Raw genomic sequence first — 72089 nt, 5'->3', positions numbered from 1 at the left:
TCTTTGAGGATGGGATTAAACGCACTGAAGAAGGTAGAGCAGTGAATGCGGAGTGCATGGATTTTAACAAGGTGTTTGATAAGCTTCCCCGTGGTAGTTCCATTCAGAAAGTAAGGAGGCATGGCATACAGGGTGATCTATCTGTCTGGATACAGAATTGGCTAGCCCATAGAAGACAGAGGGTGGTGGTAAATGGGAAGTATTCAGTGTGAAATTAGGTGACCAGTGGTGTTCCGTAGGGATCGGTTCTGGGACCTCTGCTGTTTGTGATTTTGATAAATGACTTGGATGACGAAGTGGAAGGGAAGATTGGTAAGTTTGATGATGTAACACAGTTTGGTGGAATTGTGGATAGCGTGCAGGGCTATTATAGTTTGCAACAGGACATTGACAGGATATAGGACCCAGCTGCTAAGTGGCAGATGGTGTTCAATCTGGAAAGTGGGATACGATTCATTTTGGAAGGTTGAAGTTGAATGCAGAATACAGGTTTAGAGGCAGGATTCTTACATTGTGGAGGAATGGAGGATCATATGGGCCACAACACAGCTCCCACAAAGTTTCTACGAAGGTTTATAAGGTTGTTAAGAAGGTGTTTGATGTGTTCTTTAGCCGAGGGATTAAGTTTAAGAGCTGGAAGGTTATGCTCCAACTCTATGGAGCTCTGATGAGACCACACTAAGAATATTATGATCAGTTCTGGTTGCCTCGTTATAGTAAAGGTGTGGAAGCTTTGATGAGAATGCTGAGGAAATTTATCAACATGCTGCCTGGACTGGAGGAGATGTCTTGCAAAGAAACATTGAGGGAGCAAGGGTGTTTTCCTCATTGTAACGAAGAAGAATGGAACGTGACTTGACAGCGGTATAAAAGATGATGAGAGGCATAGATAGAGCGGACAGCCAGAGACTTTCTCCCAGGGTGGAAATGGCTATCTCGAGGGGGTATGATTTTAAGGTAATTGGAGGAAGGTTTAGGGGAGATGTCAGAGGTAGGTTCTTTACACAGACAATGGTGGGTGTGTGCAATGAACAGCCAATAGTTGTAGTAAAATCAGCTATATTAGGGATATTTAAATGGATAGGCACATGAATGATAGTATAATGAAAGGTATGTAGGTTAGTCTGATCTTAGAGTAGGATAAAAGGTCGGCAGAACGTCAAAGGCCGAAGGGCCTGTACAGTGCTGCACTGTTCTGTGTTTCCAGTTTCACACAGCTTGTGGATTCTCATCAATTGTTGAATGTGTGAGGGAGTGATGTGTGTGGGATCAGGAAGCTTTGGAGAGGTGTAAGGGCAAAGCCTCCAGTTATGGTGAGCATTGTTACAGTCACCTGAAAGCCACTATAATAAGTGTGGTTATTTGGATCAGACAGAATCCGCCAAGTTCAGTTATTAATGTGATTTGTGGATTGCCGTTTGCTGCTGGTTACTTCACATGCATTCTACTGTGTGATCCATGTAGTAATCTCTGACCATTTACAAAGAAGTACAATTTTACTTTGATACTGCAGAATGTGAAGGTGACATGTATTGGATATGGCTTTAGAGGTTTCTTTGTGGGATACAAGGCACTGCAATAGATTGTCAACTTGTTAACGTCTTCACCCATGTCTGGTCCGGGATGCAGATGTATGGAGTCTGGGAGGCAGGTCAGGTTTCATCACCATAGGTAACTTGTATGGTTGATTCTGGCTCTCCATGTCAAAACGTCTGCTCTCCGGGACAGGCTCTGACTGAAGATAAATTTCAAAATCTGGTTGCTGGTCAGCATTAGTATTTAACCTGGACAATATTTGTACCTACACTGAGACCAGTGATAGTCTGTTGGTGGTTTCTCCCCCTGCCCAAGGTGGATTCCAAATTATTTGTTTTGAAGTAATGTTTGACTGACTGCCCTGAACCAGGTTAGAAGCTCTATGCACAGATTCTGGAACAGGCCACTGAGTGTCTCTGTATCACAGGCAGCTGTGAGGTCCAATAACACTGTAAATGATTTCAGATAAATTGGAAGCAATTTTCAGCGTAGCTCATTGCAAGGTGTTGAGTTTACTACCCGAACAATAATCGGATGTTTGTTATATTTCATGAATTGGGCAACAATAAGATGTCAACGATAACCATTTAACTGAATGATAATCTCTTAAATCAATTCTGTTGTTTCGATATTTATGGAACTAAAATGTAAACTCCTGTCAAGATCTTCTAACTCAGAAATAAAGCATGTATATTTTATTTTATCGAAGAAAGAACATAACTCTTGTGGTAATCAGAATTAGATATTCAATGTCAGGATTCAAAGCAATGTTTTTTAGATTAGATTACTTACAGTGTAGAAACAGGCCCTTCGGCCCAACATGTCCACACCGACCCGCCGAAGCGTAACCCACCCAGACCCATTCTCCTACATTTACCCCTTCACCTAACACTACGGGCAATTTAGCATGGCCAATGCACCTGACCTGCACATTTTTGGACTGTGGGAGGAAACCGGAGCACCCGGAGGAAACCCACGCACACACGGGGAGAACGTGCAAACTCCACACAGTCAGTCGCCTGAGGCGGGAATTAAACCCGGATCTCTGGCGCTGTGAGGCAGCAGTGCGAAACACTGTGCCACCGTGCCACCCACTCCAATATTTTTAAGGTGGTTGACTTCTGAGTGATTACATATTCAGAGTGAGCAGAAGATTGAACATACAAATAGAATTAGCGTTCTTATACACACACACACACATATATATATATATATATATATATATATATATATATCAATCAGTTTAATTTCTCACTGAAATGTATGATCTTCAGCTATTTGCCAGCAATTTTAAAATGGCAATAATTCAACATGGACTGTGAATATTAAACTAAATAAATTATTGTTTTATCAAATTTCAGTGAACATTAACTTGAAAACTTCCAATTTTAGAATGAATGATAATTAATATGAAATGTGGAGAGTGAAAAAAAACAACGAACATAATATCATGTCAGTGAAATGTCAGAGATTTCCAACGGGTTTTGTGCCAAAGCAATGATATATTTGCTTTAGTAATTGGAATACAACACGTAAAGTATTCATGTTCTAAGTAATAATGAGACTACATAATGAAGCCGACCTTGCAATAATTGTATTTTAAATGCTTATGCTGCACCAAATAATCAGATATTTGCGAGCATTTATACTGTGAAATAATTGGATACTGACTTTTATTCACAGCTGACACATGATAGAGTAAAAAAAAATTAAAGTACAGGAGGAAGCCATTGGCTATTATGTATGAAACAGCTCCAAACACATCTCCCAAGAACCTCCCATTTTCCAGCCCTCTCTCTGTCGCCCGTTAATTTCATAATTTCCAAATATATATCCAGTCCTCCTTTGAATATTCATTCACAACTTTCCCAGCCAGTCAATTCCAATTCGTAACAATTCTCTAAATAAAGACACTTTTCCTTATTTCACTCCTAGCTCTTTTACTGACAACTTTGAAATTAGAATTCTTTGATGCCATAATGCCAATTAATAGAACATTATTTTTCACTCTGACAGTTTATTCATACTTTTGAGCACCGCAATAAATTCATATCTTTCTCTGTTCTGCTCCAGGAACAACAAGCCTTGCAAGAACTGTATCAAACACTACAACGGAAAAACCAGTAGAAAACTAGTCGCCAGGATATATGAACATCAACTAGCCACAAAATACATGACCCCAACACTAAGTTCTTGCTTACTGATGAGCAAGTACGCCACTTTGACTCGGTCTGCATATCCATTCTAGGACAGGCCAAACAGAGACAAGCACAAGAATTCCTAGAAACATGACATTCCAACCGGAACTCCATCAACAAACACATTAATATTGACTCCATCTACCACCCTCTGAGAAAAAGGGCCGGAAATGACATCATCGACACAGAAAATTACATTACCAACGCAAGGAAACCGAAACACTTCAGTAGAAAGTGGAGATAACACCAGCACTTCACTGGAAGCTCACTTACTGACACAGTCAATGGAACAAACCAGGAACTTCCATTAACTATTGCTTCAGAACATATCAGTCTTCATGGCTGCCACCACATAGAATAATTGAATGAAAATGCGAGCCTGCACCACCAATTGCATATCCAAAGGCTTTTTTTAAAAGTTTGTAAGATTATCTGCTCAATTACCCGCCGAGGGAATGCATTCCAGACACATGTCACCAGGGGCAGAACGGTGGCTCAGTGGTTAGAACTCCTGCCTTAGACCGCGAGGATACAGGATTGATTCCAGTCTCGGGTGACTGCCTGTATGGATTTTGCACTTTCTCTCCGTATCTGCGTGGTTTCCGCTAGTCACTTCGGTTTCCTCCTACAATCCAAAGATGTGCAAGTTAGGTGATTGGCCATGCTTAATTCGCCATTGTGTTCAGGGATGTGTAGGTTAGGCGCATTAGTCAGGGGTAAATATAGGAGGAACGTGTTTGTGTGGGTTATTCTTTGGAGGGTCAGTGTGGATTTGTTGGGCCGAAGAGCCTATTTCCACACTGTGGGAATTGTATATTCCATGTCTGTACCACCCTCTCCGTTCAAGACTGACTCACAAATCCTCTCTCAATCCCCTGCCTTTCACTTTAATTATGTATCCCTTTGTTTTTGACCCTTCGAGTAAGGTAAACAGCTGCCGTCTGTTCATCCTCTCCATCCCCCTTGTGCTTTTGTATACCTGTACCATGTTTCCTCATCAACCTTCCCTGCTGCAATGAAAAAAGGAGCAAATTTAGCCCGCGCACTTCACAGTTTGAGTACACACTTGTCTTGTTAATTCAAATGTGCATTATTTCACATTTATCAGTGTTAAACTTCATCGGCCATTAATCTTAGTATAGACATCATCTGTTACTATCGTCCTTAGGCTAACCATTTCCTCCACCCATGTAAACCACCCATTTACTCTTTGAAACTCCATATCAGGGGAACAAAAACCATGTCAACCGCAATTGATGGAGATACAGAAATACAGAGTAAATGTGCAATCTGAACAAGAATCAAATGCTGGAAAATGAAGTACATCAAAACTTAATTTTCAATGGAACCAGATCCCAATTTTCCTGAACAGTGACGTTTTTCAGGAGAAACTGAGGTCTGCAGATGCTGGAGATCAGAGCTGAAAATGTGTTGCTGGAAAAGCGCAGCAGGTGAGGCAGCATCCAGGGAACAGGAGAATCGACGTTTCGGGCATAAGCCCTTCTTCAGGAAAGACGAAAGTTTGTCCAGCAGGCTAAGATAAAAGGTAGGGCGGAGGGACTTGGGGGAGGGGCGTCGGAAATGCGATAGGTGGAAGGAGGTCAAGGTGAGGGTGATAGGTCAGACTGGGGTGGGGGCGGAGAGGTCAGGAAGAAGATTGCAGGTTAGGAAGGCGGTGCTGCGTTCGATGGATTTGACTGAGACAAGGTGGGGGGAGGGCAAATGAGGAAATTGGTGAAATCCGAGTTCATCCCTTGCGGTTGGATGGTTCCGAGGTGGAAGATGAGGCGCTCTTCCTCCAACCATCGTGTTGTTGTGGTCTGGCGATGGAGGAGTCCAAGGACCTGCATATCCTTGGTGGAGTGGGAGGGGGAGTTGAAGTGTTGAGCCACAGGGTGGTAGGGTTGGTTGGTCCGGGTGTCCCAGAGGTGTTCTCTGAAATGCTCCGCAAGTAGGCGGCCTGTGTCCCCAATATAGAGGAGGCCACATCGGGTGCAGAGGATGCAATAGATGATGTGTGGAGGTGCAGGTGAATCTGTGGCGGATATGGAAGTTTCCTTTGGGTCCTTGGAGGGAGGTGAGGGGGAGGAGTGGGCGCAAGTCTTGCACCTCCTGCGGTTGCAGGGGAAGGTGCCGGGAGTGGAGGTTGGGTTGGTGGGGGGTGTGGATCTGATGAGGGAGTCAGGGAGGGAGTGGTCTTTAAGGAATGCTGATAGGGGAGGGGAGGGAAATATATCCTTGGTGGTGGGGTCCGTTTGGACGTGGCGGAAATGACGGCAGATGATGCACTGTACATGGAGATTGGTGGGGTGGTAGGTGAGGACCAGTGGGGTTCTGTCCTGGTGGCGGTTGGAGGTGCGGGGCTCAAGGGCGGAGGAGCGGGAAGTGGAAAAGATGCGGTGGTGGGCATCGTCGACTACGTCGGGGCGGAAATTGCGGTTCTTGAAGAAGGAGGCCATCTGGGTTGTACGTTTTTGGAACTGGTCCTCCTGGAAGCAGATGCGGCGGAGACGAAGGAATTGGGAGAATGGGATGGCGTTATTACAGGGGGCAGGATGGGAGGAGGTGTAGTCCAGGTAGCTGTGGGAGTCGGTCGGTTTGGAGTAGATGTCCGTGTTGATTCGGTCGCCTGAGATAGAAATAGACAGGTCGAGGAAGGGGAGGGAGGAATCTGAGACTGTCCAGGTGAATTTGAGTTCGGGGTGGAAAGTGTTGGTGAAGTGGATGAACTGTTCAACCACCTCGTGGGAGCACGAGGCGGCGCCGATACAGTCATCGATGTAGCGGAGGAAAAGGTGGGGTGTGGTGCCAGTGTAGTTGCGGAAGATGGACTGTTCCACATATCCTACGAAGAGGCAGGCATAGCTGGGGCCCATGCGCGTGCCCATGGCTTCTCCCTTCGTTTGGAGTAAGTGGGAGGATTGGAAAGAGAAGTTGTTCAGGGTGAGGACCAGTTCAGTCAGTCGAAGGAGGGTGTCCGTGGAAGGGTACTGGTTGGTACGGCGGGAAAGGAAGAAGCGGAGGGCTTTGAGTCCTTCGTGATGGGGGATGGAGGGTGTACAGGGACTGGATATCCATGGTGAAGCTAAGGCGTTGGGGACAGGGGAAGCGAAAATCATGGAGGAGGTGGAGGGCATGGGTGGTGTCCCGAAAAATGATGTTTTTCACCCAACCTCACTTTTGCTCAAGCAAGTTTTTGCCAGTCACTAAAATCATTAGCCATTCTTCCTCCACCTTCCTACTCTTTTTTGCACTCCAACTTCCCTTACACTACCCCTTCTGCTGCGACATACTCTTCCACTGATGATATCTCTTTGCATCTTTCTTCTCCCACTCCCACTGTAAGTTACACCAGTTCTCTAGTTACTCCCACTTCCACTGGCCATTCCTTTCCCTGTTTGATTTCCAACTGGGGTGATGAGAACTGCTGGCTTCTGTGCTGCTATTGGTCATCAGTGAATGATGACATTGAGATGACCAATGTCCAATTGGAACAGACAATAGTGTGTGTGCGTGTGTGTGTGTCACTGTCCAATGCACCGTGAACAGGGTGGTTTTGTTCCCCATAGAGAGTGGAAATTTTTTTCTGTCTCTGTGTCACAACGCTTAATCAAACAGCCTCACCACAAATAGGACAAACTTCTCCTCAGAATCAGACGTCCATGCATCCGTTTTTCCTTAAACGTTGTGAGGACAGTGCCCACATTGTTCAAATAAGCCATGTTCTATCATTTTGCTCTTTACCATTTTAACTGATTTTCCAATGTCATTAGAGGTGAGATCAGAGTAACTTCCCTTGCATCAAAGTAATATTTGACTCATATAGCATCACTAACCGTCAGCAAACTGTGGTTAACGGGAATCAGAGGAAATTCTGTGCTGGTAATTTCCTCAATGAACAATGACACCTTCCCTAGAGCTATTGTGAATGACAATTAAACTCTGCCTTTGCTAGTGCCTTCCAAAATCATGCATGGATTTGTCTTATTAATAACATCATCTATTTTCACAGTTTGGTCTAACGTCTCAGAAAAGTAAGACCTTGCTGGTTGGGTATCACCCCAATGAAATCAGAACATTAAAATAAGATAACGATTCCGATTATTTTCAATCAGATTACTTTCTGAGGACTGGTCGTGCGATGTCAGTGCCACTGAGATCAACATTTTCTCTGCCAAATAGCATCTCATCACATTGGCTCAAGGCTGCACCATTCCACAATTCTACTTCATTCTCCACCTCATTCGCCATGCTCGCCAGATATACGAGGCCCACAAGATGTAATAACTTAGAGATACCTATGAGCCTCTGGAACCTGCCACCCCACCCATGCCCTGCGCTCTGAGTCCATCCCCTCCCCAAAGCCCACCTCCTGACGTGTATTCACCATCCCTCCTCACCTTCCACGCTCTAATGCTGAATTTTCTGTACTCAGCAAAGATCTCGGCTTTATCCCTCTGTGCCCCCACTTTAATGAATTTCAGGAACGACATAATGTTGAACTTCTCTTCCACCATCTTCTCCTCAGTGTCCATTTCTTTGGGCAAGAGTCCATTCCCCATCCCACAGAATCTTCGCCCAGCTCCAACACTCTCCCTCCACCTGGACCCATTCCTCTGGCGTTTACTTTGACTCAATCTGTTCTTTGAGAACTTTCAATGAGACACTGGTTGTTTTAATTTCTCTGCATCCCCGTCACCCCAGACTGTATGCTGTATGCTTCGATCCAACCCAGACTGTGTTATTCAGCCTTTGCCGATAAGAGTGGTGCTGCTGTAGTCTGGTGGACTCACCTCTCCATTTCAGAGGCTGAGTGCCAGCTCTCAGATACCTCCACATATCACTACTGTCCCATAACCCTGCCATGGCACATCAGGCCATTCTATTAACTAAATCTGACAACATTTCATCAGGAGATTCCCACCCACTCGCCACCACATAACAGTCCCAAAGCTGATGGCCCTCTGACAGCAGAGCTCACTTTTTTTCTCCTCCTGAAAACCCACAAACAGAACTACCCATGCAGACCCATTGCTTCAGGCTGCTCCTGCCATACAGAGGGGTGCATGGATGCACACGTGGGCCCAAGTTATAACTGTTCCTTCATGGGGTACGTTTACCATTCCTTGTTCCAGTTCTATTCCAGCCCCCATCCACAACTGTTTATCTGATGCATAGATGATATCATAGTTGCTCCTCCTCTCTCTTGTCCAGAATTGGAAAAGTTCATCGTTTCCAATTTGCACTCCTCCCTCATTTTCACCTGGTCTATCTCTGACTCCTCCCTTTCTTTCCTCGACATCTCTGCTTTTATTTCTGGGGATAGACGGGTCACTGATATCCACTATTAAACCACCGACTCCCACAGCTACCTGGAGTATGCACCCACACACCCTGTTTCCTGCAAAGACTCCATTCCATTCCTCCAGTTCCACCCTCTCAACCGCATTGCTTCTGATGATGTCAACTTCAAAAATGTTTCCTCTAAAATGTCCACCTTCTTCCTCAACCGAGCATTCCTAAGCACTTTTGTCGACAGGGCTCTCAACCAGTTCTGACCCACCTCCTGCACTTCTACCCTCACCCTCCCTCCTCCCTACTGCAACAGCGTTAGAGTTCTCCATGTCGTTACCTACCATCCCAATAGCATTCACATGCAGAAGATCATCAGTCTGCATTCCCCCACCTCCAGCGAGATGCCACCACCAGACACATATTTGCCTCCTCTCCCTTTTACCGAGTTTCTGAAGTGACCATTTCCTCCAGGACAGCCTGATCCGCTTGTAATTCACTGCCCACATCTCCCTTCACCATCTCCCCCACCCCCCACCATGGGTCCACTACACTTTCTTCTGCTGGAGGTGTTACACTTTCCCATTTATCTCGTCTCTTCTCACTATCCAAGGGCCAAACATACCTCCGAGGTGAAGCAGCATCCTATCACAATTTCCCACAATCCGGTCTAATACATTCGCTGCACACATTGTGGTCTGCTCTACATTGGGGAAACTAAAGGTAGACTGGGTGAACACTTCACAGTATATCCAAACTGTACCTATGCAAAAGACTCCGATTTTCCAGTTGCCTGCCAGTTTAATACCCCATCCTGTTCCCTGGCCATTATCCCTGTGGCAGGCTTGCTGCAGTGTTCCAGGACATTTCAACGCAAACTGGAAGAACAACACCTCATTTTCCGCGGGCGGACCCTGTAGCTCTTCAGGCTCAAAAAAATATTCAATAAATTTAGGGACTGAACTCCTCAATGACCCCTACTTATACCACCAGGCCTAGTACTCACTTAGCATTACATTACTCACCCCCTATTGTTTGCTACTAACAGTCTCCATTAACAGCTATTCAACCTCTTCTGTATATAAATCAACACTTTCAGGGCTACCATCCGTTCTGAGGAAGAGCCGCTGAACTAGAAACTTTAATTCTGATTTCTCTGCACAGAGGCAGTTAGACTCAAAACGTCAGCTCTTTTCTATCCTTACAGATGCTGCCAGACCTGCTGAGATTTTCCAGCACTTTCTCTTTTGGTTACAAATTACTCGAGATTCAACTGAGATAGCAGCTTTGCTTATATCGTTCAGATCAGTCAATTTGTCACAGTACAGAACGAAAAAAATCGATAGAGGGAAACTCAGCAGGACTGGCACCCTATGAGTAGAAATACACAGAATTAACATAAGATTCCAATATGACTTTTTCAGAACAGTGTCGCATCATATTGATATGTTAACTCTGTTTCTCATCTGTTGCGCTTCTCCATCATTTTTATTTGTGTTTCATGCTTCCGTATCACGATATTTCATGTTGCTTGACAGGGTTACATGCTGAATTTGGTTATATATGGACAATGTAATCCTTTCCTGTTCCTATTATAGTTGGTGTGTCTGTGACATCTGTTTTACGGCCGAAATCTGTTTCTTCTTTAAGATTCAAAGGAAAAAAGAATATTTATCTGAATAACCTGTAAATCTCAGGAATTCCACTTTGTTTGAAAAGCCATTTCAGGGGCAGCTGAAATTTCATGAGATAACAGGAATAAATTATTGATGGTGGAGCACTCTGTGACCTTCATTGAACTAGCTTGTCTACCTCCTTTCCAAAGGCTTTGATTACATATCACAGAATTATTTACAGCAAAAGTGTGGGAAACTCTGCCCATTTTCTCTTCCAGCTTGGAACGACTATACCTCTACTTTAGTCTGCTGTACTGTCCCATAGCCCTCCACATTTTGTGATGAGTGTATGCTTTTAATTTTAAGTATCCTGCCAGATATGAACAATATGATCGAACTAAAAAAAAACAGAACTTAGAGGGCAAGCACAGCAAGTATGGCAGTGTCTGTGACGAGAAATCAAAGTTAATGTTCTGGTCCAGTGATCCTACTCAATCTGTATTCCCATTGATTGAATGGTGTGTATATAAAATATACTTCACTTTATCACATTTAAAAGTATCCTGTTTAGTTCACATTGTCATTCAGCATTGCATCTCCCAAATATTGGCTGTTTCCTTGTTGTGCATTAGATTTAATTCTTTCGGTCAGAAAGAATGATGATGACTGGGGAATATCATTGTACTCCCCATGCAGTCTCCACAGCCACTGTCCCCATTCTGACCTATCCCCCAGCCAATGTCATGTTCATTCGAACCTGACTCATTGATTCATAAGTCTTCATGAATAAGTTCATTGTAATTATCACTCTTGGTTTTGGACTGAGGCCAAAATGCGTAAAAATATACAGTTTGACAGCAAATAAAACTGCATTTAGAAGTTTGTCAATTTGTATAAATAAGTTAGTGAAGCATATTCCCTATGGAAGTTCCAAAGTCGCCTTATTGCAGCAGTGAGAGGAACATTCAGTGAAGTCCACACATGCTGTCCATGTTCAGGGCAAATGTGCCCAGTGACAGTGTGTTGGCTGGCGTTTGTTCCCGTAGAGGAGAGAACAGCACAGTAACAACATCCTGATTGTGTTTCTTTTGTGGGGGTGGAGGAATTTGGAGCGAGATGGTTACAGCATAGTAAACGGACAACAGAGCAGGATCATCTAGCCTACGAAAAGGTAAAATCCATCACTCTCCCTCACAACTGCCTTCACTAGAGCAATTGGTGATGGGAGATTTGACCAATAGCCAGCAATGCCAACATGTAGTCCAGTCCTGTTATATTGTGAACTGAATGTGCTTGATTGAAAGCTGGGACTGGTTGCTCAGTGACTATGATTAATGTCAGTCTCCATGCAATGTAATTGTGTCACTGGAGGGTTTCCCTCTCCTATTGTTGAAAGGCTTCATTCAGTGCGCTATCACAGCGTCGGAGCAGGTGCATCAATTTCAACAGTAACAGAGATCAATAGCTGCGTAGACAGAGAGAGGACAGATCTGAATCTGAGAATAGCGGACTGGAACATTACAACAATGGAGAGGAGGGTTTTTTTTAATCTTTTCAAGATTTCCCCCTGCTGGGAATTTCTACCATATTGGCAGCGCTGGTGATTATTCTGGGCGGGGTGGAGGGTGTGCTACTAACCTATTCTCGCTATTGTTGGTGTTCTCTACCTCTGTCCATTCATTAATCCCGCAAACAAGTTTGAACTTCGTTGCAATTTCTGTTATCGTTATTTGTCAGAGAAAGAAACTATTGTCTTCAGTTTCAATAGTAGACTCCATTCAATATCCATGAATGGCAGACCACTCTCTCACAAATATCTGAGAACAAAACTGTGCACAACCTCGAGATCTCTTTTTGCCCTGAACTGATTTATGTTTTCTGTTCTCTCTGTCACAAAACCTGTTCACTACCAGCTCCTAATATCCCCAATTTTCATCTCTGCGTCAGTGCTGTTGCTGAACAATTCATTGCCTACACGTTGGTAAAATGCAGACTTAATGTTTCAAGCTCTCATCTGACTACTTTTCCGATTGCAAATATTTCAAACATAAAAATGTTCTTGTCTCGGACGTTACTTCATGATTAGGACAATATATGAATATAGGAATGTGGCTGGATGTAATTCAGAAGCAAACCTTATTAAACGAAAAATATTGTTTCAAGTAATTTGTTTCAATTCCACCACAGCTGATGACAGAACTTCAATAAAACTGATAAGAATTGGAATAAAAGTGAATTTCTCAAAGAGAACCATAAATGCAACCTTTTGTCTGAAATCCTTCCTGTTTCAGTGATCACCTTTGGTAAAGAAATCTAATGTTATTACCTGGTCTGGGTTAAGTGAGACTTCACATCCATGGCAATGGGGTTTACTTTATATTGGCATGTGGAATGGCCTCAGAGTCAGGGCAATTAGTGATGGTCACCAAATGCTGCCCTTGGCAGAGATGCCAACGTCCACGAAATAACAAAATTGAAGGTGAAATCAAATAAAGGAAGATACTTAAAATCTGAAAGTATACAAGGCAATGCAAAGAAACGAACAGAAAGTGCTGGGGAACTTTTCTGAACTGAAAGCAGCTGGAAAAGATTGTGATTAATACCGTTGACAGGGAAGTTTGCTTTGAAGAGAAGGAGGAATCAATAGAGAAAGAGGGATATAGAAGAAAAAGAGGAAACAAAGAGAATGATTATTAGCTGGGCTGGAAATAAAATGTGAGATTCACCTTATTTATTTTTCGCCATTCCCATCTTCCTGAATATCATGCCAATGTACATACAGGTATTCCCCACCTTTCGCCACTTCCCTTCCCGAATGACCAACATTAGGGCCGTGTTTCGCTAACCAAAAGAAATCCGAAGAGGATTTTCACTTTTACGAAGAAAGGCGAAGCTTTTCCCATATACATTAGTGCTACTGCACTTTACACCATATCAGCTAGCGGACGGTTTCTTTCAGATAGCGAGGGAAACCTGTGTTTGTCTAAGATCATGTTTTAAGCGATTTGATTCCCCCTGTCAGTATTCCCTGCCTGTGGTCATCTTCTTACATTTGTTAACGGGATATGGGTATCTCTGACTGGGCCAGCATTAGTTCACTTTCACAGTTGCCTTTGAGAAGACCTTGAGCCAATGAAGTGCACATGATTGATCTGATTTGATTTGATTTATTTTAGTCAAATGTACAATGGAATGGTTTGTTTTGCGAGTAGTGCAGGCACATGATAGTAAACAAAAACAGAGATCGTGGGGTACTTACACAGAGTGAGGCATACATGGTTACAGATTCACAAGAGGTGAGCAAAGCAAAATCGACATTAGCAAGATTAATATTATTTGAAAAGTTAGAGATGTCAATTCGTCAGTCTAATTATAGGAGGGAAGGAAGTGTTCCTGAGCATGCTGGTCCATGTTTTCAATCCTCTGTGTCTCCTCACTGTTGGAAGAGGTTGTAGGAGATCATTACTAGTTTCGGAGAGATCTTTGATGTTGCCAGCCTTTCTGCGACAATGACAAGTATAAATGACGGAAGGTGGTCTTCCGTGATGGGCTGGGCTGTGCACACAACCGTCTGTAGTTTCTTATGGTCCTGGGCAGAGCAGTTACCATGTCAGACCATTATGCACGTGACTAGAATGTTTTCAGTTGCCAGTGTATGGAACACTGGGAGATGGGTTGTTCTAAAATACTAAGATGTAACAATTGACTGTTAAATGGATACCCATGTTCTGGGTGTTGTTTTGACAACAATTGAAATTTATCCATTAATTTTAAATAATGTCCTCGATATCAAAAAACCAGTTGAGTTAATTGCATTGCCAGCATCGAACCAATGAGCTTCCAGCGAATAGAGAAACCATCACCATCACAACGAGGGAGAAAGAGACAGAAACAAAGGGAAGGAGAGAGAGACCACAGTGAGGGGAACAGATGGACAGTCAGTCAACGAGAGAACGGAAACAAAACAAGGAAACAAACCGTCACATGGAGAGGGAGCAGGGAAGATAATAAGTTCAGGGAAAGAAACAGAAGACAGGGAAAAGGAAACCTGAGGGAAACAGACAGGGAGAGAGACACAGTGAGAGACAAAGGACATGGGGAGCTGTGGATGGGGTCACAGAGAGCTGGGGGTGGGGTGGGGTTGGGAGAAGCTGGGAGTGAGGACCGGAGAGAGCGAGGAGTGAGCACTTGAGGGCGCTGGGGGTGGTGGTGAGGTGGGGATTTATTTTGACCTGTGCCAAGATGTCCATGCAGATCATAGTAAACAAGGATGTACAGAACGATGGCTGTAAAACATGTCTGAGAGGCAACTAAGTTACAGTGCACAGAGCATGCGCTAGGTGAGCTCAACACGAACAAGATCAGCATTATCTGAGATTAGAGAGTCCATTCATCAGTTTAATAACAGCCAGGAAGAAGCCGTTACTGAACCAGATGATCTGTGTTTTCAAGCTTCTGTATCTTATAGCCTGATGGAAGAGGGTGTGGGAGATCTTTACAGGCATGTGATGTGTCTTTGGTAATGTTGGAACTAAGAAAATTCCAGTACAACAGGCTATTCGTCGGTCAAATCCTGCGCTTATCCAGATCCTCTATCTAAATCAGTCGCCTACTTTCTAAGGGTCTGTATCCCTTTGCTCCCTGCCCATTCATGTATCTTTCTGGAAACATCTTTAATGGAGCACCACTGGTCACAGTTCTCCATTTTCAGAGACTGCCTTCCTCTACTACGCTCTGTCCCCTGTTGCCCAGCCAGTTCTTTATCCATGTAGCGAGCACACCCTGGACACCATGTGACTTCACTTTCTCCATAACCCGACCATGGAAAAAACTTACCAAACGCCTTCCTGAAGTCCATGTAAACGACATCTACAGTCCCTCCCTCATCAATCAACTTTGTCACTTCCTCAAAGAATTCTATTAAGTTGGTAAGACATGACCTTCCCTGCACATAACCATTTTGTGTATCACTGATAAGACCATTTTCATCCAAACGAGAAAAGACCCGATCTCTCAGTATCTTCTCTAGCAGCTTCCCTACCCCTGATGACAGGCTCACTGGTCTATAATTAACTGGATTATTTATGCTACCCTTCTTAAACAACAACTTTCCAGTCCTCCGAGACTTCAGTTGTGTTCAAGAATGCTACAAAGATATCTATTAATGCGCCAGCTATTTCCTGTCTCCCTTCCCTCAGTAATCTGCGATAGCAGTGGAGCTTCTCGTCAAAAGGAAGAAGGTAGCTTACATAAGGTGGAGGAAGCTAGGGTCAAGCTCAGTTCTAAAGGATTACAGGCAGGCGAGGAAGGAGCTCAAAAGTGGTCTGAGGAGAGCCAGGAGGGGGCACGAGAAAGGCTAGGCAGAATGGATTAGGGAGAACACAAAGGCATTTTACACTTACGTGAGGAATAAGAGAATGGTCAAAGAAAGAGTAGCGCCGATCAGGGATAGCATAGGGCATTCTGTGTGGAGTCTGAGGTGGTGGGGGGGGGGGGAGGGGGGGCGGAGCCCTAAATGTGTCTTTTGCTTCTGACTTTACGAAAGAAACGAACTTTGTAGTGAATGAAACCTTTGAAGAGCATGTGTGCATGCTGAAATGGATAGAGGTAGAAGACGCTGATGTGCTGAAAATTTTGTCAAATATTAAGATTGAAAAGTGGCCAGGCCGGGACCAGATTTATCCTTGGCTGCTTTGGGAAACGAGAAATGCAATTGCTTCGCCACTTCTGAAGATATTTGCATCCTCACTCTCTACCGGAGTCGTACCTGAGGACTGGAGGGAGGCAAATGTAATTCCTCTCTTCAAGAAAGGAAATAGGGAAATCCCCGGCAATTACAGATCAGTAAGTCTCACGTCTGTCGTCTGCAAGGTGTTAGAAAGGATTCTGAGGGATAGGATTTATGGCCATCTGGAAGAGCATGGCTTGATTAAATGCAGTCAACACGGCTTTGTGAGGGGCAGGTCATGCTTCACAAAACTTATCGAGTTCTTTGAGGATGTGGCTAGAAAAGTTGATGACGGTCGAGCTGTGGATGTGGTGAATATGGACTTCAGCAATTAATTTGTAAAGGTTCCCCATGGTAGGCTCATTCAGAAGGTCAGGAGGAATGGGATTCAGGGGAACATACCTGTCTGGATACAGAATTAGCTAGCCAACAGAAGACAGCGAGTGCTAGTAGAAGGAAAATATTCTGCCTGGAAGTCAGTGGTGATTGGTGTTCCACAAGGCGTTCTCCTTGGGCCTCTACTGTTTGTATTTTTTATTAATGACTTGGATGAGTGGATTGAAGGATGGATCAGCAAGTTTGCAGATGACACAAAGGTTGGAGGTGTCATTGACAGCATAGATGGCTGTTCTAGGCTGCAGCGGGACATTGACAGGATGCAGAGATGGGCTGGGAGGTGACAGATGGAGTTCAACTTGGATAAATGCGAGGTGATGCATTTTGGAAGGTCGAATTTGAAAACTGAGTACAGGATTAAAGAAAGGATTCTTGGCAGTGTGTAGGAACAGAGGGATCTTGGGGTGCAGGTACATAGATCGCTTTTCATGGCCACCGAAGTGGACAGGGTGGTTTAGGAAGCGTATGGTGTTTTGGCTTTCATTAACAGGGGGATTGAGTTTAAGAGTCCTGAGATCTTGTTGCAGCTCTATAAAACTTTGGTTCGACCGCACTTGGAATACTGCATCCAGTTCTGGTTGCCCTATTATAAGAAAGATGTTGGTGCTTTGGAGAGGGTTCAGAGGAGGTTTACCAGGATGCTGCCTGGACTGGAGGGCTTAACTTATGAAGAGAAAATTGACTGAGCTTGGACTTTTTTCTTTGGAGAAAAGGAGGAGGAGATGGGACCTGACAGATTATACAAGATAATGAGAGGCATAGATAGAGTCGATAGCCAGAGATTATTTTCCAGGGCAGAGATGGCTAACACGAGGGGTCATCGTTTTAAGCTGGTAGGAGGAAGTTATAGAGGGGATGTCAGAGGCGGGTTCTTTACACAGAGAGTTGTGAGAGCATGGAATGCGTTGCCAGCAGCAGTTGTGGAAGCAAGGTCATTGGGGGCATTTAAGAGATTGCTGGACATGCATATGGTTAAAGAAATTTGAGGCTCCATACATGAGGATCAATGGTCAGCACAACATCGTGGGCTGAAGGGCCTGTTCTGTGCTGTACTGTTCTATGTTCTATGTTCTTTGTTCTAGATGTTGGCAGCCTTTCTGTGGCAATGAGCCATGTAAATAGAGTCAATGGTTAGGAGATTGGCTGTGCACCCAACCTTCTGTTATTTCTTGTGGGCCTGGGCAGACCGTTGCTGTATGAAGCTGTGATGCACCCATATAGTATGCTCTCAATGGTGTATCTGTCGAAGTAGTACATGCTGAATTTCCTGAGCGTCCTGAGGAAGAAGAGGCGTTGTTCACCCTTGTTGACTGTCACACCTGTGCAAGAAGACCAAGGAAGGTTGTCAGTTATCGTCACTCTGAGGGAGTTGATGCTCTGCACTTCCTCAACCATTGATGTAGATGACGGTGTGTTCCTCTCCTTTCTTTCTGAAGTCAATGATCAATTCTTAACGATTGCCGAATTTGAGAGAGAGGTTATTATCATTACACCATGCCACTAAACCCTCGATCTCCTTTCTGTATTCTGACTCATCGTTGTTTGATATCCCTTCTGATTTGGTGATTTTATCAGCGAACTTATAGCTGGCTTTGTTTGGAATTTGATAATACAGCCGCGTGTGTACAGGGCGTAAAATAGGGGGTGAAGACAGAGATATGGGAGTAGAGCGAGTATGATATGGGGCTGAGGACACAACCTTGGGAGTAGAGGGAGCAGGTTATGGGGATGTGGACACAGCCATGGGAGTGCAGGGAGTACAGTAGGGGGCTGAGGACACAACCATGGAAGTACAGGGAGTACAGTAGGAGGCTGAGTGCACAGCCGTGAGTGTACAGGGAGTACAGTAGGGGGCTGAGGGCACAGTCATGTGTGTACAAGAAGTACAGTAGGGGGCTGAGGGAACAGCTGTGGGTGCATGGGGAGTACAATAGGGGGCTGAGAACAAAGCCTCCAGGAGTTCTAGTGTTGAGTTTTATTGTGGAGAAGTGGGTTGGGATTTCGGCTTCAGGAGGAAGAAGTTGAAATTGTTTTTAAATACTTCTGCCAGTTGGTCCTCACTGCATCTGAGTGCTCAGCCAGGAACACTCTGCAGGTCTGTTCACTTTCCTTGATTTGAACTGCAGGAAGACTGATCATGTCTGCAGTGGTGACAGCGGTCACAGGTACATCCGAGGCTGTCAGGGAAGTTTTCACGCTAGCAGTCACACAGTCATTCATCATAGACATTCCTTCCCCCAGCTCTCTCCATCATCATCAACACACAGTGACATTGGTTGTTATGAGCAACACACAGTTAGTGTTGAGACAGAGTGACATCATTAGATTGGGATTGTGCACCATCAAGTCCTTTGTCACCATAACGGGGTAAATTCACAACAAAACGGGGGCAGGGTGATCACCTACTGGGTGTCAGTGGTGCAGGGAGTGAAGATTTTAAAGGTATAATTCCATTCAAGCCACTGCTTTAACCTGAATGGAGTCAACGACCTTGAGTGCTGCGTCTTTTCAATGGTGCACAAACCTTGGGGAGTCAGGAAATGCCATTTTCATGAACCACCTGAACAAAGGACCTGAGGGCAGTTTTGCTAAGTTTGGAGATGATACAGTGATGGTTGGATGGGCCGGCGAAATTCATGAAGTGGGGAGGCTGCATTAAAGCTTGAACAGTTTAGGGCTGTCGGCAAATACGTGGCTGATGGAACACAATATGGGATCGTGTGAGATTATGCACTTTAATTGGCGGAATAGAGGCAGACACTATGTCTAATAGGATCCATTGAATCTGAAGCACAAAAGGATTTTGAAGCACTCGTCCTCTCTTATGGTTAATGTACAGGTTCCGTTGACAGTTAGGAAAGCAAATGCAGTGTTAGCATTCATTTCAAGGGATTTAGAATACAAGAGAGGAGACATACTGCTGAGAATGTAATGGGCTATATTCAGATGGCATTTGGAATATTGGGAGTTGTTTTGGGCACTATCTCTGGGGAAAGATCAGGTGGTATTGGAGGTGATCCATCCTGGGGATGGTGAGTTGTCATATGCACGGCCGTGTGGGTACTCGATGGAATTTAGAAGAATGGCAGGTGAGGTATCCGATAGAAACTGATTGATCACTGCAAATATTGATACAGTCAGTGCGTATAAGATAGTTCCACTAGTCATACAGACAATGACAAAACGGCAGTTTCAGAGTGAAGGAATGGGCTGAATGTCCTAAACCTATTACTATATCCCATGCTCTTTAGGTGGTAGGGTCTATTATTCAGTGCAGAATTGTAAGTCTCTGACCTGCTTTTGTAACCCTTGTATTTGCATATTGATTTTACTTCACGTTCTGTTCAATGGTAACCCCTGTGATATGGATGGTGGGAGGATTCAGTGTCAGCCAGTAGTCCATTAAACGTTGAATATACACAGCGATCTGTGAGACTCATCTGGTGGGAGTACATTGTCTCTCCGATGATTGTCATATTCAGTCTGGTATTTTCAAGGGATCAATCCTGTTAGGCCAGTGTTGTTGAATTAAACAAAACAGATGCAATTTATCACAGCACACAGCAACAATAAGTCATCGAACACTGAACACCCTTCTAATAACAGAAACGTCTACAATGTTCTATATAAGAAACACTGCTCTCCTGTTCTTGTTCAAATCAGATAACCTGTCCCATCGAGAAGCTCAACTTGGAACTATTGTTTAAAAATCTTTTTTGGATGCAGGCATTGCTGGATGGGCCCACCATTTCTTGCCCGTCCCTCGTTGCCCCCTTGAGAAAGTGGTACTGAGCTGCCTTCTTGAACCGCTGCAGTCCACCTGCTGTGTGTTGACCCGCAATGCTTTTGAGGAGGGAATTCCAGGGGAGTTTTTTCCCAGCAACAGTGAAGGAACGGCGATATATTTCCACATCAGGATGTTGACTGGTTTGGAAGGGAATTTGTAAGTGGTGGGTATTCCCATAAGTCTGCAGCCCTTATCATTCTAGACGTAAGTATTCGTGGGATTGGAAAGTGCTGTCTGAGGATCTTTGGGGAATTTCTGCAGTGTGTCCAGTAGATAGTACACAATTCCACGACTGAGAGACGGTGGTGGAAGGAGTGAATGCTTGTGGATGTGATGCCAATCAAATGGACTGTTTTGTCCAGGATGGTGTCAAACGTCTTGGTGTTGTTGGGGCGGCGCTCATTCTGGCAAGTGGGAGAATTCCATCTCATTCCTGACTTGTGCCTTGTAGATGATCAACAGGCTTTGGTAAGTCAGGAGGTGAGTTACTCGCACAGTATTCCTAGCCTCTGATCTGCTCTTATATTTATGTGGTGAGTCTAGTTGAGTTTCTGGTCAATGATAACCCCCAAGATATTGATAGTGAGCAATTTAGTGATGATAATGCTGCTGAATACCAAGTTGTTATATTGTTTCTTATTGGTGATGTTCATTGTCTGGCAACTGTGTGGTGTCAATGTTACTTGCCACTTATCAGCCCAAGCCTGGTGAGGGTCCGGATCTTGTTGCATTTGGGCATGGACTACTTCCATATCTGAGCATTTGCGAATGGTGCTGAACATTGTGCAGTCATTGTCAAATATCCCCACGTCCGACTTATGATGGAGGGAAGGTCATTGATGAAGCAGCTGGAGATGCTTGGATCTAGGCTTTATCTGAAGAGTCACTGAAGATGTTACCTAGTATGGTGATGAAACGTCTGCTAATGAAACTTCCAGCTCAGCGATCAAAACTACATACACATTATCCTGATGGACTACAGCAGAAATGTTCTGGAGCAGAGATGACTGACCGCCCACAACAATGACCATCTTCCTACCTGTCAGGTATGACACCAATAATGGAGTATTTGCCCCCAATGCCCTTTTTGCTCGGGTTTCATGATGCCACATTTGAAAGGATGTAGCATGATGTCAAGGGCTGGAATTCAGCTTCTTTTTCTCTGTTTGAACCAAGGCTGTAATGAGATGGATAGATATGGACAGACAGAAGTAAGAAATTTTATTTAGAAATTCCTCTGGACTGCAAACCCTTTGCCTGGGTGTCATACACTGTGAGCAGTGTGCTGATACTGGCTGTCATCCCAGATCACTTATTCCCAATAATGTCACAGAGCTAGGTTACTGACAGCTGACAAAATCCATTCGGCCAATAGATTAGTACCATAGAGAAGGTGGATTTTTAAAAAATGGACTATGCCAAGAACAGCAGGAAATGATAACAACCCCCACTGTGTGAGAGACTGGTCCAGAGAACCTCAGTCAGGTGAATCGCTGACTGTCGTGGAAATTATTCTGACTGGACTCAGATGTGAGCAAGAGCAAAGGAAAAGCTTTATTTTTAACCACTGCAGGGAGCCAATACACTTGGCAAACACACCTTGTGTAAGGGCCCTGAACATTATTAACGTATTCCTTTTATGCTCTTCTTATCACACGCTCAAGGATAAGGGCTGGGAAACATTCAAGTTCTTATTTTCTCACTCCCTTGCCGTGGACATAACTGTCTTTATGTTTTCCTTTGCTTTTCTGCTGAATTAGCCTGCTCGCCAGGCCAGGTTGAATGTATACAAAGTTCAGCAAAGTCAAGCTGTCTCTTCGACTGCAGAATTCAGCAAAGTGTTTGCAACGTTCAGAAAAGTTTTAGAATTAGCATCGCATTCTCTTTCAGGTTTCACAGAAAATGTTAAGTTTGTTTCTTTTCTATTACACTGACAGAAGGGAAATCAGGATCTCAGCTGTGGATCAAATAATGATTGATAAATATCACACACCACTTCCATAGTTTTGTAATCCACATTTCAATTTATATAGCTCAATATCAGGAGTGCATTTTAACCACCGTATCTTTTTGTAGTGTGCATATTTCCGCCTGTACAGAAAATCACTTTTCCCTGTAGTTTGTATTGCATAAATGCATTTTATTATTATTGTCTCTGCTGATTCCTCTTTGTAGATGTACCCTTGAATCTGTTGTTTATATGAGTTATAAAGAGTAACATTCCAATGCTAGTGATTGGGGAACATCACTGTCCCTCCGCCCAGACTGAACAGTCATGTCCCCGAATCCTCGCCATCTTCTCTCTTTTCCCCAATGTCATAATCGCAATGTAATTGAAGTCCAGTATATGATACTTTATCACAGTTCCTTAGCATCGATAAAATCAACAACATGATCCACACCTGCCCTCTCTTATTCTGGAATAACAATCTGAATTATGTTTGTCACGTACAATTCCCCGTTAACATAACCATGTCGTTTGTTTGTTATAAAACCACATTGTCTCAGGCACATTTTGCCATCAGATTATGGATGAAAGATGTTCTCTCAATGTTTTACTGATGTTGCAATGACTGATCTGTAGTTACAGGATTTGTTTCCCCATGTCTGAGCAGAGAAACATGTTTATGGTCTGTTAAACCTCTGGCATTATTTCCATATCCAAGGCAGACTGAATGGTTACACACAATCAATCTTCCATCTTCAATATTCCTTCCTTCAGTCGCATTCACATATCACACCCAGAAAGCATGAATGTTCAAAGTCATTTTGAATTTTAATGAAATAGTATTGAATTGAAAGGGATTAACTGAGCTGTTTATTCAGCGATTGTGATTATGTCAGTCTACATGGATCCTATGCATCCCTAGAGAGGTTCTCTCTTCTATGAATAAGGGAATGCTTTCAGTGTTTTATCCCATCGTATGATCAGGAGCATCACCCACACCAGTAACAGGGATCCGCGGCTTCAGAGAAAGGGTGAGAAGAGATCAGAAACAGATAGCAGTAGACTGGAATATTCCAACAATGGACAGCAGCTTATCCGATGGTCTTTACTGGCTTGCCCAGCCTTGGATATCATTAGTATCGCGGATTGAAGATGTACTGATGGTTATTCAAGCTGGTTACTATCCTATCCTTGCTATAGTTGGTACTCCTGGTAAGTCACTGGAGCTGTCTAGTGAAATGGTCTGAACTGAATTGATGCTCATTATATGTAAACTTTGGAAAGGTTCAAGTCAACATTTTCATTTTCAATCAAAGATTCCATTCCTTAGAAATTATAACGAGCAGATTACTCAACACAAGTTGCTCACCAATATGCGAGGATGAAACAGATTGTTCTCAACCTCCTTGATTCATTTTCTCCTGCCCAGTTTACGTCTCCATATCTTTCCCTCTCACCAATCCTTTCCAGTACCACCATCGTGACATCCAGTGTCCTCTTCAGCCTCATGCAATTCCTGAACAAACCTTCGTTTGTGCCTTTGTTAATTCCGGATACAGCTGTTTCACGTCCCTTCAACCACGTGTCCATTGCAAAACAATTACACTTGAGGTGTTTAATTTGTTCTCTGCACAGAATCTGAAAGATGGGATGACAGTGCATGGTGGTCACATCATTAGTTCATAATCTAGAGACACAGAATTATAACCTGTTGTTATTGGCTTACCTCATTAGAGAAAGCAGTTGGTCATCCTTCCCTGGTCAGGTTTCTGTGTGACTGCAAACCCACAGCACTGTATTTTACTCTTTTCTGTCCTGTGGAACAGCTGAACCAGCCACTCAATTCAATGTCGGCATCAGATGTTGGCCTGATCAGGTCTGCACAGATCCCGCAAGAGCAGATCAAAAGGGAAGATATCTCCCTTCCTCTGCCTGTATCCCATATTCCAGCAGTTCATTTCCATTCAGGTAGGTGGCCATTCACTGTTTTAGATGTATTCTTTGTGATTGTGTCTCTCCCCAAGAGTGATGTCCATCTGAATAGGCACCTCCGGTGCTTGTTTTATTGATGCAGACCTTCATATGTAAGGATGTTTTAAATTCCAAATCAGTGACACTGCATCGTAAATGAATGATTTCCTATTTCACACAAAAGGAACAGAGCCAGCTAAGTGAGGGAAATGAATTATTGAGATCAAACCTGAGTGTAGTTAAGGCAGTATTTGGGGCATTGTGGACAGATTTTCTCTCCTTTATAAGAAGTGATCTCCTTACCACAGAAAGTGTGAAAAGGAGTTCCACCAGATTAATCTCTGGGATAATGGCACCATGAGGAGTGAGTGAAGGTTGATCTGTAGCGCTGTGAGAGAATTCGAGGTGATTGCATTGAACAATGGGGGGATGGGCAATCACTCATTATATTCTAAACAGACTATGAGAAGGTGATAGATTCCATGACTGTTGTTTCACTCAGGATCATAATTCTGGATAGTTTAAGTGCCTCTGAGGACGTTACGCCCTCCCACCCCAACTCCCACTCCCCACGGTAATTGACAGAGAAGGAAAGGTCCAGGTTTTGAATAAACTCTCCCCATATTAAATCAGTGCAATTGGTGTGTGATCCTGCACTGAATGTCATATTATCCACCACCCTGACAGCAGCCACAATACCTTTATTCTAAAACAGTTATCTATTCCCTCCAGCTTCTGACCTTCATGAAGAATATGAATCCATCTTCTCGGAGATGCAAGCTGCCTCATTCAGTTTTAAACCATCAGGCGATAAGACATAGGAGCAGAAAGTAGGCCATTTAGCCCATTGAGTCTGCACCACCATTCAATCATCGCTGATAGGTTTCTCAATCCCATTCTCAAACCTTCTTCTTGTAACCCTTGATCCCCTGGATAATCAAAATCTTATCTATCTCCGTCCCAAATATACTCAATGACCTGGCCCCCACAGCCTTCTGTGGCAACAAATTTCAAAGATTCGCCATTCTCTGGTTAAAGATATTTCTCCTTATCACTTTTCTAAAGGGTATTCCCTTTCATCTAAGGCTGTGCCCTCGGCTTCTAGTCCAATGGATCATCTTACCAACATCCACTCTGTCCAGGTCATTCAGTATTCTGCATGCTTCCGTTACAATCCCTCTCATCCTTCTAAACTTTATCGTGTATAGACACAGGGTACTCAAACAAGCCTCATACGATAAGCTTTTTATTACTAGGACCAGACCCAGCATCCTTAAACATGCCTCATACAATAAGCTTTTCATTCCTGCGACCATTCTCGTGAAGATCTTATGAACATACACCAGGGCCAGTACATCCTTCCTGAGATATGGGGCTCAAAATCATGCACAATACTCCAAATGTGGTCTATTCAGAGCCGTATACAACCTGTTTTATATTCAATTCCTCTCGTAATAAATACCATCAATAATAAATGCAATTGCACTCCTAACTACTGCCTCAACCTGCAAGCTTACCTTGAGAGAACCCTGCACTAGAACTCCCAAGTCTCTTTGCACTTCAGATTTCTGAATTTTCTCCCCATTTAAAAAATAGACCATGCCTCTATTATTCGTGCCAAAGTGCATGACCTCACACTTTGCCACGTTGGAATGCATCTGCCGATCTCTTAACCTGTCGAACTCCTTCTTCAGCCTCTCCGCCTCCTCAATATGACCTGTCCTTTCACCTATCTTTGTATCGTCTGCAAACTTAGCCAGAGTGCCGTTAATTCCCAAATCTAGATTGTTAACGTTACAATTAAAAAATATGATTCCAAATCTAAGCCTTATGGAACACCACATATCACCGGCTGCCTTCCTGATAAGGACCATTTCATCCCCACTCTCTGCTTTCTGCCAGACAGCCAAGCTTCTAACAATGCCACTACTTTGCCTCGTACACCATGGACCCTTATTGTACTCAGTCATCTCTTGTGTGAAACTTTGTTCAAGACCTTCTTGAAGACAAGGTGGATAACTGTGCTTGATCGAGCCTGCTCATTTCGTCTTCAAAGGATTCCAACAGATTTATCAAGCATAACCTTCCCTTGATGAACCGTAGTGACTTTGCCCTATTTTACCAAACACTTCCAAGTATTCAGAAATCTCATCCTTCACAATGGATTCCAGGATCTTACTCACGACCAAGGTTAAGCTATTCATTGTGGATTTTTTGTCTTTTTCCTTACTCCCTTGTTAAAGAGGGAAGTCACGTTAGTGGGTTTCCAGTGTTCTGAGATTGTTCCTTACTGTAGTGATTCCTGAAAGATCACCACGATCGCCTCCCTTCTCTCTTCAGCTATCTCCCTTATAACACTAGGATGTAGTCCACCTGGTCAAGATTATTAAACCACCTTCAATTCTTTTCTAGCATGTTCTCCATTGCGGTGGTCATCATACTCAGCTCTGGCCTCTCAATCGCTTGAATGTTTAATGTATTACTCGTGTCTTCCATCGTTAAGGCTGATGCGAAGTAATTCTTCAGTTCCTTGGCCATTTTCTCGTTCCCCACTACTATCGCTGCAGTATCATTTCCAGCAGTCCAATGTTCACTTTTGCCGTTCATTTGTACTTTATTTATCGACAGAAACTGTTACAGTCTTCCTTTATATTACCCCAGACTTAATTATCTCCCTCCTTATTTTATTTTGTTTGCGCTCTGTTTATCTTTGTAAGCTTCCCAATCCTCAGGTTTCCCATTGCATTTTGCCACGTTATATCCTTTCTCTTATGCTTTTATGCTATACCTGACTCCCCTCGTCAGCTATGATTGTCTGATCATCCCTGTACCATGCCTCGTTTTCTTCAGGATAAATCTCTGCTGTATCCTGAATTACTCCAAAAATCTCCTGCCATTGCTATTGCACTATCTTTCCTGCTGGGCCCGTCTCACAGTCAGTCCTACCCAGCTCCTCCCTCATGTCCCTGTAATTGCCTTTATTCAGCTGTAATACCGTTACTACTGATTCTACCTTCTCCACCTGAAATTGCAGAGTAAGTTCAATCATATTATGATCACTGCCTGCTAAGAATTCCTTCATCTTAAGCTCCCTCATCTAGTTCGCCTGTACAAGCTGCTCCAAAAAGCCATCTCATAGACATTCCACAAATTCCTTTCCGAGCGAACCACTACCAACCTGAATTCCCAGTCCACCTGCATAATGAAATCCCACATGATTATGTAACTTTGACTTTCCTACAGATCTTTCCAGCTTCTGGTGTATCTTGCACCCTAGCTCTCTGTACATAACTCCAACTGCATTCTTTCACCTTTTTGATTCCGAGATTCTACCGACACAGATTCTACAAGCTCTGACCTTACTTCATTTCTTATTATTGATTATTGATTCAATTCCATTCTTAATAATGAAACAACTCTATCTCTGCCCACCTTCCTATCTTTTCGACAGGATGAATATCCTTGAATATTCAGCTCCTAATCCTGATCCTCTTGCAATGATATCTCTGTAATGCCCATGTCGTACCTACCAATTTGTGAATGAGTCACAAGCGTATTTACCTTATTCCTTATGCTGCAAGCATTTCGAGATGATAGTTTAGTCCTGTATTACCCGTCGCACTTTTCACTGTCATTTGTTTGTTTAGCCGTTGGTACCTACATGGACCCTGACCACTGCATCATTTCCCGCCCAACCCAAGTTCTTTGGCAGCCCAAATGATATATCCCAAACACAAGCACCAGGTAGGCAACACATCATTCAGGACTCTCAATCCCAGTCACAGAGGACAGTAGCTATGTCTCTAACTGCGATTATCCATCATTGGGCGGCACGGTGACACAGCACTGCTGCTTCAAAGTGCTAGGGACTCGGGTTCAATTCCAATCTCTGGACCCTGTCTATGTGGATTTTATAAATTCTTCCCGTGTCTGCATTGGGAACATTAACTATTTCGTCTCTCCCCCAGTATGTCTCTGTGTTTGTTTCGGATTTCTACCATCTACAGTATTTTTGCTTTGGTTCGACCGAGAAATCTAGCAAACGTGACAGATGTTTGAAAAAGCAGCCTTGCATCGCGGGTTCCCTGGTTGTTTAGGAATCTTGCCCGGCCCTTTCCGTGTGTGCAGTGTCCCTGAATACCCATTCTATCCCTTTCAGTCCCTCAGTCCATCGTCACTGCATGCAGCCTTTTCTTGTGCCACCCCTGGGACTCCCCACACCCCATTGCCTGGCACTGGACACTCCCTTCGCAGGATTGTGCACAAAACGACACTGGGAACTTTCTGACCCACTGGGGATGCTGGGTAAAGATCCTGCCATTGAAAGGAACAGAATAACTAAAGTTCAATTGAATAGCAAAGCAGAGTAAACAAGCTGCATGACATCCATCTGCTCTGACATTTTCTAGTTTTCTGTTTATCCTCGTCCATCTGCAAATATATAGTTCAGATGTATACCTTGGTAAAAACAATGACTGCAGACGCTGGAAACTAGATTCTGGATTAGTGGTGCTGGAAGAGTACATCAGTTCAGTGGTGCTCTTCCAGCACCACTAATCCATATGTATACCTTGTCAAACAGGCCGGGATAGATATCAGATCCTCTGGGCATTGGACTGATTCAGTGGACTCCACTTTCCAGAGGTCACACTTAAGTTTTTATTATCAAGTCTCTCCACTTTAAGAAAAGGCCTTGCTGGAGTTGTGTTGAAAGGATATTTGAATTTTGGAGACACTAGAATATGTCACGTGTGAGTGAGGTTAGGAATAGGAAGGTATCACAGTTAAATACATGACCAGACAGCTGGCAGGGGAGGCAGCACTTTTGATATGTGGATCATTGGGTTTCCCGAGTCGGTAGGACCTAAACAAGAAGGACAGGATAGACCTGAACTGGAAGCAATCTCCGATATGTCGAGAGGGGTATAGCAGGAAAGACAGTGGAACAGCAATGGCAGGTGATTCCAAGATTAATTCAGCAGACACTGCAGAGATTCATGCTGAGGAATAGAGGCATGGTACAGGGAGGATAAGGCAATCAGGGCTGACGAGGGAAGTCAGGGATTGCATGCAAGCAAAAGAGCAAGCATATAATGTGGTGAAGGGCAATGGGAAACTAGAGAACTGGAAAACTTATAAAGATCAACAGAGGGCAAAAACATAAGCAGCGAGAAGATTAAAAATAGGTGGAGGCGAACCAGCAATATAAAGGAGACTGTAAGAGGTTCTTTAGATATATAAAGTGCAAAAGAGAGGTAAAAGTAATATTGGGCACTAGAAAATGATGCTGGAGACCGTAGTGGGGAACAAAGAAATGAATTAAGAACTTTGCATCAGTCTTCATGGTGGAAGACATGAATAATTTCACAAATGTTGAAGAGAGTGAGAGGGCAGAGTTGAGTATGGTGGCCATCATCAAGAAGAACATGTTAGAAAACTGAATGGCCTGAATGTGGATAAATCACCTGGACCAGATGGACTACACCCCAACCTTGTAAGGGAGATAGCTGAAGAGGTAGTGCAAGTATAAGTAATAATCTTTCAGGAATGACTAACATCAGGAAAGGGGCAAGAGGCTGGAAATTGCTAACGTCACACCCCGTTGAATAAGGGAGTTAAACAGAAAATGGAAAATTACAGACTAATTAGCCTTACCTTAGTTGTGGGTAACAACCTGGAATCCGTCGTGAAGGATGTGATTTCTGAATACTTGGAGGTCTTTGGAAAAATAGAATAGAGTCAACATGGTTTCATCAAAAGAGTCAGGCCTGACTAACCTGTTAGAATTCATTGAGGGAGTAACAAGCAGATTAGACCAAGAAGAACAATAGATGCTATCCGCTTGCTCTTCAAGAATCCTTTGACAAGGTGCCACACAGGAGGCTATTGAGAAAGATAAGGGCCCATGGTGTTAAAGGCAAGCTGCGAGCATGGATAGTAACATGGCAGTCTGACAGAAAGCAGAGAGTTGGGAGAAAAGAGTCTTTCTCAGGATGGCAGCCTGAGAAGTGGTGTTCCACAAGACTCAATGTTGGGGCCACAACTTTTCCCTTTATGCATTAATGATTTACATGAAGGAACTGAGGGGATTCTGGCAAGTTTTCAAACAGCACAAAGATAGATAGAGGGACAGGTAGCATTGAAGAGGTGGTTCGGCTGCAGGAGGGTGCTCTCGCGCATCTCCTCAACTTCCCGCACCTCCGCCCTTGATCTCCACCTTTCCAACTACAACAAGGAGAGAAGCCCTCTGGTGCTCGCCTTCTATTCCACCGACCACAGGATACAACGTATCATCCTCCGCCATTTCCGCCACCAACAGTCAGACCCCACCACCAGAGGTATAATTCCCTCCCCACCCATATCAGCAGAGAGCATTCCCTTCACAACTCCCTCGTGAGGTTCCGCCTCCCAAACCCCACCCCGCCACCTTCCACTCCTGACACCTTCTTTCCCACCTACAAGAGGTATGAAACCTATGTCAACACTCCCTACTCACGTCCCCAAGGCCCCAAAGTTTCCTTCCACATCAGGCAAAGAACATCTTGTGCATCCAAACACCACATCTACTCTGGATCAGTGGTGCTGGAAGAACACAGCAATTCAGGCAGCATCCAACGAGCAGCGAAATCGACGTTTCGGGCAAAAGCCCTTCATCAGATGAACGGCTTTTGCCCGAAACGTCGATTTCGCTGCTCGTTGGATGCTGCCTGAATTGCTGTGCTCTTCCAGCACCACCGTTCCAGAATCTGGTTTCCAGCAGCTGCAGTTATTGTTTTTACCACATCTACTCTGTCCATTGCACCGGGTCTCCTCTCCATTGGGGAGACAGGACATCAACTTGCAGAACAGTTCAGGTAACACACTCGGACACACACACCCAAATTCCCTATCCTTGAATACTTCAACTCTCCGTCCCACTACAACAAGAACATTCAAGTTTTTGGCCTCCTCCATGTCCAATTTCTAGCCAGCAGTCATCTGGAGAAAGAACGCATCACCTTCCACCGAGGGACCCTCCAACCACACGGTATTAAAGGCAATTTCGCCAATTTCCTTATCTCCCCTCCCACCACCTTATCCCAGATCTAGCCCTCTAGTTCAGTACAGCCCTCTTGAACTGTCCAACCTGTCCATCTTCCTTCCCATGTATCCACTCCAACTTCCACTCTGACCTTTCGCTATCATCACTCACCTTCATCCAACTATCGCTGTCCAAGCTAGCTTCCTCCCAGCCCCAGCCGCTCCCATTTATCTCTCAGCCCCATTCGCGCCAAAACTCCTCGTTCCTGATGAAGACTTTATGCCTGAAACATCGAATCTCCGGCTGGTCGGATGCCGCCTGACAGTCTGTGCTTTTCTGGCATCACACTTTTTGACTCTGATCTCCAGCATCTGCTGTCTTCACTTTCTCCTACTGAAGGATTTGTACAGGTTAGGGGAGTGAGCAAAGATATGGCAGATGGAGTATAACGTGGGCAAGTGTGACATCATGCACTTTGCCTGGAAGAATACAGGCATGGACTGTTTTCTAAATAGCGAGCAGGTTCAGAAGTCAAAAGTGCAAAAAGCCGAGGGAGTTCCAATCCAGGAGTCTCGAAAGGTAATCTTGCAGGTTGTCAGTAGTTAGGAAGGCAAATACAATGATGGCATTTATTTCAAGAGGGCTTGAATATAAAAGCAGGGATGTACTTCTGAGGCTGTATAAGACTTTGGTCAGGCCACATTTGGATTATTATGCACAGTTGTGGGTCCCATATCTCAGGAAGGATGTACTGGCCATGGAGCATTTTCCAAGGAGCTTCATGAGAATGGTCCCAGGAATGAAAAGCCTAACATATGAAGATCATCTGAGGGCTCTGGATCTATAGATGATAGAGTTCACAAGATGTTAGGAGGTCTACTCGAAACTTACAGGATACTGAATGGCCTGGACAGAGTGGATTTTGGGAAGGTATTACCAATGGTAGGAGACACTAGGACCCGAGGGGACAGAGTAAAGAGAAGACCTTTCCGAACAGAGATACGGACGAACCTCTTCAGGCATGGAGTGGTGAATCTATGGAATTCACCGCCACAGAAGGCTGTCGAGTCCAGGTTATTGAGCATATTTAAGAGTGAGACAGTTAGGTTCTTGATTGTAAAGGGGATCAAGGGTTACAGGTAGAAAGCGGGAGAATGCGGTTGAGGAGCTTAACAGCCATCATTGAATGGCGGAGCAGGCTCAATGGGTCGAATAGCCAAATTTCTGCTCCAATATCTTCTGGTTGTATGGTTAATATTGGCTCTCCTCATTCCTCATTGGAGTTGTTTCCCGGAATTTGGTCTTCATATGATTTATGAAGAATAAAATTCCAATATTGCTGATTGGGAAATATCATATTCCCTCCCTCCAGTCTCAGCAGCCATGTCCCAATATCATAATCACACTGCAAATGAAATCCAGTGAAATTTACTTCATCATAGTTGATTGACATCGATCACATGAACAGCATGACCCTCACCTGCCCTCTCTGATCCTCGAATAACCATCTGAATTGTGTATCACATCATATTCTCTGTTAACATATCCATGCCATTTGTCTGTTATCACTCATGTTGTTGTATGCACATTTTCCTGTGAGATTATGGACTAGAAAAGTTCTCTCCATATTTTACTGACATTATAATCACTGATCAGTAGTTACAGACTGTATGTTTCGATTTATAAACGGAGAAACTTTTTAAAGTTCTGACAATGCTTTGACATTACTCGCATATCTTAGGCAGATTGAATGATTACATACAATCAATCTACCATCTCAAATATTTCTTCCCTCTGTTCACCCCGCCCCTACACATATCCCATGCCAAATGTGTAGCTTTAGACATTTTTCTGAATTTTAATAAAATCAATATTGAATTCAAAGGGGTTAACTGAAGCTATATGTTCAGTGACTGTGATTAATGTGAATCTCCGTGGATCCTAATTATCACAATGGAGAGTTTTCATTGTTGAAAGATAAATGGGCTCTGTTCAATGTGCTATCCCATAGTATGAGTAGGAGCATCACTGACAGCACTAACAGGGATCAGCAGCTCGAAAGAGAGAGAGACGGGGAGGAGAGCTCAGAATCTGAGAAAAGTAGACTGGAATGTTCCAACAATGGACAGGAGCTTATCCTCGGGTCTTTACTGGCTTTCTCGGCCTTGGATATCATTAGCACCACGGATGCAGGATATCCTTTGGATTATTCAAGGTGGTTACTATCCCATCCTCGCTATAGTTGGTATTCCTGGTAAAGTCATTATATTTTATAGGAGAAAGTGAGGACTGCAGATGCTGGAGATCAGAGCTGAAAAATGTGCTGCTGGAAAAGCGCAGCAGGTCAGGCAGCATCCAAGGAGCTGGAGAATCGACCTTTCGGGCATAAGTTCCTGAAGAAGGGCTTATGCCTGAAAATTCGAATCTCTTGCTCCTTGGATGCTGCATGACCTGCTGTGCTTTTGCAGCAACACATTTTTCAGCTTTCAAGTCATTATATTTGTCTACTATACCGGGTTGACCTGAATTTCTACTCATTATATATAATTTTGGAAAGTGCAAGCCAATGCCTTCAGTTCCAAACAATAATTCATTTCCTTATATATTATAACTATCATACTACTATTTATAAATTACTGACTTATATGCGAGAAGAAACCAGACTGTTCCCAAACTCCATAATCCATTTTGTCCTTCACAGATTTACATCTCCATGTCCTCCCCACTCACCAATCCTGTCCAATACCACCATCATGTATCCCAGTCTCGTCCTCAGTCTCAGTGCAACTTCTGAATAAACCATTTGTGCCTTTGTTCAATCCGAATGCAATAGTTTCACGTTCCTTCTAACCACATGTCCGTCACTAAATAATTGCTCTTAAGTATGTTTAACTTGTTAACTGCACGTACGGGAAGACAGTTTATGGTGGTCAAGCGATTGACTGATAATCCAGAGCCACAGAATAATGGTCTGTTGATATCTCATGAAGGAAATTGAAAATTGGCTAACATTATCATTTGTTATAAAAAAACAATCTGCTTGCCTCAAGACCTTTAAGGGAGTCAATGTGTCATGCTTCCTTCGTCAGGTTTCAATGTGACTTCTGTGATGAGCACATGGGTGTACTGTCCCATTGAGAGAATTAAAAGCCATCAATAACTATATGACAGCACCAAGTGTTCTGAAAAATGGATATAATGTAACATTTGTTCGAACAACCCGATTAGCTCATTGTCTTGAAACAAAAACAAATTCAGTAAAACAGTTTAAATTATACCCCAAAATACCCACCTCCAACCAAGTATGAATTTATTATATTGACAATCTTAAAAGCCAATGATACAATCCCCAATAGTTTGGCGGTACAAGACCGTGGAAAATTCAACAGTTGAGAGGAGAACTGCCAAGCTACCAGCATGCAAAGACTGCCTGAAAAATAGCTCTCCTTTGGTGCCTTTATTGATTAGTAACTGGTGAAGCAGAGTCCCCAAGAAGAAAAGAAGACAGGAATATGGAGAAGAACCGAAAGCTTCCTGATTTTGAGATAAGAAGTTTTGTTTTGTAAATCTTAATTAGGAGTCTTATCGGACCAGTCTTGTGGAGGGGGAAGGTAAACGACAGGTTAGAGGAAAAAGTTGTAAATAGTCATTCGTTTATTATTCTCTGTTATACTTTAAGAAATAAAGTTGTTAATTTTTACTTTAAATAGATTTGGACTCAAGAATCATGACAGATTACTGCATGGGATAAATCTTTTCTCTGTTGCTGGTTTTAATTAAGCAGGAAGATTTATCCTGTGTTGTAACACTACAAAACCCACAGCTATGCGATTTACTCTTTACGGTACTGTGGAACAGCTGAACCAGCCACTCAGTTCAAGATCTGCATAACATGCTGTCCTGACCAGGGCTGCATACATCCTGTAAGAGAAGAACAGAAGTAAAGATAGCTCCCTTTCTCTACCTGTTTTCTGTATTGCTACATCTTATTTCCTTTCAGGTACGTGATCATCCCCTATTTTAAGTCTATTCAATCTCATTGAAATTCTCCCCGAGAGCGATGCACAGCTCCATAGACACCTTTGGTGCTGGCTTTATTGATGCCGACGTACAGATGTAAGGCACTTATAAATTCCATGTCAGTCGTAGTGCATGGAGAAGGAATGGCTTTTTGTAGCACAGGAAATAAATGACAATGTCTAAGTGAGAGAAAAGGTGCTTTGTGATCATCCAGGAGAGTGCTGTTGAGGCAGTATTTGGGGTACTGTGGATAGACTTTCTCTCAAATTTCACCAGACTAATCCCTGGGATGACGGCACCATGAGCAGTAAGTGAAGCTCAGTGAGAGAATAAGAGGTGATTGCATTGAACCTTAAGAGGGGTGGACAATCACTCATGATGTTCTAAACAGACACTGATACGGTGATAAGTTCCATGGCTTTTTTTCACTAAGATTACATGATTCTCGATAGTTTAAGAGCCTCTGAGAACTTTCCACCTAACCACACCCACTCCCTATTTCAACTGAGAAAGAGAGGAGAAAGAGAGGAGAGAGAGAGAGAGGGGGGGGGGGGGGAGAGAGAGGGGGGGGGGAGAGAGGGGGGTTCAGGCTTTTGAATAAACTCTCCCAACATAATTACAGTTCAATTGCTGCGTGATCCTGCAATGAACGTCATGTTATCCATAATACCGTCATTATAAAAGTGTTAATTCTTTCCAACTGCGTGGAGAGAAATAAGTCTTTTTACGCTGCAGGAAAGAAACGGAGATGTCTCAGAGGAAAAAGAGTTATTTTGATCATTGCTGAGAGTGTTGTTGAGGCAGCATTTGGGATGTTGTGGACAGACTTTCTCTCCTTTATAAGGAATGATCGCCTTGCCACAGAGAGATTCCATGGGGTTTCACCAGACTAATCCCTGGGATGGTGGTGCTATGAGGAGAGAATGATGATTAATGATGAAAATGAGAGGTGATTGCATTGAACCTTGGGGGAAGGGACAGTCACTCACGATGTTCTAAATAGACACTGATACAGGGAAAAATTCCATGGCTTCTTTTTTACTCGGGTTACATGACTGTCAATAGTTTAAGAGCATCTGAGAATATTCCCCTCACTCCGCATCCAATCCCCATTTCGCGTGAGAGAGACAGCGGACCAGTCTTTGAATAAACCCTCCCCACATTAATATAGTACATTCGGTGTGTGCTCCTACACTGAAAGTCTCGTTATCCACAATCCCTACAGCAGCCACAATACGTTCATGCTAAAACAGTTAACTTTTCCCACCAGATTCTGACCCCCATGGATAAAATGGATGTGTCTTCTCGGAGATGGAAGTTGTCTCCTTGAGACTTGGCACAAATCATTTGGCTTCCCATCTCACTGCCAGCAAACCTTGTTAAAGTAGAACACTTTCTACCAACAATGGAACCATGATTAACATCATGGTCTCCTCTATCAGTGCTGTCCCTGTTTCATTAGTTTGTCGTGTTGGAATATCAATGGCCCCCTCTTGTTCCTGTATAACTGTCTCGTGGGGATGGATAGCCTCCTCCTGGTCTCATGGAACAGGTTTAAGGGTCTGATTGGGCTCTGCCTGTTCCTGTTTAACAGCTCGATGCACTGAACAGACCACTCTTCTTCCTGTGTAACAGGCAGGAATATTGAATGTGCTGTCACTTTTCCTGTTCCTGAATGCTAGCTCATACCCGTGTGCAACCATCCTGAAATGCTGAATGAGCTCCTCTTTTCACTGCGGAAATGGGCAGTGTCTGGCCGTGCTGTTACATAAATGTTACCGACACTTTAACAGCACAAACCGGAATGATGTCCGTGTCTTGCTGCACATGGACACAGAATGGTTCAGAAGCTGATGGGGGACAAAATGTTCTGAACATTGTGTGATATTCAGTCATCATACCAACTTCCGATCTTATGATGGGGAAAGACATTGATGGAGCAACTGAAGATGTTTGTGCTGAGGAGGTTAACGTGAGGATCTCCTGCAGAGATGTCCCGGGCCTGAGAGGATTGTTGGCGACTGACCCCAAACCTTATTGTGTTCTGAAAGACCCCGTCCAGTGGGAAAGTTGCACCTGATTCCCATTCAGCTCAAATACATACGTGGTCCCAATGCCATTCTCGGTCAAATGCTGCATTGGTATCATAGCCATCCATTCTTTCCTGAGACCCTGTGTTCGTCTCTTGTTCATATCAAGAGGTGACAATGTATGTGTAGGGAGTGTTTTCCTCTCACAGAAGGTAATCACTGTTAGAAATTATCTGGGCAAGAGAGCGAGAGGAGCTAAATTACTGAAAGCATTTATGGAGGAGTTAGATGGATTTTTGACCTGTCAGAGAGCTAAGGGGTGAAGAATTGGGCATTAAAGAGGAGTTAATGTCAACAGTAGATCAGCCATAATGGTATACAATGGCTTGATCATCCGAATTACCTGATCCTGTTCCTTTTTTCCTCATATTCAGTAATTGCAAAGTTAATGTCTGTAATTTTCCTGAACGTTCTTTTATTGAACTTTGCAATCAGAGAGATTAAAGTATTTTGTGAGTCATCTCTGGTTGAGGTATGGGGACGGTATTCACAGTGAATCTGGGTCTATAATTTGACCAACAAATGAATCACAAGTTGCAGAGAGGAAACACTCTGTAAAGAGACCAGAGGCGTCTTTTGAACCAAATAACATTTTCCAACCTACACCAAACCATGTGTGACAGTCTTGAGGGACTGAATGAGATCCTATGTTACTGTTGACCAGGTATCTGGGACAAGTGGCCTCCATCTGCTCCTAGAAGGGGCTGTGAGGGGTTGAATAGAACATAGCAACATAGGGCTGAGCAGCAGGAGTGGGCCATTAGATACTTTATCACCGCTCCATGTGCTTTTGGTCTCAGCAGCGCGTTTCTGTCTGTATGCCATTTTACTGCATACCAAAAACAACTTTGCATAAATGCAAACACCCAGAAACCACAATCCTCTGGGGAAGGGAATTTCCACTTGAACAGCCCTTTGAGAATTTCTCATTTGTGTTCCAACAAATATTGGAGGGTCACTATGTCCTTTTCCAGTCCAACTCCTCCACTGGTTACACCAATCTTAAATGCAACCAGTTTAGCGATGTAGCCAATGATATAGATCTCAGAGTAGGTCATTTTCGAGAAAAATGTGAGACACAGAAAGTTGAACTCATAACAAATGGTAAAATGACAGAGTGCCCCAAATGTTATTCTGCCTTTGAAGTTACTCTGCTCACACAAGCTACTGCTAGTGGGATTTCTTTCTGGAACAGTTGGATTTGGCTCATTTCCCTTCGTTTCAGGCAGTGGAGAGATTCCAATGATCCTCACCAGGAATCCTTCACAAGTGGTAAAGATAACTCAGGGATTTTCTGGTCTCACACTTTGCTATCGGGCGGAACAAAGTAAGAGAGAGGGATCAATCGACTGTTGCTTCTCAGGCAGGGAACATTTTTCTCCCTTTCTGTGTTGGAACAAACAATTATGTCAACTGAACACCAAACTGGACCATATGCGATCTCCTGGAACATTCTCTGGAAAACCTGATTATGGATTTTATGCAGGTGCGTTATTGCTCTTGTTGTACACAATTCCTTCCAATCCCAAAAATGTCCCCACTTTATAATTTGATGACATGCTTATATGTGTCTGTGTAATTTGTAAATATTGGTAGGTGTCTTCAAAGTATGTGTGATAATATCAATGTATCTTTTCCTTAAAATTTATTGTCTAGCTATAGTCTCCCTGACAGGAGATAATATGCATCCAGCTGATACACTTTTCAGAAAGTCATGGATGGTTCAATACTTTTTCGCAGCTAAGATCAAAACTGATAATCCCCCACAACAAAAGACCTGCATTCCAGGAATGAGTAAAGGGAAACCTCTTTGAAAATCTTCGAAAAGAATTATATCTTTTTATTTTAGTTTAGGGGATCAAACCTGCATACAGTGTATTAAGTGTGGTCTCAGAAATGCCCTGTACAGATGCAGTAAAACATTCCTGCAATTAAACCTGATGCTTTTTTTTTGCCAAAAACAGCATTATTCCACTTACCTTCCAAATCAATTGCTACATCTGACTTCATATGATTCATGTCGCAAGAAAATGGAAACCTCCTGTATCACAGAGTTCTACAATCTCTCTCCATTGTAATTTCTTACCACTGTTTCATCTTTCATGCCAAAATAAATAACTTACCTTATGATATTTCTGCTGAAGGTTTGCTCACTAACCTTCCCTGCCTGCATCACGTTGCAGACTCACTACCTCCATTTGACAACACATTGAATGGCCATCTTGGTGTACGAGCTAATTGAGCTCCAAGCTATTCCCTCCCCTTCCTCCCGATCTTTGATAAAGATTATTGATCATTGATGACCCCACAGTGATCTCTGAGGGACTCCATCAGTTACAGCTTTGCAGCCTGAAAATAAATATTTGTCTCTATTCTCTATTCCCTGTTGGCGACAGCTTGCCTGTTCCTGTGTAGCGGCTCAGGTGGGTTGAAAGGCCTCCTCGTAGACTGCGTAGTGTACTGAACGAGCTGAATTACTTCATTCTATATTCCTGTATAATTCCTTAGAGGGGCAGAATTATCTCCTCCTGTCTCATGTAACGATCCTGTCTGACTTAATGGAATAGTACCTGACTCTGTAACAGCCTCGAGGGGTGGATTGAGGGAACAACACGTGGGATAGGAGCAGATGTTGCCCATCCGGCTGCACCATTCAGAATGCTCATGGCTGATCCGAGTGTGCCTGACCATCCATTTCCTGTCTGTTCCCAATAAACACTGACCCTTCTGTCCAGGAAAAATCTCACACTGGACTATCTTCTATAACCAAGTCTTCACTGCTCCCTGAGGATGAGGACACCACAGGTAGCACAAGACTAAAGTCAAAGGGATGTCGTTATTTCATTGTGGGACAATTGTTAATTTAAAGCTGTGTTAACTGAACATCAAATCCCCACCTCTTTTCAGATATAAGGACAGAATAATTAGGAATAAAGATAAACCATTCCGGACTCCAAATCTATCCCACATTCCCACTGACCCTTTCCAATCAAATATGTATCAAAACCAGTCTCTGCTGCTGTCTCAGGAAGAGAATGCCTGATAGCATAACACCCCAGGAGTTTTAAGGAAATGAGCTGATTGAGGCATTTCAGCCTATCGAGTCTGAAATTCCGTTCAATAATTTCTTATTAGTACCTCGATCTCATTCTTCTGCCTTCTCCCTGGAATCCTCGATCCCCTTACAAATCAAAAGCATATCGATTTGTGTCTTAATGACACTATTGTCTGTGCCTCTGTGTGTCTGTATGTAAGTGTTTGTGCGTGTATCTGTGTGTGCCTGTGTTTTTGTATGTCTGTATCTGTGTGTGTGTGTGTGTGTGTGTGCGCCTGCATGTGTGTGTGTCTGTGTGCTTGTTATCTGTGATGTTTCCGTGTCTACATCTGTCTGTCTGTGTTTCAGCCTGTGTTGCTGTCTGTATTTATGTCTATTTGTATGTGACTGCATATGTCTCTGTGTGTTTATACGTGTGTTTATGCCTATCTTCTTGTAAGTATTGTGTGTGTTCGTCTGTGTACTTCTGTGTCTGCGTCTCTGTGCAGTGAGGAATCTGTGGGGTTTTTTTTTAAGTTAAAGGACTGTTGACTGTTGTGGGAACTGCCAGTGGGTTTAAACTGAGAATTGTCTTTCACTGAACATTGCTCCTTAACTGGTCAGTAGGACGTGGATGTTTCAGGTTCTCCACACGAGGCGTCCTTGTCCTCTCCAGCTTTTTAAGAGTCCTCCCCACATGGCGGGGTGAGGGGAGTGAGGGAACGGATATCGGGCACTCCACTAGCCGGCTTGGACCTTTCTATCCTATTCCAGGCAGTTTCTCCTTGAATGGGAGAAAGGGATGGAGGGAGAGTGTGAATGGGTGACGCTGCTGTTTGTGCTGGTGTAGGTGGGGAAAATTGTGAGGTGTCTGGAATGAGTCAGTCGACAGTTTTGAATCCATATAGTATTATTAGTTGCTGAATTTAATAGTGAGAGTGGTACTGCCTGAACCTTAATGGAGACAGAGCGTGAACCTTGTTCGGAGTTGCTGCTATAACAGATATACAGTGAGTGTGAGGGAGCAGAGAGTATATGGTAACTCTTATCCTAACAGAGCGAGAGGATATTGTTGCTTGTCCAGTATTGTGGGACATTTCTTCAGATCATCTCAGCGTCGAGGTGAGCCTCCCTGAATGTCTTGTCCAGGTCTATCACTAATAACGACACAGACCTGTCCCTCAGCTTCCACAGAATCAGTTTAGGTAGAGCTTACAGATAGTAAGGAGAAGCAAAGATTGTTGTGTTATATATTGAAACCAAAACGGTAGCTGAAAATCGGAGCATCATATGCTCTGGAAATTAGATAGGCAAGTATTGTGGATACCGTAGTCTTATTGAATGGTTAAAAGCGTTAACTAAGTGACTGCTGAAGCTGTGAAAAATAAGTTCCGTAAGTGTATATGAGGTGGGTTGAAGAGTATGTTGTGAAGGAAACTAGAGAGCAGGTTATTTCGGATTTGATGTTGTGTGGTCAGAAGGACGAATTATTAACCTTGGGTCTGAAGCAGTTTTAAGGAATAATGGCAGTTATAAGGTGCAGTTTACAAGGTGTCTGCATACAATTTAGAATGCTTGAATTTTCCAGTCAAACATCATGGAAGACTGGAGGCTAGAGTGTCAAGATATCTTCAGTAAATTGGGAAAGTACAATATAACATTCAGTGGGAGACAAGCAATGGTTGTTAGAGTCATAGAGGCAGACAGCACGGAGACAGGCCATTTAGCCCAAACTGGTCCATTGCAACCAAGCTCCCCATCCACGCTAAACACATTTCCCTGCAATTGTCCCGTTTCCTTCTAATCCTTTACTATCCATGTATTTGTTCAAATGCCTTTTAAATATTGTTAATGTATCCGCCTCAACCACTTCTCATTCCATATGCGCAACAGCCCTTGTGTTAAAAAGCTGTTCCTCAAGTTCCCTTTAATTTTGTCCCCTCTGGCCTTAAACTGATGCCCTCCAATCTGTGATTGCCCAACCCTGGGGAAAAAAGACTGGGTGCATTCATTCTATCCATGCCTGTCATGATCTTATAAACTTCAATATGATCTTCCCTCAACCTCATGCACACAAAAGTAAAAAATCCTAGCTTGCCCAACCCCTTTCTGTAACTCAGACCATTGAGACCTTGGCAATATCCTTGTAAATGTTTTCTGCACTCTTTCCAGTTTAATAACATCCTTCCTATTAGCAAAGTGAACAAAACTGAACATAACGCTACCAATATGGCCTCACCAGCATCCTGTATAACTGCAGCATAACTCTCTAATTTCGATACTTAGTGATATAAACCGATAAGGCCAGTGTGCCAAAAGCTTTCTTCACTGTCTACATCTGAACCAACTTTCAGAGAATCATGCATCTGAATTCCAAGGTCCCTCTGTTCCACGACACTCCTTAGGACTCAACCATTCACCATGAAACTCTAAACTTGATTTGACTTTATAAAAGCAAGAACTTACACTGATCAATATTAAAATCAATTTGCAATTTCTCAGCAAATCATGCTTGTACATTCTCATGTAAATCATAGATATATGTAATATGTAGTGGTAATAGCATCGACCCCTGAGGCATTCCACTATTCACAGGCCTCCAGTCTGACCAGCATGTTTCCAGTATTAATCTCTCCTTCCTACCATCAAGGCAATTTTGTACCGAATTTGCCAGCTCCCCCTCAATTCCATGCGATCTAACCTCCCAGAGCAACGTACCATGTGAAGACTTATTGAAGGCCGAACTGGAATTAAAACAGACTACGTATACCACCCGGACCTCCTCAAAGTTGCTGGTCACTCCAACAAAATTGTGAGTCATGATCTCCCTTGCACAAACTCCCGTGCTGAAGTTGATGAAGGGCTTTTGCCCGAAACATCGATTTTCCTGCTCCTCGGATGCTGCCTGACCTGCTCTGCTTTTCCAGCACCATTCTAATCTTACTCCGAACCACACCCTGTCTTTCCAAATGCATGTATATCCAATCTCTCCAAATCTTCTAAAGTAACCTACCCACTAGATTTTAGGATTACTGGTCTTTAGTTCCCAGGTTTATCTTTGTAGCATTTCTTGAATACGGACTCAGCATTTGCTATGCTCCAGTCGTCCACGACGGCACTCAATGGCCAGCGATGACAGAAAAGAGCCAATTAGTGCTCCCGCAATTTTTTCTCTATCCTATCCTCCTGCTGTGTTCCTGAATATAACTGGTCTTGACCAGGAGTTTTTAGAAATACTGCAAAGTCTGAAACATACATCTATTTATTTCAGGTACAAACACCATAGAGTGAGAAAGTGACTCAGTGATGGTTAACATAACAAATTAGAAAATATGTTCATCGTAGGAAGTGACTTTAGAAGAATTCCAGTTTTTGTGAAAACCTGAGAATTCTCAGAAATTAACGATCCAGGAAAGGAAAGCCATGAAACTGATAAGGAAATCAAAAAGCGAATATGCATGCTAACAAACAGGAATACAAAGACTGCATCAATCTGCATCTATATTTCAAAGGAATCAAAATAAAAGCAAGGTCAAATGTGGAAATTTATAATCGGGAGAGGAGAGATCATTGTGGATAACAGGGAAATGGCCAAGAAAATAACCAGTTATATTGCATCTGTCTTCATGGACGAAGATCCAGAAACTCACCCAGTAATACCAAGTGATCATATCGGACTCATGGAGCTAAAGACATAAAGTCAATTCGTATCAGTAACAAGGTAGTACTTGTACATGGAGCTGGATTAAGCATTGCTAAGACTGATGAAACAGATGTACTTCATATCAAAATGTCAGAAATAAACCACCAATAGTAGTATTAATTGCACTGTCGATGACTGTGTTTTATTTTCCTGTACATTCTGCAGAGACCTGAAACTATGGTGGATAAACTATAGGTGAAGGGAAGGGATCCAAACAGCTACAAAGGGAAAAAGACGTAGTGTGGAGAACTGCAGACCAGTTAATTTGACATTTGTAGGGAAACTGTTGGAATCTATTACACAGGATGACCTTTTTACTATTTAGAAATTAACAGCAAGAATGGAGAGAATCAGCATGCATTTCTGAACGAAACATCATACTTGAATAACTTTGGAATTATTTGAAGTTGTTTCTTACAGCATAGATAATGGGGAAACAGTAGAAGTGGCATATATTGGATTTTCGGAAGGGTTTCTTTAAGATCTCAGTGAGTTCGTAAATGCAATGCATGTGAAGGGTATTTGGAGGAATATATGCAAGTGGAAAGTTAAAGTTTAGTTCGCCTCCATTAAAGGGAGTCAGTACATTGATATAAAGACATTTTGAAGCAGTTTCACAGCGGGTTGGTGGGACTGTAGCTGGAGTATTGTGTACAGTTTTGGTGACCGAATCTCAGAAAGAATATACTGACCTGAGAGGAAGTGCAATGGACATTCTCCAGATTAATCCCTCAGATGGCGAGATTGCCTGATGAGGAAACTCGGCCTGGTGTTCTCTCGGGTTTCAAAGAATGAGAGATGGGTCACAGTGAAATTTAGAAAATTCACAAAACATCTGACAAGTTGGAAATTAACAGAACGCTTCCCTTACTGTCTGTTCCACAGTCAAGGCAAATAATGGCAGGATCTGGGACAAGCCAGTTAAGGCTACAATAAGGAGGGAATTCATCACTTGGAGGGGACTGACTAATACAGGGTCATGGAAACCTACTGGCAGGCAAGGTTAGTGAGAATCTCCAGATATTCTCCAAGTGTGTCCAGCGGAACAGAATAACCAGGTAACAGGTAGGACTCATTAGTGACATGCCAACTTTAGTCGTAGGAGACAGAGGGTGGTGGTGGAAGGCTGTTTGTGCGATTGGAGTCCAATGTCCAATGATGTATCACGGGGATCAGTGCTGTGTCTCTTAATATTTGGGATTCTGAAGTGTTGGTGTTGGACTGGGGTGGATAAAGCTAAAAATTGCATAACACCAGGTTATAGTCCAAAAGGTTCATTTGGTGGCACCAGCTTTCGAAGCGCTTAATCAAAGCGGATAACCACCTGATGAAGAAGCAGCGCTTCTAAAGCCCGTGCCTCTGAATAAACCTGTTGGACTATAAGCTGATATTTTCTGATTTTCAACCTTATCATAAAGGATGCAGCTGTGAATATGGACAAGGGTTGGGGATGTTATAAGTAAGTTTGTGATTAATACAAAGATTGGCCGAGTAGATGACAGTGAGGAGGAAGGTTTTATGTGACAGGAAGATACAGATGGAATGGTCAGATGGTCACATCAATGGCAGATGCAATGTAACCCTGATAAATATGAGGTCATGCACTTTGGAAGAAGGAACCAGGCAGGGGAGGACACAATGAATGGCAGCACACTAGGAAGCTCAGAGGGTGCTTCTCCACACATCCCTGAATGTGGCTGGACAGGGTAACACACAATTTGAGAAAGCCTACGGGAGCGTAAACATAGCCTTCACACATCGAAGCATAGATTATAAGAGCTGTGCAGAACTTTCATTAGCCAATATGGAATACTGTGTGTAATTCTGGGAGCTACATTAAAGGAAGGATGTGATTGTACTGGAGGGGGTACAGAGGAGATGTTCCCTGGGATGTTGCCTGGGATGGAGCATATCAGCTATGGAGAGAGCCTGGATAAGCTCAGGTTGTTTACTTTGGAGCAGAGAAGGCTAAGGAGGACGGGAATCAGGAGGATAAGATTACGAGGGATATGGACGGGGTGGATAGACAGCAGCTAGTTCTTTTAATCAAAGTGACACACTTTTAAAGTGAAGGGTTTGAGGCTTAGTGAGGACTTGAGGACTGTTTTTCAACCAAAGTGTGTTGGGGTCTGGAATGCACTTCGTGAGAGGGGAATTGTCTTGGTAACCTCAAAACCATTAGAAAATACATGGTTGAGCACTTGGAATGCCATAAGATTCACAGCAACGGGTTTTGTGTTGCAAAGTGGGGCAAATGTAGACCGTGCTGTATTTCCTATAGTACATGTCTGTGCTTCTGTGATTGTATGGCTGTGGGAGGTCAATCATTCAGTAGCTTAAGATAGGAATTGATGGGTTTCTGAAGAATATCTTATCACAGTGTATATGACTGAACTTGTAATATCTTCTGAAAATACGTTAACGGCAAAATTAAGAGAAAAAGGTGCAGCTTTCTTACAGTCTGATACCAGATAATTGAGGACATGGAAGTAGCAGATCAATGGAGCAAATACTTCGGTTATGCCTTCACAGAAGAAGAAAAAATAAAATAAAATTTCCTCGCAATACTGGGGAACTTTAGTCTGGTGAGAAAAAGGGAATAGAATGAAATTAGTAACTAAAACGTTTTAGAAAAATATATAGGACTGAAATTAATGGGCGTAGACAAAGTCAACAGAGGTTTATGAAATAGGAACCATGTTTGAGAAAATGGCTTTTAGCAAAATTATGGAGAAGGTATCAACGCAATACGATTGGATTTTCAGAAAGATTTTTGATAAAGCCCGAAGCCTATTGTGCATATTCAAATCCAATGGGACTGGGGCTAATATATGGTCATGGTTTTAGAATGGGAGAGCTGGCAGGAAACAGTGAGTATGAACAAAACCATGTTTTTTTTTTAATGGAAGGCTTGGAGAATATAACAAGGGTCGGGTTTTGGGATCCAGTTAATCCCAATACACATCATATCTTTGGTTGAGGAGCTCAATTGCAATATTCCCAAGACTGCTGACAGCAGTCAGCTTGTGAGTGGATGAGGAGGATGTAAAAAAGGCTGCAGGTTGATTGTGACAAGTGGAGTGACTGGGCAAATACCTGGCAGATGGAGAGCAATGGCAGAGATGAGAGGTCGTGAACATTGATGCGATCAATTGAATGGCAGCCTATCATTTGAATAGGGATTAGTTGAAAAATGTCGATACATAAATGAACTTAAGCTGCATTTTTGTTTATTTCTGCACAGCCTTCCGAATCCATGTAGGGCAGTGACTTCTGAACACGGAAGTCAACACTGGGAATGGCGTTGGCACGCTGTATACAGTGTACATAGACCCAGCACGTGCGGGGCTCTAGCATTGAAAAGAATCTGGATCTTCCTGTACACCAGTCACTGAAAGCAATATTGCAGGAGCAGAAAGCAGGTAGGCAGATAAATGGCTTATTCACCTTCATTTCAGAGGGATTTAGAATACAGGAGTAAGGGTCACTTACTGCAACTGTACAGGGCCTTGGTGGGACCCCATCTCGAACATTGTGTAGTATTGTGTGTAGTTTTGGTGTCCTTACCTAATAAAGGGCAAACCTGACATTGAAGGAGTGCAGTGAAGGATGACCAGACTGATCTCTGGGATGACAATTAGTTGTAGGAGCAGAGTTTGGGGTGATTGGGCCTGTATTCCATGGGCTTTAGGAAAATGAGTGGAGATCTCAGTGAGATATATAAAACTCTGACAGGGTGTGACAGATTGGAAGCAGGGATGATAGTTCACTTTATAGAAAATGGTTCACGAATCGCATTGCAGTCAAATCATACTTAATAAAAAAGCATTATCAGAGAACTTCCTATATATTGATGGACCGAAGGCACTGTAGTTCATAATGTTTAAACATATTTTCATACATATAAACATATGCGTGGGGAAAACTGCATTGAGGAGATAACGAGGTTGATGCCGGGTGATCTGTCAGGTTTTACCCTTTAAGACCTCAGAGTAGTTTGATATAATTGAGTGTCTCACCTGGCCGATTCAGAGACCATGTCTGTGCATCTGGAGCCAGACAAAGAAAGCACGGGAGATTCACTTCCTGAAAGTATATTGGTGATCGATGTTTACAATCAACATTGGACACAAGATCACTGTTACTGACACCAGATTTTAGGTATCGATATTTTATTAATTATTTTTAACTTCCACCAGCTGCCAGAGCATTGGCCTGGTCTGGATTCATAATCCAATGATGTGTTCACTACAGCATTATCTCCACATGAGGACCTATCGGAAATCACACTGACCTGATTATTTCGGTGCTACTTGACAGCTCTATCAAAAAGTATTCCCACCAATTTGACTGTCGTGATGGGGCTGAGGGTGTGGTAATTGGTCAGATTGTAATTATTCTCCTATTCAGGGACTGGACATAGTTGAATAATTTTCCACATTGCCAGGGAGATGTCAGAATTGGAGCTGGAATGAAACAGCTTCCCCAGGGACACGGCTTGTTGTGCAGCACAAGTCTTCAGTCCTATTGCAGGAATGGGGTCAGGGCCCATTGCCTTTGTTATATCTTCAGGTGTTTCTTCATGCCCGTACAGCAAATCGAATTGCTTGAACACTGGCATCTGCGATTCTGTGGGAATCATGATGAGTGTGAGGTGGATCATCCATTCAACCCGTCTGGCTGAGGATAGTGCAGACACCACATCCCTGGCTTTTTTCCACTGACGTACAGAGCTGTTCCGATATTTAGGATGAAGATATTTGTGGAGTCCTCTCCTCCAGTAAATTGTTTAATAGTCCGTCGACATTTATGTTTGGATTTGTCAGTACAGACAGACCTTAGATCAGATCTGTTAGTCTTGGGATCATTTCCCCTCTCCATCAGACATTAGTTCTGCTGGTCGGAATTTAACCAGTCGAGTGTGGTAGCTTTAATGGGTTGTCAACAGGTTTAGGTCCACGTGACTTTGACCCTGGCATGTTCAGCCACACTCATCACTGAACCATGAATCGGCTTGATGGTAATGGTAGACTGATGTATTATCGTCGGAAAAGTGTTACACATTGTCGTTGAATACAGTTCTGCTTCTGCTGTTGCTGCAGCATCAAATGATAACCCAGTTTGAGTTGCAATATCTACAATTCAATTCTACTGACTGTCCCCCAGTTCACACCGAAACCCATTCACCCATCAGCCCTGTATTCTCTAACTAACCTGGTTTCTGATGCGGTAACACTTGCATTTTCATATTCTCATTCTGCTGAGGGCCTCTCCCTGGTGCCACGCATCTAATTTGTTACTTTAACTCAATCCATTTAAAGTAATGATCAAAATCGTTTCTCGTCCACAATGTCAACTTCTGTTGTATGAAGTGAATGTGTTTCCCTTCGTTTTTCTCCCTGACCATGATTAAGAGCTCTGTAGTGTCAGTGATGCCAGTCTTATGCAGTTTCAGAGTCAAGAAACTTGTCCATCATGCATTATTGTTCAGGCCCCAGTGTACGGCACTCCATGTTGGACAGGATGTTTGAGCATCTTTGACATACTTCTTTGGAAATTGTCCAAAAACAGAAATTGCTGAAGAAATTGCAGCATCTTCTGGAATGAATGCAGTGCTTATCTTTCAGGTACAGTGACCCTTGAGAAGGCCCCCAGTTTATCAAGCATTTTTAGTATTTTTATTACCAGTATCCATAGTTATTTGTTTTGCGAAACTTTGTTCCGTGCCTATTCATTTCAGGAGAAACTCAGCAGGTCTATCAGCAGCTGCAGAGACAGAGAAACAGCGTTCGCATTTCAAGCCCAGTGTGACATTTCTTCAGAACTGAAAAGGATTGGAACCTTGGCTTTTCAATAGCTTGCTAGAGATGGGGGATGGGTGACAGGGGAAAGAGGGAGTGCAAAGATAAACCAGCTTTTAGCAGTGAATGAGAAGATGATATAAAATGGCTTTAAATTAAGGTGTGAATGGGGAAAGGGGTTCTCTCTGTTAAGTACAAGATAAAGAAGACACAATCACACAAGGTCATAGGGAGACCAGGAGGGAGAATGTTGACTATGTGGCATTATAAAGATCTGGCCATAAATATGTTTTCACTGTCGAGATCATCACCCCCTTTAGACAAAGGATACCAGGTGCTTGACTTCTTATTGGCACTAGGAAGCGTTTCTTGCTGCCTTAGCATAGTAATAGGGAGAAATACCAAATCACAGTATGAGGTTTGGCCTGAGTATTGTTTACCTGTCATGTTGACTATAGTTTCAAATTTGCAGTATTTATCTTTAAATGCTTGTTCTTGAAGTTAGTATTGGATGGAGTGTAGAAGGTTGAGAGATGACTTTATAGAAGTTTCTAAATCAGGAGAGGTATGGATAGGGTGAAAGCCAAGGTATTTTCCACAGGATGGGGAAGTTCAACCGTAGAAGACATAGGTTTAAGGTGAAAGAGGGAAAATTTACAAGGGACGCAGGGGCAGTGTTTTTACACAAAGGGTGGTGTGGGTATGGAATGAGCTGCCAGAGGAAGAGTGGTAGATGCATGTACAGCTAAAACATTTCAAACACATTTGGACAAACATATGGATGGGAAACATTTAGAGGCATATGGGCCAAATGAAAGCAGATGGGACGAGCTTAATTTGGAAAACTTGGCTCACGTGGACATTTAGAAAACCTTCACGCAGGTTCAGAGTGGTTTTGTGAAAGGGAAGTTGTATTTTGCCTGTAAAATCATGCAAAGTATTTCTGGAGATGCCTGAGGATGTAACAAGCGGACTTGATAAAGGGGATCTGTTAAACACCATGCTTTCCAGAGTTTTACCACAGGATATTACAAAATAAAAGTTCTTACACAAGACAGAATCTCCTAGGATGATGGAGAATGTATTAACATGGGATGATGATTGCTTAACATATAGAAATCGGAGAGTCAGGGTTAATGGATCTTCATGATAAAGATATATCTGCTGGAGGACCGCAGCTGTCAGTCCGATGGCATCAGTTATTTACACTCTATACTGATAGTCTGAAGGAGCTAGCTGAGTATACATCCGAGTTTGAGGATGACACTGAGAATCAAAAGGCAGGCGGTTATTTAATGCAGAGGACTTCCAGAAAAAGAACAGTACAAAGGGATTGGAGTGTTCCTTTATATGAAACATAAATTCAGCATGGTGATGCAGCAAGTAACTAGGTTGGTTCATTAGCCGGCTTCCAGGGATGAAAGGGTTGTGCAATTGAGAATCTGTAAAATGGAGAGGCGATTATTCATTGGGGTTTAAATGAATGAGGAGTGATACTGCTGAAAAATACAAGACACAGAAGGGACTTGAGAAGGTAGATGTTGAGAAGTTGTTACCATTCCTGAGTGGAGTCTCGAACTCGATGACATAGATACCGAATATGGAACATCGATTTCTATCTGAGATGCAAAGTGATGTCTTCTCTCAGAAGGTAGCGAATGTCTGGAATTCCCTAACCCAGAGAAGTGTGGAGGAATACAAGGAGTTGGCAAGAAAGTGGAGTTAGACCTGGAGTAGATCAGCCATGTTCGTTATTGATGACAGGGCAATCTTGAGGGGCCGAATAGCCTACACTTGTTCCTATTTATTAATTTCACATGTTATGCTTTTGCAAAGTAACTTGTTATTTTCCCGGAAGTTGTGTTGTGTAACGCTACATTCGGGTGAGCAGAGGATTTGTTTGAGTTAACGCTGGGTGGGGTATGGGGGCTGTATTGACAGCAAATCTGGGTCTGTAACATGACCCACATCTGGAGCAGACGTTGCGGAGATGGGAAGCCTGGAAACAGAGATTGGGCGTCAGTATCACTTCCTGACCCAGCCTGGATTTTCCAAGTACAAGTCCAAACCTGCACCGAACCATCGGAGTGGCCTTGGTCAGCCCCCGTGTAGCAGGTCCGAAGGGCTGATTGGAACATCAGAACATAGGGCTGAGGGACACGAGTGGGCCATTCGGCCCTTTGTCACTACTGAACCAGTAAATAAAGTCGTGGTTCATCTCATTGTGGTCCCAGCTGCACTTTTCTCTCCAAGCACCATTATCCCTGATTTACCGGTCTATGGAAAATCAGACGAAGCTAGCCTCCTTATAATATAAAGATTCAGCCATCCCAAACTTCTGGGAAAGAGAATTCCCACTTGAATGAATTCCCACTTTGTGATTTTTTCTCACTCCAGTTGTGACTGAGGATGAAGGGTGTCACTCTTTCCTTTTCTAGTCCCACTCTTCCACTGCTCACAACAAATTTTAAATGTAATCAGGTTGGTGATATGGCTGATGATAAAGGTCTCAGACTGGTTAGGTTCAGTGATAAGAACAAGTCAGACAGATTTCTTTAGTCAGCCACAAGTTACTAACAGAAATAACGGAGGTGTATGGTGGATCTGTGGGTCGCACTGCTTCCTCACATCACCAAGTAGCTGGGTTCAATTCCAACCTCTGGCGACCCTCTATGTAGAGTTTGAATATTGTCCCCGTTTCACTGGGTTTCCTCTCAGTGCTCCAGTTTCCTACCACAGTCCAAAGATGTGCAGTTCAAAGTGAATTGCCGTAGTACCTCGGGATGCGTAGGTTAGATGGGTTAGTTATGGGAAATGTAGAGTTACATAGAAAAGGTTGGGGGCACGTCCGAGTGGGATGCTGTTTGGTGGATCAGTGCGGGCTTCATGGACGGAATGCCCTGCCTCCACACTGTAGAGGTTCTATGACAATGACAATAAATTTGGACTGTACAAACACCCAGTGGTTACATACTTAATCCACATTTATCAAGGTCTTGTATGTTTCATTCTCATTCCAAGAGTAGGCTGTTAAAACATTCATAATATAAGCCCTTCACCCCAGGAATACGTGAAATGAAATATCTCTGAACTGCTTCCAATGTAATTCTATCTTTTCTCACATAAGGAGACACAAAAACTAATCTCACACTCAGATCATAATGTTTATAATTGTATTCTCCAAGTGCTGTGAGTCTTTGGAACACTCCTCCCCACAGACCATTGGAGGCAGAAATATTGAATATTTTTGAGTCACAGATGGAAGGTTCATAAATAACAACAGAGTCAAGGATTATCGAGGAATGGGCGGCAATGTGCAGTGTGGGGGGAAATGTAGATAGTGGTATCAAATAACACGGCTTCACAAATTAATGCAAACTTAAATGATAATATCGATAATATGTTAAGGGGGAATACAAGATGACGGCGATCCAGAAGGTCTTCTTTGCTGGGCTCTGCATCAACACACGGGCAAAGTGGTTCTCTAACCCACTCCATCCCAGCCATTTATGTAAAATTCAACACTAAAAAGGGATAGAATCTTTACTAATCCCGCTTTGTCAAGTGGAAATGACAAAACATAGGAAAGGATCAAGTAAGTCCCAACACACGGTGCACCCGTCAGAAGCATCGAGCCTGCCTGAGGCTGTAGCTGCAACCCACTCTGCTCGTTCCATGGACCCAGTTCCTCACCAGGCCTTGGTCACTGATTTCACCAAATTATGTGAAATGATTGAATCCATGATTGAAGAAGGGTTCAGCTGTGGTTCGGGCCGCTCTCGGCCGTGCTCCAAATACATGAGCAGCAACTTGACAGCCTTGGAAACAGAACAGACGATGCCAAGCGTCGAACTGCAGCGACAGAGACCGTGATCGATTCCTCTCAGGAGAGGATCCTCACCATTGAAAACCAGGTCCATACCTTAACTGAACAAGATGACGACCTCGAGAACAGGGGTAAGATGAAGAATATTCACATTGTCGGTTTGCTGGAGCAGACAGAGGGTGGTCAGCCAGCGAGTTTTTTCAAGAACTGGCTGCAGCGATTTCTTCAATTCAAAACTGAGGAGGGACGGGTGAAGAGTGAAAACGTTCATCGGATTAAGGCGCGGAAGTGAGACTCAGACCAACGCCTTCATCCCATCCTTGTTCGGTTACATAGTTATGGGGACAAACAAAGACTAATGGAATCTTCCAGAACCCAGGGGAAAGATCCGATTGGTTTAATTCACGAGGGCTCCAGTATTATGTTCTTTCAGAACTTGTCAACGGCGGTGATTCAGAAAAGAAAATCTCTTGATGATTTCAAGAGAAGAGTAAGGGAACTCTGGATTGAGTATTCCTTACGGTACTCAGCGATGCTCCATATTGCTTTCAAGGGATCCACGAACTCGACTGACTCTCCAGAGAAAGCGAAAACTTTGTGGACATTTTAAAGTAAACTGGATATTTAGATAATCCTGTTTCCCTCTTAAAGAAATTTTGTTGGATTTTTTCTGCTATTAACCAGTGTTAAATTATAGCCGGGAATGGGTAGAGTCCTCATTTTTAACTTCTTCATTAGTATTACTATTCTTTTTTTTCTTTCTTTGCTTGTGTCTGGGGTGCAGCTCAAGCTGGAGGGAGTTACAAAGGTAGTTGTGATTACTAAGTGCCGACAGAAGGGCAGTTCAAGCCCGATTTTTGTTATTAATTGCCCTGGAATCCATATTGGTAGCGGGCAGAAGATAAAGTTTTGAGATATGTAAGCATCCCCAGTGGGCAGTGGGGGGTAAATTCCCCAATCGAGTGTCATTGGCATTTTGGATTTTATTTCGTTTTTTGGATTTTTATGTGTTTAGCTTTGGAAAGTTTTGAGAGCTTGTTGGTTGTAGTGGTTTTAGTTTGTACAATTTTTAGGCCAATGAGTCTTTTCTTTATTAATGATCAGCGATGTGTTATTCGATGTGAAACTCTAGAGTTGAAATGCTGCTACAGTGTGTTCTGGATAATGATGTGCTGAAATGTTGTACCTGGAGCATTTAGGGGTTCCATCTGCCAGTCAAGAGGAAAAATGTACTTTCTAGTCTTAAAACAGAGAGGTTGGATCTTGTCCTATTGCAGGAGATGCACCTTGATGACAAGGAACATTTGACGTTACAGCAGAGTGGGTTTGATCGGGTTTATTTCTCATCTTTTAATACTAGGAGTAGGGGAGAAGCCATACGAATGAAGAAGAATCTTCCATTTAAATTACTAGATTGTATTAGACACTCACGGAAGGATCATCATTCCCAAAGTCTTGAACTATGGGAAATAATACAGTATTTTGAATGTTTATTGCCCCCTGGCGCACCGTCTTAAAATCCTGGAAGATGCATTTTCCAAAGTAAGTTATCTTTCATCATGGCACGTTATTGTAGAAGGAGTTCTCGACTGTCTTATGGTCCCACGGTGGACAGAATGTCCGAAGGTCCCGCAATACCCTCGTTATAATGTAAGCAATTAATGGGTTAGAGCTGGTGGATACCTGGAGGCAGATCTACCTCACAGGTAGGGATGTTATTTTCTCCTTTAACCCGCACAAATGCCACACGAGGGTTGATCTCTTCCCCATCCCTGCAACAATCTTAGACACAGTGGCATCCTGCACAATTGGGAATATTACCCCAATATATCTGCCCCAGAATTAAGATAGAAGTCACATAAGATTATGTTGTATGCAGATGAGGGTCTTATGTTCTTGTCAAATCCCACAGTTTCGGCAGCTCACGCGATGCAATGCATTAATGCGCTTGTCGCCTTTTCGGGTTATAAGATTAATTTTACAAAGTTTGTGGCCAAGCCTATGGGAGGTCGTAGGGAAATACCTGATATTGAAGGCATATCCTGGTTTCCTTTTAAATGATCACGGGGGTGGTTTCCCTATTTCATTATATTCATTGCATCTGTCTTTGATCATTTATTTAACGTGAACCGTGTCCATTTGTTTGACAAAATAAAACAAGACCTTCAAAGATGAGAGGCACTTAGAATATCCAGGCTATGTCTGAAAGCTGTTATTAAAATGAATGTCCTTCCTTACTTGCTATACCCCATGTGAATGCTTTCTTTGATATTTCCCAGACAGATATTTAGGAGACTTAATGGCTGGTTTAGCTCTTTTATTTGGCACCATAAACGACTCTTTATCAAGCTAACCAAATTGCAACTACCCCACAGATTGTGGGGAGTAGATCTCCCAGATCAAAAGCTATCAATTAAGCTCTTTATTATCCTACGTGAGTGTCTGGGCCACTGAGGACTCAGCGTCAATACGGTGAGATATTGAACCCTCTCAGACAAAGTGAACCCTTATAAGTCTGTTGTTCTTAGACAAAATGACAAATTTATGGAGTATTCTCATAACCCAATAATTATCAATAAAGTTAAAGCATGAATGACAATGAGTCAGATCGAGGGCAATTCAGCCAAAACCTTGTTTCTTATCCCTATAATTGGTATACCAAGTTGTCTACCGGGGAAAATGGATTCCATGTTTAAACTGTGGGAAGCCACGGGTGTACCTTGCTTCAGTGATTTAGAATTAAAAGAATCCCAACAGTGTGGAAACAGGTCTTTGGGCGCAACAAGTCGACTTCGACCAACCCAGACCCATTCCCCTACCATCCTATATTTACCAACCTACACATCCCTGAACACTATGGGTAATTTATCAATAGCCAATTCATCTAACCTGCACATCTTTGGATCTTAGAGCTGTGAGGCTGCAGTGCTATCTACTGAGCCACGACGTTTTATTTGATGGAGAAACAATGACATCATTTGATCAAATAATTCGGAAGTATGGACTACCTAGTAGAGACCGCTTCTGTTGGTTTGTTTTTCAAATCAGAGATTTGATTTTAAAAATTACACTTTTAACAGACTCTTACAAATCCGATAGAGAGAAGCGGGTGCTTAATGCTCAGAATACACTCTCTGTCAGTACCCTTTAATATTAGTTGGAGAATGTCCCCTCAGACGAGACTGTGCAGCTTTGTGATGTCTGCAAGAGAGAGTTGAATTCATAAAACCTCGGAGACATGGGAGGACATTTGTGAAAATGCTCGAACGATTTTGATCTGTAATATGACCCATTCCATGCAGTTGAAAATTCTTCATAGGGTCTATCTGACCCCAGATTGTCTCTCAAAATTCAAAGTGGGATTACCTTCAGCATGTCGTAAATGAGGAATGACAACAGGCACTCTTATTCATTGCTCGTTGTCCTGCTGCAGGCTTCATATATATTGGAGCACTGTGTTAGATGTGATAGAATGGGTCTTGGGGACTGAATTGGAGATGGACACGGTTTTCCTTTTCCTGGGTCTGCCCAGGGTACTTTACAGAGATGCACACGAGGAAAAATTATATTCTTACTTTCTGTGCTAGGAAAAATGTTTTGTTGTGTTGGATGTCTGAAAATCCCGGGTCTGTTGGGTCGTCGTAAGTTCTTCATGGATAATATCCCTTTGGACTTTCTCACCAGTGTGGTACATCAAAAAACAAAGATTTATATAAGACATGGCAGCCCTTTTTGGATTACCACGATACAGGTTTATCTGTCACATTAATAAGGGCTTTTATATAGCCATGACGATATGGTCTAATGAATCTAATATCCAGCGAGGAAGAATTATGAACATAAAAATGTGTATCAGTTAATGCTCTTGAAGAACGAGACCGATCGTTTTGTTATGCTGAACTGTACTATGTATTCATTATTTATTGTTTATTTTTGTTTATTTCTCTGTCTATTTAGTGTTTTTAACTTATTTTGAATGTACATGCACATGAGTGTAATTTTGATCTGTTATTTGAGTTGTGTTGTTATTGGGTTATTATAATACTAAAAATCTCTTTTTCAATAAAATTACTATTTTTAAAATTAAGATGCTAAAATTGATAGAATAGAGTCCCAAAGAACTCTCATTAGAGAGACCACTCATTCTTCTTTACCGTGAGCGTCACCACATTTCGGGTGATGGGGTGACGTTGAGAGAGCATCCCCTTCATGGTCATCTCAGTCAGTGTGAGGAACTGAACCTGCACAGTGGGCCTCCCTCTACACCACAAACCTGCCGTCCAGCCAACTGAGGGGCTAAAGAGCAACTGTTACAGACAGAAGCAGTCACAGGCAAAGGGCAAGAGAAACTTTCATAACAATTAAAAGGGTACAATTTAGATAACGGTCAAGATAACGGCTGAGGGTTAAAATGTTCTCTGCTCGAAATTGTATTTTATAACACGACGTGCTTAGAAGCTGTCTTTGATTTAATATTATTAAGGTGAGTCAAGTGAAATAACCAGAATGATTAAGTGTGATTGGACATCTATAACCAAAAAAAAAAGTGTAGATTTTTGTTTGGTCAGTGTCAAGTATGCTGACCGTTGCATGAAAGTATATAGCTGATGGAATATATTGTTAGGAGAGTGCATTCCATGGGAAATGCCCTCGAACAGGCACTTGAAGAAAACTGGGGTAAAAGTGCCTGAGTGCCGTCTGGTCAGTGACAGGAACCCAGGAAGTTGAATGACTGAAGGTTCCTGTAATATGGAGCTGAGAAAACCATCAGATCAGCCGGACCTTATTAAATGCTAGAGCAAGTTTGAAGGGCTGAATGGCCTCAGCGTGGTTTGAATTGTGTGTAATTCTACTCCTTCCTCTTATGTGTTACACACTGGGGCACTGCCATTTTCCTGAAACTGGGAATTATTTGGAACATTATTTGGAATTTTCCATAATCGGCATTCTCCAGAATATTCTATAACTGTCGTGGCGGGGGGAATTGAAAACGAGAGAGAGAGAGAGAGAAGGCGCTGCAGTGAGCGTCTTGGAGCATGAGCATTGATGGGGGTCAGTGCTATAACAGATATACAGTGACTGTGAGGGAACAGAGAGAATACGGTGACACTTACCCTGTTAGAGTGAGGAAGGTTATTGATGGTTGTCCTGTATTGCTGGATATTTCTTCAGACCGCAGACATTGCACTGAGCTGGGTGGTGAGCACAGACCATGCTCGGTGGGTCTGGTGGTATGGCCCCTTCTGGGAAGGGAATGGTCCCCCTCTGTACTAGCCCATCCACTATGCCCGCCATGCTCTGTCAACAAACCGTGGTGTAATTTCCCCTTATATGCCATGCTCGGGGTAATCTGTGCAGGGCAGCACCAACCTGAGAAAGCTCAACCGTGTGCCCCTTGGCCTTTTAAAAATGGCACCAGTGCCAGGGATCACGGAATATCCAGGGGCACCCGGGCGACTGTGTGTACCTCCAGTCATGATGGGTAGGAGAATCGGGCTGGTATTGAATAAGAGGGACACCATGGGGTCGGGTAGGTAGCTAATGAGGTGAGTTCAATAAGATAGCACCAGGAATCTAGCTCAGCTTCGTACAGACAATCCCTCTGTCACAGTCAATGAAAATTAATTTGAGACAAATTACTGTTTTATACAGCTCAATGTGTCGAAGACTCTTTAGTCCTCCCTCCCAGTTGCAAAGCTGCAGGACAAATTCTCATTCAAAACTCTCAATCGCCTGAACTCACACTAGTATACCATTCACTCATAATTCTTCATAATACTGACCCGGATTGCATGATACTATCGAAAGGTCTTCATTTCAGCATTCTGGAACCAGTGAACATATCTTTCCATTACATTTTTTCTCGGTCTCCCCCTCCCTGTCTCTATCCCAAAACGCACGTATTTGCAGTCATACGGTTCTACAGACGGAAACGGGCCCTTCGACCCAGATGTTTCATGCCGATCAAAATGTACATCCACACTCATCCAATTTCCCTGCCCTTGCTCAGTAACCTCTAATCCTTTCGTATCTGTGTATGTGTCCAAATGCCTTTTCAATGTTGTTATTGTACCCACCTCAACCACTTCCACTGACAGCTCAGTCCATATGTGTACCATTATCTGTATTAAAGAGTTGCCCCTACGAGGTAATTTTTATTTTATTCCTCTCAACGCATGAACGGATGTCCTCTAGTCCTCGATTCCCCAACTTTGCTAAAAAACTTGAAGTATTCACCCATGCACGTCTCTCATAATTTGATAAGATCTACACTTCTATAAGAACCCCTTCAGTTTCGTAGGCTGTAAAGAAATAAGTTCTAACCTGTCCATAATCTCCCTATAACTTAAACCCTTTAGCTCAGGAAACATCTCTGAAATTCCTTCTACACTCTTTCTAATTCAATAATATCCTTTCTACAGCAAGGAGAACAAAACTGAAACCAATGCTCCAACTGCAGCCTTACCAACACCCTGTACAACTGCAACATAATGTCCCAACTTCTACACTCAATGCGCTGATGAAGGTCAGTGTGTCAACAGCCTTCTTCACTGTCCTGTGTATCTGTGACTCAAATTTCAGACAACCGTTCACCTGATCTCCAACGTCCTTTTGTTCCACTGCACTACTTAAGGCCCTCCCATTCATCACTAAACTCCTACCTGGATTTGACTTTCCAAAATGCAAGACGTCACACTTATCTATATTAAACTCCACATGCTATTTCTCAGCCCACTTCCCCTGCCGATCAAAGTACTGCTGCAATTTCTGATAATGTTTCTCACTGGATGCCTCCTATTTTAGTGTCACCTGCAAACTTATTAACCTTGCATTGTGCACACTGGTCCAAATCATTGATATAGATAACAAACAGCAATGGGGCCAGTCCCGACCACTGAGGCACTCCACTAGTCACAGGCCTCCAGTCCGACAAGCATCCGTCCACCATAGCCATTTGCTTCCTAACGCCAAGCCACCAATTTACCAGATTATCTTGGAGTCCATGCGATCTAACCTGCTCGAGCAGCCTACCATGTGGAACCTTATCAAAGGCTTTACTGAAATCCATATGGAATATTCCACCACCCTGCCCTCGTCAACCTTTCTGGTCACTTCCTCAAAAAATTCGAACAAAATTTGTAAGGCATGATCTGCCTCGCATATAGCTATGCTGACTGTTCAAGTCAAACTCTGTCATTCCAAATGTATGCATATCTTATCTCTCAGAACCTTCTCAAGTGGTTTACCGAAAACAGATGTGAAGCTTACTGGTCTGTATTTCCCAGGTTTTCTCTTTGCACCCCTTCTTGAATAAGGGCACATTATTTGCTATTGCCCAGTCGTCCGGGACCTTGGCCCCTGACCTGTCCTCTCTCGCCTCTTGCAGTGCTCTTGGATATATCTGGTCAGGACCAAGAGATATATTTGACTTTATGCATTCTAATTTGTCCAACAGCACCTCCACTGTGATATGGACTGTACCAAGATATGACAACTAACCCCCCCCCCCCCCCCCGCCCCCCCCAAAAAAGGTCACAGATCTTCATGTTTTTCTTCTTGGTAAACACAGAGGGGAATTTGAGGACCTCGCCCATCTCTTGTGGTTTTACAAATGAATGCCTACTTTGGATTTTAAGGCGTCCTATTTTCTCTCTAGCCGTTCTCTTTCTTTACGACACTGAAAGCACATCTTTGGATCCACCCTCATTTTTCAGCCAAGGCTATCTCATACCCCCTTTTCGCCCTCCTGATTTCCTTCTTCAGTAAATTCCTGTTTCCCTTGTGTCTCTCCAGAGATTCCATTGATTCCCGCTGCCTGAACCTGAGCCACGCCTCCTTTTTTGCTGGTCAGAGCCTGATTATCTCTTGTCATCCAGGATTCTCTCTTCCTGCCTCACGTTCCCTTCACCCTCACAGGAACATATGGACCTCGACGTTTAAAGACCTCCCACTTACCAGAGGTCATTTTGCCTGGAAACAAGCTACTCCAATCAACCTTTGCAAGTCCCTGTCTAATTCCAACAAATTCGCCTCGCCCCAATTTAGAACTTGAATCTGTGGACCAATTTTGTCCCTCCCATAACTATTTTAAAATTAATACAGCTCTAGTCACTTATCCCAAAATGCTCCCCCACTTTACCTTTGTCACCTATCCTGCCCTATGCCCCAACAGTAGGTCGAGTTTGTCCCTTCCCGAGTTGAACCCTCTATATACTGCTTATGGAAACTTTCCTGAACACACTTAACAAATTTCATTCCATCTAAGTCCTTAACACTCTGGACGTTCCAGTCCACGTTAGTATAATTAAACTCACCTATTATGACAATCCTATTGTTACTGCAAGTCTCCCCAGTGTCCCTGCATATTTGTTTCTCCAATTCGCATTGATTATTTGGAGGCTTACAGTGCAACCACTATAACATCACCAGCCCCCTCTTACTGCTTTACACCATCCACAAAAGCACACTGGACATTATCTCAGTTATTTCATCTTTAAATACTGTAGCGTTATGCGCCTGAATCGGAACTATTGGTATTTAAACTGTTTCCATTTACATCTCTCCTTTGCAATGATTTTCACACCCACAGCGCCCCTTGTCAAGGCACAGTGGAGACATAGAGCTGTAAATGGATGGGAGCAGTGCATCCTGTCACTGCCAGTATCAGTTGCAAGATTCCCCACACTGGGCAGTGATCTAACACACTGCTAACGAACAATGCAAAAGCCTGGGTTGATATATGAATGAACCAGTGCGGTCTGCACTGCTCCTCACGCTGGATATTTAGCACAGGATTATAGATCAAGCATTGGTGTGGGCTGCACAGAGTTCCACTCTGGACATTGCTGGGTTGCATTCAGCAGTTCGCTAGCCGGATCTACACAGTGCTCCATCCTGAACGTACAATGGAGGGTCAGGTTATGTGAGTAGGATTACGAATGTGAGAGAATGAAACATCTGGCAAAGCCTTTATTTTGTGTTTTAATTCTTGTGATTGGACCCTTCAAATCCTGACTCATCCGATTTGACCCGACCCTCTGGATGAGTGATGGTGACTGTTGTTACGGCATCTGGGTCTGCAACATGACCAACAAATGGAGCAGAGGCTGCAGAGAGGGCAGCCTACATAAAATGGCATGAGGGAATCACTATTAGATCAGCCGTGCTCTGAGTGAATGGTGGGGCAGGATTGTGTGGACCACGAATGCAACTTATTCATATATTTCTATTTGTAACAGGCAAACTCCCCTTCTCTCCCAGTGTCCCATTCTGGTGGGGAGTGAGTCACCACCTCCTGTTCCAGCGTAACACGCTCCTCGGGCCTCACTCGCCTCCAGATTTCCCTGTGCCCTAGTTTCTAGCAGTTGAATGACTGCCTCCTCTTCCTGTGTCCCAGACTCGAGCAGTTGAATGACTGCCTCCTCTTTCTGTGTCCCAGTCTCGAGCAGTTGAATGACTGCCTCCTCTTTCTGTGTCCCAGTCTCGAGCAGTTGAGTGACTGCCTCCTCTTCCTGTGTCCCGGTCTCGAGCAGTTGAATGACAATCTTCTGTTACTGTGTACCAGTCTCGACCATTGAGTGACTCCCTCCTGTTCCAGTTTCTAGATTCGAGCAATTGAGTGACTGCCTCCTGTTCCTGTGTCCCAGTCTCGAGCAGTTGAGTGACTGCTCTTGTCCCGGTGTCCCAGTCTCGAGCAGTTGAGTGACTGCCTCCTGTTCCTGTGTCCCAGTCTGGAGCAGTTGAGTTACTGCTTCCTGTTCCTGTGACCCAGTCTCGTGCAGTTGAGTGACTCCCTCCTGTTCCTGTGTCCCAGTCTAGAGCAATTGTGAGACAACCTCCTGTCCCTGTGTCCCAGTCTCGAGCAGTTGAGTGACTCGCTCCTGTTCCTGTTTCCTAGACTCGAGCAGTTGAGTGACTGCCTCCTGTTACTGTTTCCAAGTCTCGAGCAGTTGAATGACTCCCTCTTGTTCCTGTGTCCCAATCTCAGGCAGTGGAATGACTGCCTCCTGTTCCTGTGACCCAGTCTCGAGCAATTGAGTGACTGCCTCCTATTCCTGTGTCCCAGTCTCGAGCGGTTGAATGACTCCCTCCTGTCCCTGAGTTCCAGTCTCGTGCAGTTGTGTAACTCCCTGCTGTTCCTGTGACCCAGACTCGAGCAGTTGAGTGACTCCCTCCTTTCCAGTGACCCAGTCTCGAGCAGGTGAGTGACTGCCTCCTGTTCCTGTGTCCCAGTCTCGAGCGGTTGACTGAATCCCTCCTGTCCCTGTGTCCCAGTCACAAGCAGTTAAATGACTCACTCCTGTTCCTGTGTCCCAGGCTCGAGCAGTTGAATGACTCCCTCCAGTTCCTGTGTCCTAATCTTGAGAAGTTGAGTGACTGCCTACTGTCCCTGTGTCCCAGTCTCGAGCAGTTGAATGACTCCCTCCAGTTCCTGTGACCCAGATCGAGCAGCAGAGTGACTGCCTCCTGTCCCTGTGTCCCAGTCTCGAGCAGTTGCGTGACTACCTCCTGTTCCTGTATCGCAGTCTCGAGCAGTTGAGTGACTCCCTCATGTTCCTGATTCCCAGTCTCGAACAGTTGAGTGACTGCCTCCTGTCCCGGTGTCCCAGTCTCGAGCAGTTGCGTAACTACCTCCCGTTCCTGTGTCCCAATCTCGAGCAGTTGAGTGACTCCCTCCTGTTCCTGTTTCACAGTCTCAAGCAGTTGAATGACTCCTTTCCGTTCCTGTGTCCCAGTCTCGAGCAGTTGAAAGACTGCCTTCTGTTCCTGTGTCACAGTTTCGAGCAGTTGAGTGACTCCCTCCTGTACCTGTGACCCAGGCTCGAGCACAGACTCGAGCGGTTGAGTGACTGCCTCCTATTCCGGTGTCCCAGTCTCGAGCAATTGAGTGACTGCCTCCTGTTCCTGTGTCCCAGTCTCGAGCAGTTGAATGACTCCCTCCTGTCCCTGTGTCCCAGTCTCGAGCAGTTGACTGACTCCCTCCTGTTACTGTTACCCAGTCTTGTGCAGTTGAGTGACTCCCTGCTGTACCTGTGAACGAGTCTCCAGCAGTTGAGTGACTCCCTCCTGTTCCTCTGTCCCAGTCTCGAGCGGTTGACTGACTCCCTCCTGTCACTGTGTGCCAGTCTCAAGCATTTGAGTGACTCCCAACTGTTCCTGTGTCCTAGTCTCGAGCGGTTGAATGACTCCCTCCTGTCCCTGTGTTCCAGTCTCGTGCAGTTGAGCAACTCCCGACTGTTCCTGTGTCCCAGACTCAAGCAGGTGAGTGACTGCCATCTGTTCCTGTGTCCCAGTCTCGAGCAGGTGAGTGACTGCCTCCTGTTCCTGTGTCCCAGTCTCGAGCGGTTGAGTGACTCCCTCCTGTTCCTGTGTCCCAGACTCGAGCAGTTGAGTGACTCCCTCGTGTTCCAGTGACCCAGTCTCGAGCAGGTGAGTGACTGCCATCTGTTCCTGTGTCCCAGTCTCGAGCGGTTGACTGAATCCCTCCTGTCCCTGTGTCCCAATCACAAGCAGTTAAATGACTCACTCTTGTTCCTGTGTCCCAGTCTCGAGCGGTTGAATGACTCCCTCCTGTCCCTGTGTTCCAGTCTCGTGCAGTTGAGTAACTCCCTACTATTCCTGTGACCCAGACTCGAGCAGTTGAGTGACTCCCTCCTTTTCCAGTGACCCAGTCTCGAGTAGGTGAGTGACTGCCTCCTGTTCCTGTGTCCCAGTCTCGAGCGGTTGACGGAATCCCTCCTGTCCCTGTGTCCCAGTCACAACCAGTTAATTGACTCACTCCTGTTCCTGTGTCCCAGGCTCGAGCAGTTGAATGACTCCCTTCAGTTCCTGTGTCCTAATCTTGAGAAGTTGAGTGACTGCCTACTGTCCCTGTGTCCCAGTCTCGAGCAATTGAATAACTCCCTTCTGTTCCTGTGACCCAGATCGAGCAGCTGAGTGACTGCCTCCTGTCCCTGTGTCCCAGTCTCGAGCAGTTGCGTGACTACCGCCTGTTCCTGTATCGCAGTCTCAAGCAGTTGAGTGACTCCCTCATGTTCCTGATTCCCAGTCTCGAACAGTTGAGTGACTGCCTCCTGTCCCTGTGTGCCAGTATCAAGCAGTTAAATGACTCCCTCCTGTTCCTGTAACCCAGATCGAGCAGCTGAGTGACACCTCTTGTCCCTGTGTCCCAGTCTCGAGCAGTTGCGTAACTACCTCCCGTTGCTGTGTCCCAATCTCGAGCAGTTGAGTGACTCCCTCCTGTTCCTGTTTCACAGTCTCGAGCAGTTGAATTACTCCCTCCTGTTCCTGTGACCCAGTCTCGATTAGTTGAGTGACTCCTTTCCGTTCCTGTGTCCCAGTCTCGAGCAGTTGAGTGACTGCCCCCTGTCCCTGTGTGCCAGTCTCAAGCAGTTAAATGACTCCCTCCTGTTCCTGTGACCCACACCCGAGCAGCTGAGTGACTGCCTCCTGTCCATGTGTTCCAGTCTCGAGCTGTTGCGAATCGAGCTCCCGTTCCTGTGTCCCAATCTCGAGCAGTTGAGTGACTCCCTCCTGTTCCTGTTTCCCAGTCTCGAGCAGTTGAATGACTCCCTCCTGTTCCTGTGTCCCAGTCTCGAGGAGTTGAATGACTCCCTCCTGTTCCTGTGTCACAGTCTCGTGCAGTGGAATGACTGCCTCCTGTTCCTGTGTCCAGGTCTCGAGCAGTTGAGTGACTCCCTAATGTACCTGTGTCCCAGACTCGAGCGGTTGAATGACTGCCTTCTGTTCCTGTGTCCCAGTTTCGAGCAATTGAGTGACTCCCTCCTGTACCTGTGACCCAGACTCGAGCACAGACTCGAGCGGTTGAGTGACTGCCTCCTATTCCTGTGTCCCAGTCTCGAGCAATTGAGTGACTGCCTCCTATTCCTGTGTCCCAGTCTCGAGCAATTGAGTGACTGCCTCCTGTTCCTGTGTCCCAGTATCGAGCAGTTGAATGACTCCCTCCTGTCACTGTGTCCCAGTCTCGAGCAGTTGACTGACTCCCTCCTGTTACTGTTACCCAGTCTTGTGCAGTTGAGTGACTCCCTGCTGTTCCTGTGACCGAGTCTCCAGCAGTTGAATGACTGCCTCCCGTTCCTGTGTCCCAGTCTGGAACAGTTGACTGACTCCCTCCTGTTCCTGTGTCCCAATCTCGAGTAGTTGAGTGACTCCCTCCTGTTCCTGTTTCACAGTCTCGAGCAGTTGATTGACTCCCTTCCTGTTCGTGTGACCGAGTCTCAAGCAGTTGAGTGACTCCCTCCTGTTCCTGTGTCCCAGTCTCAAGTAGTTGAACGACTGCCTTCTGTTCCTGTGTCCCAATCTCGAGCAATTGAGTGACTCCCTCCTGTTCCTGTGTCCCAGTCTCGAGCAATTGAGTGACTGCCTCCTGTTCCTGTGTCCCAGTCTCGAGCAGTTGACTGACTCCCTCCTGTTACTGTTACCCTGTCTTGTGCAGTTGAGTGACTCCCTGCTGTTCCTGTGAACGAGTCTCCAGCAGTTGAGTGACTCCCTCCTGTTCCTCTGTCCCAGTCTCGAGCGGTTGACTGACTCCCTCCTGTTCCTGTGTCCCAGTCTCGAGCAGTTCAGTGACTGCCTCCTGTTCCTGTGTCCCAATCTCGAGCAGTTGAGTGACTCCCTCCTGTCCCTGTGTCCCAGTCTCGAGCAGTTGACTGACTCCCTCTTGTTCCTGTTTCCCAGTCTCGAGCCGTTGAATGACTCCCTCCTGTTCCTGTTTCCCAGTTTCGAGCAGTTGACTGACTCCCTCCTGTCCCTATGTCCAATGTCGCGCAGTGGAATGAATGCCTCCTGTTCCTGTGATCCAGTCTCAAGCAGTTGAGTGACTCCCTCCCTTCCTGTGTCCCAGTCTCGAGCAGTTGACTGACAGCCTCCTGTTCCTGTGTCCCAATCACCAGCAGTTGACTGTCTCCCTCCGTTTCCCAGTCTTGAGCAGTGAAATGAATCCCTCCTGTTCCTGTGACCCAGACTCGAGCAGATGAGTGACTGCCTCCTGTCCCTGTGTCCCAGTCTCGAGCAGTTGCATGACTATCTCCTGTTCCTGTTTCCCAATCTCGAGCAGTTGTTTGACTCCCTCCTGTTCCTGTTTCCCAGTCTCGAGCAGTTGACTGACTACCTTCTGTCCCAGTGTCCCAATCTGGAGCAGTTGAATGACTCCCTCCTGTCGTTGTGTTCCAGACTCATGCAGAGGAATGACTGCCTCCTGTTCCCGTGTCCTACTCTCGGGCAGTGGAATGACTGCCTCCTGTTCCAGTGACCCAGTCTTGAGCAATTGAGTGACTCCCTCCTGTTCCTGTGTCCCAGTCTCGAGTAGTTGAACGACTGCCTTCTGTTCCTGTGTCCCAATCTCGAGCAGTTGAGTGACTCCCTCCTGTCCCTATGTCCAAGTGTCGAACAGTTAATTGACTCGCTCCTGTTCGTGGGACCCAGTCTCAAGCAGTTGAGTGACTCCTTCCCGTTCCTGTGTCCCAGTCTGGAACAGTTGACTGACTCCCTCCTGTTCCTGTTTCCCAGTCTCGAGCAGTTGACTGACTCCCTCCTGTTCCTGTGTCCCAATCTCGAGTAGTTGAGTGACTCCCTCCTGTTCCTGATTCACAGTCTCGAGCAGTTGATTGACTCCCTCCTGTTCGTGTGACCGAGTCTCAAGCAGTTGAGTGACTCCCTCCTGTTCCTGTGTCCCAGTCTCAAGTAGTTGAACGACTGCCTTCTGTTCCTGTGTCCCAATCTCGAGCAATTGAGTGACTCCCTCCTGTTCCTGTGTCCCAGTCTCGAGCAATTGAGTGACTGCCTCCTGTTCCTGTGTCCCAGTCTCGAGTAGTTGAACGACTGCCTTCTGTTCCTGTGTCCCAATCTCGAGCATTTGAGTGACTCCCTCCTATCCCTATGTCCAAGTGTTGAACAGTTAATTGACTCGCTCCTGTTCGTGGGACCCAGTCTCAAGCAGTTGAGTGATTCCTTCCCGTTCCTGTGTCCCATTCTCGAGCAGTTGACTGACTCCCTCCTGTTCGTGTGACCCAGTCTCAAGCAGTTGAGTAACTCCTTTCCGTTCCTGTGTCCCAGTCTCGAGCAGTTGCGTCACTACCTCCTGTTCCAGTGTCCCAGTCTCGAGCAGTTGACTGACTCCCTCCTGTTCCTGTTTCACAGTCTCAAGCAGTTAAATGACACACTCCTGTCCCTGTGTCACAGTCTCGAGCAGTTGAATGACTCTCTCCTGTTCCTGTGACCCAGTCTCGAGCAGTTGAACGACTCCCTCCTGTCCCTGTGACCCAGTCTCGAGTAGTTGAATGACTCCCTCCTGTTCCTGTGTTCCAGTCTCGTGCAGTGGAATGACTGCCTCCTGTTCCTGTGTCCCAGTCTCGAGCAATTGAGTGACTACCTCCTGTTCCTGTGTCCCAGTTTCGAGCAGTTGAATGACTGCCTCTTGTTCCTGTGTCTCAGTCTCGAGCAGTTGAATGACTCCCTCTTGTTCCTGTTTCACAGTATCGAGCAGTTGACTGACTCCCTCCTGTTAGTGTGACCGAGTCTCAAGCAGTTGAGTGACTCCTTCCCGTTCCTGTGTCCCAGTCTCGAGCAGTTGACTGACTCCCTCCAGTCCATATGTCCAAGTCTCGAACAGTTGACTGACTCCCTGCTATTCGTGTGACCCAGTCTCAAGCAGTTGAGTAACTCCTTCCCGTTCCTGTGTCCCAGTCTGGAGCAGTTGCGTCACTACCTCCTGTTCCAGTGTCCCTGTCTCGAGCAGTTGACTGACTCCCTCCTGTTCCTGTTTCCCAGTCTCAAGCAGTTAAATGACTCACTCCTGTCCCTGTGTCACAGTCTCGAGCTGTTGAATGACTCTCTCCTGCTTCTGTGACCCAGTCTCGAGCAGTTGAACGATTCCCTCCTGTCCCTGTGACCCAGTCTCGAGCAATTGAGTGACTACCTCCTGTTCCTGTGTCACAGTCTCGAGCAGTTGAATGACTGCCTCTTGTTCCTGTGTCGAAGTCTCGAGCAATTGAGTGACTGCCTCCTGTTCCCGTGTCCCAGACTCGAGCAGTTGAATGACTGCCTCCTGTATCTGTGTCCCAGTCTCGAGCAATTGAGTGACTACCTCCTGTTCCTGTGTCACAGTCTCGAGCAGTTGAATGACTGCCTCTTGTTCGTGTGTCCCAGTCTCGAGCAGTTGAATGACTCCCTCCTATCCCTGTGTCCCAGTCTCGAGCAGTTGAATGACTCCCTCCTGTTCCTGTTTCCCAGTCTTGAGCAGTTGAATGACTGCCTCCTGTTCCTGTGTCCCCTCCTCGAGCAGTTGAGTGACTCCCTCCTGTCCCTATTTCCAGTCTCGTGCAGTGGAACGACTGCCTCCTGTTTCTGTGACCCAGTCTCAAGCAGTGGAGTGAATCCCTCCCTTTCCTGTGTCCCAGACTCGAGCAGTTGAGTGACTGCCTCCTGTCCCCGTGTCTCAGTCTCGAGCGGTTGAGTGACTGCCTCCTATTCCTGTGACCCTGTCTCGAGCAGTTGAATGACTCCCTCCTATCCCCGTGTCTCAGTCTCGAGCAGTTGCGTGACTACCTCCTGTTCCTGTTTCCCAGTCTCGAGCAGTTGAATGACTCGCTCCTGTTCCTGTGTCCCAGTCACAAGCAGTTGCGTCACTACCTTCTGTTCCTGTTTCCCAGTTTCGAGCAGTTGAATGACTCCCTCCTGTTCCTGTGTCTCAGTCTCGAGCAGTTGAATGACTCTCTCCTGTCCCTGTGTTCCAGACTCGTGAGTGGAATGACTGCCTCCTTTTCCTCTGTTTCCGTCTCGAGCAATTGAGTGACTCCATCCTGTTCCTGTGTCCCAGTATCGAGCAATTGAGTGACTGCCTTCTGTTCCTGTGTCCCAGTCTCGAGCAGTTGAATGAATCCCTCCTGTTCCGGTGACTCAGACTCGAGCCGTTGAGTGACTGCCTCCTGTTCCTGTTTCCCAATCTCAAGCAGTTGAATGACTGCCTCCTGTTCCTGTGTCTCCACCTCGAGCAGTTGAATGACTCCCCTCTGTCGTTGTGTTCCAGTCTCATGCAGTTGAATGACTCTCTCCTGTTCCCGTGTTCCAATATCGGGCAGTGGTATGACTGCCTCCTGTTCCTGTGACCCAGTCTCGAGCAATTGTTTGACTCCCTCCTGTTCCTGTGTCCCAGTCTCGAGCAGTTGAGTGACTCCCTCCTGTATTTGTGTCCCAGACTCGAGCAATTGAGTGACTCCCTCCTGTTCCTGTGTCACAGTCTCGAGCATTTGACTGACTCCCTCCTGTCCCTATGTCCCAGTCTCGAGCAGTTGACTGACTCCCTCCTCTTCCTATGTCCTAATCTCGAGCAGTTAAGTGACTCCCTCCGGTTCCTGTTTCGCAGTCTCGAGCAGTTGAATGACTCCCTCCTGTCCCTGTGGCCCAGTCTCGAGCAGTTGAGTGACTGCCTCCTGTTCCTGTGTCCCAGTCTCGAGCAATTGAGTGACTCCCTCCTGTTCCTGTGACCCAGTCTCGAGCAGTTGAATGACTGCCTTCTGTTCCTGTGTCCCAGTCTCGAGCAGTTGAGTGATTACCTCCTGAGGAGAAAGTGAGGTCTGCAGATGCTGGAGATCGGAGCTGGAAATGTGTTGCTGAAAAGCGCAGCAGGTCAGGCAGCATCCAGGGAACAGGAGAATCGACGTTTCGGGCATAATCCCTTCTTCAGGAATCAAACTCCTGTACCTGTGTCCCAGACTTGAGCTGTGGAGTGACTCCCTCCTGTTCCTGTGTCCCAGTCTCGAGCAGTTGAGTGACTCCCTCCTGTTCCTGTGTCCCAGTCTCGAGCAGTTGAGTGACTCCCTCCTGTTCCTGTGTCACAGTCTCGAGCAATTGAGTGACTCCCTCCTGTTCCTGTGTCCCAGTCTCGAGCAGTTGAGTGACTCCCTCCTGGACCTGTGTCCCAGATTCGAGCGGTTGAGTGACTCCCTCCTGTTCCTGTGTCCCAGTCTCGAGCTGTTGACTGACTCCCTCCTGTTCCTGTGGCCCAGTCTCGAGCAGTGGAGTGACTCCCTCCTGTTCCTGTTTCCCAGTCTCGAGCAGTTGAGTGACTGCCTCCTGTTCCTGTGTTCCAGTCTCGTGCAGTG

This window comes from Chiloscyllium plagiosum, unplaced genomic scaffold (assembly GCF_037043375.1).
Source record: "Chiloscyllium plagiosum isolate Xiang-an unplaced genomic scaffold, Cpla_swu_hap1 HiC_scaffold_21, whole genome shotgun sequence".
Classification (NCBI taxonomy): Eukaryota; Metazoa; Chordata; class Chondrichthyes; order Orectolobiformes; family Hemiscylliidae; genus Chiloscyllium; species Chiloscyllium plagiosum.
Note: the sequence above shows the minus strand (reverse complement) of the source record.